Below are 72,089 nucleotides of genomic sequence, written 5' to 3'. Positions count from 1 at the left end.
ACACAGCCTCAAACAGATTGCAGGCTGAATATTTTTTTGGGCAGAACGTCATCTCCTATCACTTTCAGAAATCCACCTGAAAGACTCAAACAACGTCCAAGCAGACTTTCTAAGCAGGGAAGATATCCAGCCAGCAGAATGGAGCCTGAATCCTCAGATTTTCCAGTCACTAGTAGCCAAATGGGGTCTCCCCGAGGTAGATCTCTTTGCCAGTCGGTCAAACACAAAACTGCCCCTCTTCTTTTCCTTGGACAGACGAGACAAGGCCATGAATTTGGACACATTAGCCCATCCCTGGCATTTCAGGCTGGTCTATGCTTTCCCTCCGATACCGCTGATAGCAAGAACCATCCAGAAAGTCAGGATAGAGAGAGTGGCAACAATTCTGGTGGCCCCTCTGTGGCCCAAAAGGCCTTGGTTCGGGGCTATCACAGAACTCTGCCTAGAGGGTCCGGTAATACTACCACAGGTCAACAATCTTCTCTCTCAAGGGCCCCTGTTCCATCCCAATCCTCAGTGGCTAAACCTGGCAGCCTGGTTACTGAAGCCGAGATCTTAAGATCCAAAGGTCTCTCGCAAGAAGTTATAAAAACTCTTCAACAGAGTAGGAAACCAGTAACCAACGCGATATATGGCAAAATATGGAAAAAGTTCCTATCATGGTATGCTCCGGATATTCCTGATACCTCACATCCCAACATTGCTCGGATCCTTGATTTTCTACAGAGTGGATTGGAGTTGGGCCTCAAACCTAGCACTCTTAAGGTGCAGATTTCAGCCCTAAGTTCCATATTCGACCAAGATTTAGCCTCTCATAGGTGGATCAAGAGATTCATAACTTCAGCATTCAAGTTTCACCCAAAAATTCAGTCTCAGGTCCCATCCTGGGATCTAAATGTGGTACTCAAGGGTTTAACCCTCTCTCCCCTTGAGCCTCCATCCTCTAGCTCAATACAGACTCTCTCTCATAAGACTGCCTTCTTAGTAGCCATCACTTCAGCACGGAGAGTAGGAGAGCTTCAGGCCCTTTCTATCAGAGAACCTTACATGAACGTGACCGAAGATAGGGTTACGCTTCGCCTGGACCCTTCCTTTCTCCCAAAGGTAGTTACGGACTTCCATCGTTCCCAGGAAATCATGCTTCCCTCCTTCTGCCAGAATCCTTCCAATCCAAAGGAAGCAGAGTTCCACCTCCTAGATGTCCGCAGAACTGTCCTTTATTATCTTCAACAAACTGAGTCTTGGAGATTGGATGAAAATCTATTTATACAACACTCAGGGCATAACAGAGGAAGGAAGGCAGCTAAATCCACTATAGCAAACTGGATCAAAAAGGCAATTTGGGAAGCTTAGAGCAATCAACAAATGAATCCACCGATTGCCTTAAAAGCTCATTCTACCAGATCTACATCAACTTCATGGGCCGAAAGAGCGGGCACTTCTACTGAGCAGATTTGCAGGGCAGCTACATGATCTTCCCTTTATACGTTTTCTAAACATTACAGATTAGACTTATCATCCACTAGGGATTTAGCCTTTGGTAGGAAAGTCCTACAAGCTATTGTCCGTCCCTAATAAAATATCGTTGGTATTCCTCCAATGCTGTCGTGGAAGGCGTATTGAGAAAATATAATTAGTCCTTACCGGTAATTCGGTTTCTAGAAGCCTTCCACGACAACACAAATTTCCCTCCCTATGGATTCCATATAACTGTCAGGTAAGCATTTTTCCAGGTGATCTTGGTAAACACTGGGGACTGACGGTGGGGAGGGGCTTTTAATCTCTCTATGTTCCTGTCCCCCGATAGGGCGTGGACAACATCCTCCAATGCTGTCGTGGAAGGCTTCTAGAAACCGAATTACCGGTAAGGACTAATTCTGTTTTCAAAACCCATGGCATCTAAAAGGTTGAATGGCTGCCATCCGATGTTGTGTGGTCATAGGGCAGTGACACACAAGGCGGCTGGCTTAGTTATTGAAATGAGTCTGATGGCACAAAGGAATAAGAAGGCTCTCTACTTGTGTGACGCCAAGCCAGAAGAGAAGGTGCTGTTACCTAGGACTGAGAGCTAGAAGTGGATCTTCCATAATGAATGTATATACTATTAATTTAATTTTTAAAGGAAACCTATTGGAAAATTCAGGCTGATAGAGCCATGAGCAGCATGAAATAGAATAGATCCCCTCCGTCTTACAAGATGGAAATGGCAAGAAGAGTCAAAGGGATGATGGGGTGGGGGGCAGAGGAAAAAGAATCAGCTGAGTATAAAGGCAAAATGAGCAATTGTAAGTAACCATTGCTATAGAATATGACTGCAATATATTAAGAGGATAGACTTAACCAAGAGTGCTTCTTTAACCCCTTTACGACCTTAGGCGTATCCATACGTCTAGGTCACCTGGTACTTAACGACCTTGGACGTATGGGTACATCATATGTTTAATGCGCCACTGTGACCGCATTAAAGTTCCAACGCCATCTTACCTCGGGGCACATGGTGGCTGCGTCCCAGGGGGTGAGGCGGCGATACTCCCCTGCAACTTCGATTGCCTGAAACGTTGCAATCAGATTGCCTGAACCACTTATGTCCAGCCTAGGATTGGAGCTGTAACAGCACTGATCATAGGCTGGTGTTTGGCAACACCGGTGTCACCAGGGCCAGCTGTGATTGGTGCAAACTCAATGTCATCGATCAGAGCGCACAGACGCGGTGTGACCTGGCAGTGACTGTCTTGTACTTCCTCATTATAGATTCTGACTTGTACAGGTCGGTCATTGTCCGTCTGTGCGGCGTGCTGAGTCTTGTGCCACAGAAGCATGTGCCATCACACTTGCTGCATGTGCGTCACTGCGCCTGCTGAAAAAGAGCTCCTGATCCATGATCCTTGCCTGATCTTTCCTAATCCACCCCAATCCCTCTCTCATCGCTCAATTTTTGGCAGTTCTATTCTTTTTCGTGCTTCCTGCAGCGGCTGAGTGCTGATCAGTGACGCAAATCACAGATCAACGTCCGTGCTTGCTGTTTTCCACAACTTTTTTTTTTTTCACTATCCTCTCTTCTAGCCGCCCCCCCACCCCCTTGCACCACTCCTTGTGTGAGTCCTGAAGCTGCTGATCAGACATACACCACAGATTAGCACCCGTGCTCATTTTTGGCAAGGACTTTTTTTTTTTTTTTCCTATCCCCTTTTTGCACTACTGTAGTAATAGTTGTTTACTATGGTTTTTTTTTTTACTGATGTTAGTGTCAGCGCGGGGAAAAAAAGAATCATCCATGCGTCCATCCTACAGTCGTCAAGTACTGATCACTGACGCACATCAGTGATCAACCTCCGGTCGTTTTTTTTTTTCTTCTTTTATCTCTCTCTTTTCTAAATAAAAAATTTACACCAAGCACTCACACACAGAGGGCCAGGTATGGAATTAAGCTGTACAAACTGTGTGAGAACCTCAGGGTACACCTAACAAGTTTAGGGTTTATGAAGGGAAGGACTCCCAGATTGAACCCACTGAGTTTTCTCCCACATATGGGGTATCAGCGTGCTATTTCTCCTGAGTACAACAGATTTTGGGGTCCACTTTCTCCTGTTACCCTTGTGAAAATAAAAAATTTGGGGCTAAAATAATCAAATTTTTTGCACAAAAATGTTATTTTATTTTCACAACTCAACGTTATAATTTTCTATGAAGCACCTGGGGGTTCAAGGTGCTCACCATATGTCTAGATAAATTCTTTGGGGGTCTAGTTTCCAAAATGGTGTCTATTGTGGGGGGGGGGGGGGGGTGTTCTACTGTTTAGGCACATCTGGGGCTCCCCAAATGCGACATGGCATCTGCTAATTATGCCAGCAAATTTTGCATTTAAAAAGTCAAATGGCGCTCCTTCCCTTCTGAGCACTGCCATGCGCCCAAACAGTGGTTTTCCCCCATATATCGGCTATCTAGTATCGGCATGTTCAGAAGAAATTGCACTACAAAACTACTCAATTAAAATTTGTGAAAAAAAAAAGTCAAATGTTCATTTTTTTTTCCTTCCACATTGCTTCTGTTCCTGTGAAGCACCTGAAGGGTTAATAAAGTTTTTGAATGTGGTTTTAAGCACCTTGAGGGGTGCAGTTTTTAAGATGTCACTTTTGGACATTTTCTGCCATATAGACCCCTCAAAGTGACCACTTTTTTGCGGTCCCTAAAAAAAATGGTTTTGTAAATTTTGTTGGAAAAATGAGAAATCGCTGGTCAACTTTTAACCCTTATAGCTTCCTAACAAAATAAAATTTTGTTTCAAAAATTGTGCTGATGTAAAGTAGACATGTGGGAAATGTTATTTATAATATTATTAATAAGAATTCAAAGTTTGAAAATTGCAAAATTTTCAACATTTTTGCCAAATTTCTGTTTTTTTCCCACAAATAAACGCGAGTCATCGAAGAAATTTTACTACTATCATGAAGTACAATATGTCACGAAAAAACAATCTCAGAATTAGTGGGGACCGTTGAAGCGTTCCAGAGTTATCATAAATTGACGGTGGTCAGAATTGTAAAAATTGGCCTGGTCAGGAAGGTGCAATGATTAAAAGGGCTCTATAGGAAGGGACCTGTAAATCAAGCCACTCCCTTCACTTCTCTCTGTTCTTGGCTCATTTTAAACTGTTTTATCTGAAATGCTGCAGGCGGCTTTCAGAACATATGGACGTCATCAATGTGATATGTTATTAGCTTCGTTAAATACCCAATGCAGCACTGGTTTTTCAACATAGTAGCTGTCTTTCTGATTTGTTCAGTCATTCTTATGACATTATTTTATAAGGGGGTCTGCTATTAATACAAAGGCATATGGAATCTGCCAAGATAAAAAAAAAAAAGTAAAAACCCCCCAAAAAAAGATTTTCTGTTTTGTGGTGATACACGGCAGCATCAGTGCCCCAGTATGCACCAAAGGCACCTCCAAATATAGAAAGTATTATCTGGTGATCAATAAGTGACTTATGAACAAAAACAGACATTAAATATAATTAATGTATATAACAAGCCTTAGCCATGACTCATGGTAAGTCAGCCTGCTACCACAAGGACAGCTATGGTATAAATGGGACGACAACACAGTCAAATAAGACAATCCTCAAACATAATCTCACCCTTGAGACGTCCTAAAAGGGCATCCAAGTAACTCCAGAGAATAAATCTTTATATATATATGCCATGAAAAATTCCAAAGATGGTGACCATCCCCTGAGGAAGCTGGTTTAGATCAGCGAAACGTGTGGGAACCTATTTATCCACAAAGACTTTTCTTTTTTTTAAATAAACCTTGTGGTTTTGTTAATAAGTCAATAATGTATCAATACAGATGTTGTTTGTATAGTAGTACTGTAGGTGCCTTTCTTGCACACTGGTGCTCTTTTTTGATGTAATGAATTAAACCTCTTTGCAAATATGTATTTAAAGTGAAGCAATAAAAAAAAGAGATGCTTGATAAAAAAAAAAAAGTGCTATAGCCTGAAACCAGTAAAAAGAAATGATCAGCATTTTGCTTCGCACACAGAAGAGCACATGACTCCTCAGCAATATTGTACTTCCCCAATGGTCGGTGACGTCTATATGTGTAATTTCTCTTTCCATCAGAATACGGGTCATTGACGTGGGTCTGTATCAAAGTTCACCAGGGTCTTCTGGTTCCTATACAGATACCTATTCTAGTATTACCTTTACAGGGCTGTTCCGTTCCTCTTTTACTGAGAAATATGTGTTAAAATTCATATACAAATGAATATTGTAGTTCTGAAGCCTCTGTCACTCCAGCTCTATTCCACACCCAGCGTCACCTCCCCCTGCCTAACTGATGGCTCCTTTGCCCAAAGTCACACAGCATAGAGGCTGTCAGTCAAGCAGGAGGAGGCGGCAGCGCTGCACAGGAAATAGATCTTAAGCCTCTGTCACTCCAGCTCTATCATAGCTCTTCAGTCTCATTTGCATATTTATTCAAAAGCTGATTTCTCAGTAACAGAGGAATGGACCGGCCATGTAAAAGGTTATTGCTGGGCTTGTTTTTGAAAGAGCTGCATGTGCATATAAATAATTTGGGGGATGAAATCCTGCTGACAGATTCCGTTTAAATCATTTTTTTGTGTTACATATATTCTAAAAACATTTGTGGCAATGTTTTTCCTTTCTTTCATATCATGACCTTTATTTAAAAAAAATAGCAATTTTCACACTGGTCAATTTTTTTTCTACACTCCTACTGCCCATCTTTTCAGCAGGCTCATTATCATCAGAGGTAGGATTACATATGATAGGTAACACTTCTATACACAGCTGATAAAATAGGATCACAATAGGCAATGTAACAAATCCCCCGCCTTCACTATGACCTTTGCACACGCTCATTAGATGCTTTAATACAAAAGATAGGAGCCACCATTGTGAGTCTAAAGTAGCTCCAGTACCCAGTCTTGTTGCAACACCTATCATGCGACCCAAGTTCGCTAGGTGCTATGTCACTCTTGTACTGAGCTATGATCGTATGACCAAGACAGATCTCCACGTCGATTTTTTTACACCTTCGCAGAAAAAAATGTCAATATACTTATTCAACACGGAAAAGCGCATGATTTTAATTACAAACTTTCGGTACTTTTTCCTGCAGTTACCGTGAATCCTGCTTTAGTAATTATAGGGATCTTCTAACATCCCTGGACTCAGTGCCAGCAGCGACACACTGGCACCTGGGAACCTGCTTTACCAGGCAGTGGCGTATTCCTACCATTCTGCCATCTAGTGGCAAGTAGAAGAACTTCATACACAAATTTTAAATGCATAATCATGACAAAGCAAAATTAAAAACAAATGCATATTACCATGTAAAATGGTTGTGAATACTTCCTAGTAACCATCTGCCCTTTTCATCAGTCATGTTGAAATTCTTCTCCTCCAAACTATGCAAGATCACCGACTGGGGCTAAAGTGTTTTTCTCATCATTTTAAATGGGTGAATTTGCAAAGTGCTCATAAAAACAAGCAACTGTGCAATTTACTTGTTATTCAAAATCCTCTTTGTTCTCAAGAACAACGTTTTTTTTTACTGCTTGATGCCTGGGTGACCGGCCACCTCTGCAGTCTTATCAGTGGTGGCCAATCTCTTAGGCAAGGAGCACAGTACTTACATGATCTCACTTCCTCCTGATGTGAGTTGTCCTAAGGAGGGGAGAGTGAAGCTAGAGCTGATTGGCCACAGGGATTGCGATCCCCGAGAGAGCCAGTGCCGAACCTCCTGGAACAGTTGCGGCACCGGAGGTGAGTATAGGTGTTATTTTACGAGGGGGAAAATAGGGATTGAGAAAGGGTTGTCCGAGTAATGGAGAACCCCTTTAAGCCTTCTTACACATCACCCAGCGATCTGTGCATAAGCACATATCTCCATGAAAATGCTTTTTATAATTTTCCCGCACCACACGCTACTCAGCGTGGTCCGGTACAACGGGCCATACGCTAACAGCACGGTCTGGTGGGTCATATGCTAATCAGCGTGGTCCGGTCCTATGGGCCATATCCTACTCAGCGTGGTCCGGTACAACGGGCCATACGCTAACAGCACGGTCTGGTGGGTCATATGCTAATCAGCGTGGTCCGGTCCTATGGGCCATATCCTACTCAGCGCGGTCCGGTCCGATGAGCAATACGCTAATCAATGGGCCATATGCTAATCAACGAGGTCCGATGGGCCATACATTAATCATTGCGGTCCGGTCTGATGAGCCTTACGCTAACAGCACGGTCCTGTCCGATGGCCCATATTCTAACAGCGTGGTCCGGTCCGATGGGCCATATGCTAATCAACGCAATCCAGTCTGATGGGCCATACGCTAATCAACGCGGTCCGGTCCGAATGGGCCATATGCTAACAGCACGGTCTGATGGGCCATACACTAATCAACGCGGTCCGGTCCAATGGGACATACGCTAATCAACGCGGTCCGGTCCAATGGGCCATACGCTAATCAACGAGGTCCGATGGGCCATACACTAATCAATGCGGTCCGGTCCAATGGGCCATACGCTAATCAACGAGGTCCGATGGGCCATACACTAATCAATGCGGTCCGGTCCAATGGGCCATACGCTAATCAACGAGGTCCGATGGGCCATACGCTAATCAACGCGGTCTGATGGGCCATATGCTAATCAGCGCGGTCTGGTCCAATGGATTTCGCTGGTCTGTGCTCGGCCCTTCCTCTTTCTCCGCAATCGCTGGCCCACCTGTCTTGGTAGACATGGATGATGTCCCCAGGTCATCCACCTAGTGCTGCAAATCTCGAGCCTGTGCAGTTGATGCACAGCAGCGTTTCGCTCTGCCTTCCTGATGGCACACCAAAGTCATGTAATGCGCACGTGCAGTGCAGCCGGCACCAACCCATCCACTTTACAGGACTTTGCTCTGCCCTCAGGAAGGCAGAGTGAAACGTCCCTGCGCTCGAGATTTGCAGCTCTGGGTGGATGACGCAGGAGACATCATCCATGTCCATCAAAACAGGAGGGCCGGTGATTATGGGAAAAGAAGAGGTGCTGAGCACAGAATAGGGACTCACAGACCAGCGACACCCATCAGACCGGACTCCGTCAATAAGCTTAGGAGAATTATTAAAGATATTTTCATGGATCTGCAGGAAGTCAGATTGCTGGAGTGAAGTGTAAGAGAGCTTAAATGTGGTCCTTTTAGATTATATGGGGACAACCTGATGACCGGTCCTTTTAATGGAATGGTTCTATGTACTGATCATATTGTGCACATGCAGACTATGGAAATCTGGTCCTATGCTGATCACACAGATGCATGGTTTGTTACAATATAGGTATCAGAACCTTCTCTTAATGAGCCATGAATCTGATCACATGGCAGTGGCTGAAAAAATACAAAATCTGCCATAGAAAAAAAATATGGCAACAAACTTATATCTGTAAATTCACCGAAAAAGCCCAGTCGTTAGTAATTGTAGAGATGTTCCTACTGACATCACTGCCAGCAGCAAGAAACTGGCAGCTAAACCTTGTATACCAGTCAGAAGTGTATTGCAAACATTCTGCCATCTAGTGGCAAGTATAAAAACTGCAGTCTCACATCTGAATTCTATATGCATAATCATGACAAAGCGAAAATAATTATTATTGAGACAAGTAATTGTAAATATTTCCCAATCTGCCCCTTTTCATCAGTCATGATGTATTTCACAAAACCATATAAGATTGATTACCGGAATAAAGGATGTGGACATCTTGCGGAGGGTGGGGCCATATTTATTTTTTACTAAGCGCATGTATTTTGAACTAAAAATAATTTTTGCATTTGGGTGTCATTAAAAATTTTGCACATGTTTATTTGAATAGTGTCTATGTTACATTCTCTGCTATTGGCTGCAAAATGAGTTAACTAAGAATCAGTCAGCTGACGCTAAAGTTTGTGACCCATTTATCTGTCTTTTTCCAAGATCCTCTTGCCGATTTAGGACTACAAGAAAGTTATGCTGAAGTTTGTGGTTATAAATTAGCTGAGAGGAACTCAGAAAAATTAATTACAAAATCACCTTCAGTATGAGCTCGCTGATATTCAACTCATTCAGGTGCAAGAAATGTGCAAGGAAATAAAAAGCCTTGTAAAAAGCTGAACTGTCCACATTTTTTTAATAAAACTCAAATGCAAGAAAAATTTAATGTAAAAGGGGTTGTCCATCTTTCGGGGCATTTATTTTATTTTATTTTATTTAAATGCATGTATTTTGGGCTAAAAATATTTTTTTTGCAATTGGGCTACATTAAATTTTGCTATAGCCTTTTGTCTATTCCTGACTGTGTAGGGAGTTAACTGAGAATCCTTCAGCCAGCTAACAATGATAGTCTGATAGGGAGCTTAGTTCTCTTAGATCTGTCTTTTTCTGAGCTCCTCTTTGTGATTTAGGAATACAGCAAAGTTATGCTGGACTTTGTGGTTATAAATTAGCTGAGAGGAGCGAAGAAAAATGAATTACAAAATCGCCTTCAGTATGAGTTGCAAGGAAACAAAGAGCCTGTAAAAAGCCGAACTGTCCAATTTTTTTAAAATAAAACTGAAATGCAAGAATATTTTTTAGGCCAAAACACGTGCATTTAAAAGGGGTTGTCCACTTTTCAGGGCATTGTTTTTTATTAAATGCATGTATTTTTGGCTAAAAATATTTTTTTGCAATTGGGTTACGTTAAAAATTTTGCTATAGCCTTTTTTTTTTGCACTGTCTATTCCTGACTGTAGAGTGAGTTAACGGAGAATCCTTCAGTCAGCCAACAATGATAGTCTGATAGGGAATTTGGTACTCTTATCTGTCTTTTTCAGAGCTCCTCTTTTTGATTTGACTACAGACTGTATAATGCATAATAACTGCATAATGTTGAACCTGTGCAAAATTTTTCATTAAATCCAATTGCAAAAAAAATATTTTTAGACCCAAATACATGCATTTTAGTAAGGCCAGATTCACACATCTGTGTGTCGCGGCTGAGTATGGGTCATAATGCACTTGATCCGAACTTGACAGCCTTATATGTCTATGAGGCTGTTGAGTTTGGGTTAGAAGACCCGCACCCGTAAGGTGAATCATGGACTGCGACACACGGATGTGTGAATGGAGCCTAAGACGTAGAATGAAATAAAGCAGCAGAACTGAACATAAACTGAAAATTGCAGATTAGGATCATTACATGTCATAAACTTGAGGTTTTTCCCATTTTTAAGGTGATGAGACTTCACTTTTTATCGGCCAGAAGAACTGGGGAAAAAATGAAAGTGCAAAAAATGAAAAACTGGCAATGGCGGGAAGGGGTTAATATATCATGTATCAGGCAAAAATTACCAATTTTTTATGATCTATACAGTGGATGTGATATGTAATGGTTGGACAACACCTTTAGGTTATTTGCCGAATATGCTGCATCACTAAGCCTGTAGGCTCGTTTGTAGAGGAAGAGCAAAATTTGTTGATTTTGCCAATGCTGTCTCCGGCAAAAATAAGAAAACAAGATCAGATCACTTTCATTGTGGAAAAAAAATATGTTTATTTCTTAAAAACAAGACATCTTAAATAATACATTCTGGCTCCAAGTTGATTGCACAATGCTTTATGATATATTGGCTAATGTCCATGATTTAGCATGTTAGGTGACCAGAGCGATGAAAATCTGAACCGGTCAATAAGACATTGCCGATTACCTTCAAGAGATGCCCACCTAAGCCAACGGCGGCATATTACAACCATCATATTGTACCTATCATCTCTCAACCGTTACATTTCCTGCAGAGTTCAGTCTGATGTAAAAAAAACTGGAAATAACCCAACACTTCAAAATGTATCTGCAGTCACTAAAGGTAAATGTTACCGCTGGATTGTTAGCGATCAGCCAAGAAAAATGAATGTAGGGCAAAGCAAACTGACTGCTGATACAATGTTCATCTACAGTGGAGACTGATAAAAACTTTGGTTTTTAGAGTTTTCTGCTTCAGTGTTTTTAGATCTTTTAGCCAGATATCTTTATGGTTACATTTCAGAACTTTTGAAACTTTTATTGACAAATACATGAAGTTTAGGCAAAGACTCAATATTTACATTGTTGATCCATAATTTTTTTTTAAACTTCTACCCTTCGCTTCCCCCGTGGCAGCTGGATATCAGCTTCTGGGCCAATTCCTGACTAATCAATGCTTGGAGTTTACCACAATTTTTGTGTCCTTTGTTTTTCCTCCCACTTTTTGAGGATTGACCACAGGTTCTCAATGAGATTGAGATCTGGGAAGTTTACTAGCCATGGACCGAAAAATTTCAATTTCAATAGTTATCACTTTTGCCTTGTGACATGATCTCCATTATGATGGAAGAAACATTGTTCATCTCCAAATGGCTCCAGGATCGTTGTGAGAAGTTGCTCTTGGAGGACTTTTAGATCCCATTTATTCATGGCAGTGTTTTTAGGCAAAATTGTGAATGAGAACTTTAAAAACTTCTGAAATGTAACTAAAGAAATATCAAAGGGTGCAGACAGACGGCCGTATAACATGGACGGCGATTGCATCGCAATGCTCGGACTGGCCGGCAGCTCTCTGGACCCAAACGTGGCAGCATGTATTTCTATGCAGCTGTCACGTTCCGGTGAGGAGAGCTACCGGCCAGTCCGAGCATTGTGATGCGATCGTCGTCCATGTTATACGGCCGTCTGACTGTGCCTTAAAAGTAATAAAATCACTAAAGTTACAAACTTTATGAAAACCAAACTTTGTGTCAGTCTCAAAACTTTTGTTCATGACTGTACACATATAGGCATCGCTCTCAGTGAGTGTTCACCAAGTCTGCTCCTCATGTAAGTGCCTAAAAGTGACTGTAGCTGGATATTGCGAACAGCAACTCCCTTTTAACCGCTTCTTCTCTTGATTTCACATGACTTAATAGCAACCGCATTTTCTTGAACATATTATATTAGTAAGACCCGGCCGGACTGCAGGTCTTGGGACCTGAACTAACACCATCATAGGCATATACCATACTTTTAAGTAATGAGATCTGCAGTCTGTCTGGAACCTGTGTCCAGTGGTACCAGCTGATGTGTATGGGTATTTTCTGACCCGTCCCAGAGAGATGATCGGATCATTGGAATTTCAACAGCCGATCCTTTTGTTTTCTCCCTTTCTGAGCACTTCTGTGTCCGTGGAGTTGGGAGAGATAGCAGCCTATCTAACAAAAATTATATCATGGTTTTTGACCACCTCAAGTCTTAAAAATTGCATTTTTTTAAGCTTGTTCTAAATATATAACTAGTCACCGCCGTATTACTTTCCTAGGTGGCATACGGGCAGCTACGTCAGCCCTTTAGTCTATATACCTTGCAACCAGTTTCCCTTCTCCCTGCGTGGAACAGTCTTTGTTGTGTATACATTGCACAGCGACACTTCATCAGCGGAGTTACACTTTACCTTTTTTTATTTATTCCAATATTTCGCAAACTATAAGCCATCATTAACTGATTAAACAAAAAACAGCATTAAATCTGGTAGTATTGCTTTGGGTGAGCATGAGAACCAGTCAGCACATTTTTCACTTATTGGAGTAGCAGTGTATTATAGTTATTTTTTAATAAAAATGCTACTTTTTTGTAAAAATCAGATGTGCCAGCCATGAGAAATTTAGCATAAAACTATATGCAAATTGGTCTGGAAGTGCACTGGGGGTGTGTCAATGCACTTGGGCTGCTTCTTCCAAGGTCAATGACACGCCCCAGTGCACTCTCAGCATAAATTGCACATGGTTTCTACCCTATATTTCTCTTGACTGGCACATCGGATCTGTACAAAAAAGGTAGCATTTGTATTAAGGGAGAAGCGCCTATACAGCCATACCACTATTTCCATATACCAAATTCCCTTTAATAGTTTACTGACCTAGTGCATACATCCCATAGGAGAGATGCTCCATTTGTAGATGCCTCTGCTTGAGAAAGTGCAAATTAGTAGCCATAGCTTTCTTTAGTAATTCTCACCAAGACTTTCTTGGGGGGGGGGGGGGGAAGGGACACAGTGATACGTTACCTAGCGGGAAGATAAATTATGCTGATGCAGGACACAATATCACCGATACCACACTAAATATCTATATGGAGAGACACATCTGCAGCTTGTAGCTCCATAAATATTTATGCAAGATGGTTCACAAGTTGCATGTGCCAAAATTACCGATTTTAATTAAATCTGCAACACCGTTTGCAAAGTAATAAAAGGAGTGTTTTCTACCTGGCGCAAGTGCTTGCACCAGATTTACTAGGCTAATGCACCAAGAACGTCACCTAATTTACTAAGTAGTCTGAAACATTTAAATACAATAGTTGTGTTCTTTCAATATACACTACCGTTCAAAAGTTTGGGATCATTTAGAAATTGTATTATTTTTGAAAGAAAAGCTAATTTTTTTTCAATGAAGCTAACATTAAATGAATCAGAAATACACTCTATACATTGTCAATGTGGTAAATGACTATTCTAGCTGCAAACGTCTTGTTTTTATTGCAATATCTACATAGGTGTATAGAGGCCCATTTCCAACAACCACCACTCCAGTGTTTTAATGGTACATTGTGTTTGCTAACTGTGTAAGAAGGCTAATGGATGTTTAGGAAACCCTAGAAAACCCTTGCACAAGTATGTTAGCCCAGCTGAAAATGGTTTGGCTGATTTGAGAAGCTATAACATTGACCTTCCTTTGAGCTAGTTGAGAATCTGGAGCATTACATTTGTTTGTTCTATGAAACTCTCAAAATGGCCAGAAAAAGCACTTTCATGTCAAACTCGACAGTCTATTCTTGTTCTAAGAAATGAAGGCTATTCCATGCGAGAAATTGCCAAGAAACTGAAGATTTCCTACAACGGTGTGTACTACTACCTTCAGAGGAGAGCACAAACAGGCTCTAACCAGAGTGGAAAGAGAAGTGGGAGGCCCCGCTGCACAACGGAGCAACAAAACAAGTACATTAGAGTCTCTAGTCTGAGAAATCGACGCCTCACAGCTCCTCAATTGGCAGCTTCATTAAATAGTACACGCAAAACACCAGTGTCAACGTCTACAGTGAAGAGGCGACTCCGGGATGCTGGCCTTCAGGGCAAAGTGGCAAAGAAAAAGCCATATCTGAGACTGGCTAATAAAAGGAAAAGATTAATATGGGCAAAAGAACACAGACATTGGACAGAGGAAGACTGGAAAAAAGTTTTATGGACAGACGAATCAAAGTTTGAGGTATTTGAGGTATTTGGATCACACAGAAGAACATTTGTGAGAAGCAGAACAACTGAAAAGATGCTGGAAGAGTGCCTGACGCCATCTGTCAAGCATGGTGGAGGTAATGTGATGGTCTGGGGTTGCTTTGGTGCTGGTAAAGTGAAAGATTTGTACACGGTAAATGGGATTTTGAATAAGGAAGGCTATCACTCCATTTTGCAACACCATGCCATACCCTGTGGACAGCGGTTGATTGGAGCCAATTTCATCCTACAGCAGGACAATGACCCAAAGCACACCTCCAAATTATGCATGAACTATTTAGGGAAGAAGCAGGCGGCTGGTATTCTATCTGTAATGGAGTGGCCAGCGCTGTCACCAGATCTCAACCCCATTGAGCTGTTGTGGGAGCAGCTTGACCGTATGGTACGCAAAAAGTGCCCATGAAGCCAATCCAACTTGTGGGAGGGGCTTCAGGAAGCATGGGGGGAAATTTCTCAAGATTACCTCAGCAAATTAACAGCTAGAAGGCAAAGGTCTGCAATGCTGGAATTGCTGCAAAGGAGCATTCTGTGACGAAAGCAAAGTTTGTAGGAGAAAATTATTCTTTCTAATAAAAATCATTATTTCTAACCTTGTCAATGTCTGGACTATTTTTTCTAATCATTTTGCAACTCATTTGATAAATAAAAGTATGAGTTTTCATGGTGACCCCAAACTTTTGAACGGTAGTGTAGGTTTTCCCAAAGTACTATGGTTAAACTTGGCCGATTATATTCATTGCTACAATTCCTTCTCGCTTTTAACCAGAATACGATTCCTTATACAACTGAATTCAGTAGAATTAATAGCAGCAATGATGCATTTAAGGAAAGCGGCCTTCCACGTATTCTGCCTTTCTTATGGGTTTCTTATATTAACATTTTAAGAATGTATTTTTTTATTTAAGTAGGAAGGAACAAAGAGAGGAGAACCACCGAATGTCAGGTCCAAAAATCAATTAGACATTAGCTATATAAAAAAAACTTTATTGACGGAATGGTTATAGTGGTAATACAGACACAAGATTGTCCGCAATCAGAATAATACAAATGTAACATCAATGTAATCAATGAACATAATAAAATTCGACCACAGAAAACTTGGTATACAACAAATGCAGCAGGTAAGTCAAAGCCAATCTAGCAGATATGAAAGTGATGGCAATACATGGTGTAGGAATGATACATACGGTGACAAAAATTGAATGAAGGGTGCTTAGGTAAATAGAATGCAATGTCACCGGGCACCATGCACAACCATCTACAATAGATGATGGTCTATATCTGCCCTCCCACAAAAAAGTACAAATTAGAAAATTAGAAAGGGTGAAATGTAGCTATGTAATGCTCATGCAATGTGGAAGAGGGGGGAGAGAGGCCAAATGGAAATTGACCATACCTGATTGCTGGGTCCAAAAAGGGCGATTGCGGCACAGCCACGACGCGCGTTTCGGACGGAGAGTCCTTTGTCAGGGGGTGGACTCTCTGTCCGAGAAGCGGGTCGGGGTCTGTATCACCACTATAACCATTCCGTCAAAGGTGTTTTATATAGCTAATGTCTAATTGATTTTTGGACCTGACATTCGGGGGTTCTCCTCTCTTTGTGTTCTCATCCGAATGGTCTGCCATTCATCGTGTCCATATAGTACACAATTTTCATTCAAATGGGCTTCCATATTGACCAATGAGTCTTCTCTGAAGTCTCCCATAGATGTGGAATTCCTTAGTGTATCTTGTGTTAAATAAAAAAAAATGTTGTTACTGGAAGCATAGGTAACCCTGGAATAAAACCTTTCACCCCCAATAACTAAATTAGAAAGTGCTGGATGCAGTCTCCATTATTTATGGCTACTAGATTCGGCTTTGGCTAGAAAATGTTGCAGTGAGATCTTCCGCTTTTTTTATGGGCGGTATAAGGGGGGATTGATAAGTTTATGTCAGAAGACAAGTGCATAAAGGCTGCACATTTTTCTGCAACTTGCAACTGCACAACGATTTTGTGACAGCATTTTTTAAGTCAACATTTTTCTGAAAATTAGGGGAAAATTAGCGGGAAGGGGCATGGCCTATTGGGGCCAGACAGATCCACTATAAATTATATCAGACATGTATTCCAGTCACTGACTAGAGAACATTTACTGAATCTGGCAGATGAGCAAGCAGCAACAATTAGTGTAGAAGATTAGTTCAAGGGATTATCTGAGGATCTTCAGGAGCACACTGCTCCCCTGCCTTCCTGCTTGCTGTTCTCCAATATATATGCAGCAGCAAGGAAAATAATATGCTGCCTATATAATAAATAATACCTTAAGATCTAAATATCTTTGGTCGATAAGAGGCAAAAAGTGATTAATGGGCTTCTGTCAGAGGTAGGGTTCACTCTCCTGATCCAGCATCCACTTTGATACTCCGTGGCAGCTGGACAAGGGCAGTGCGAACATCCACGACCGGTACTTGAATGCCGGCCTCCTGGACACCTCATGCGATTCCCAAGACCATCATAACGTGTTGATAACTCTTGAGGCCTTGCAACATCTTCCCATCCGTTGCAGGGCCATAGTGATTGCAGGATGGCGGCTTTCGAATGCCGGCCGAGGAAATTTGCACTGCTCTGGTCTGGCCAAGGAAGTCAGCGGATATGGGTCAGGGTATTTTTTTTTTCCATCTCTAGTTTGGAGTATTTCCCAAAACATACCTCTGATGGAAGCCTGTGATATCTGCAAGAGTCTAGTCGTTCGGTAGCATAATCAGCCATTGACTCAAGTTGTAAAAAAACAAAAAAAGAACACTTGTTCAGCTCACAGTAACTATTTATTTTTTTTAAACGTGTGGTGTATAGGAAGCTGTAGGAGACTACAATTTATGATGCAGTAAAAAAAAAAATGGGCTGAAGCAAGCCAGCTCTGCGTATGTCAAAAGTACACTCTTTTGGCATATGCTGGGTATAAGGGGCCTAGGAATATGTTTACTGTTTGCGCTGTTACCTTTCACGTTCATATGTCATATGTTAAGTAAAAGCAAAATGTAAAACAGAGCCTTACGCAAATTCAGACGACCCTGAAGCGCGGTTCATGTATGGACCATGATGCACAGACCGGCCACGGGTCTCCTAACCTGATCTGACAGCCTCAGCCTTATACAAGGCAACTGAGTTCAGGTCAGTAGACCCATGGCCAGTCCGGTCCGTGCTTCACGGTTGTCTGAATTTGTCCCAAGTTCTGATGAGCGCTGATAGACCGGTCATGTGTGCAAATTGCGAACCGGTCATGTGTGCAAATTGTGGACCAATCATGTCTGCAAATTGCGGACATGACTAGGTCTGTGTGCAGCTCCATGAGCTCTTCCACATAATGAACGAGTATGGGAGTTGCCTACTATTTACGTGCACTAGGTTACCGCAAGCCCCAATTTTTTTTGTGAGGTCCATGTGGAGGATAGCCCCATGTAGGATAACATTGGGGACGTTTTGCAGACTAAAAATACTCTAGTGTGAACTTCAACCTTGGCGACAGAAATAATACGATTTGCAGACTGCAAAATTACGTCTGCGTACACCTGACGTAATGTCCTGCAGGCTGAATATGGCGGGTTGATCTCCTGCAGTGCTCAGCATGGATATTGGTGGTGTTCTGCAATGCTCTACATATACAATACTAAGAAAAAACGGAGCAAACTCCATGCCCCAGATGTGATAACAGTCACTGTGCTTACCAGTAGCAAGGATATCCTCCCATTAGTAAACCTTTATGTTCCAAGCATAGATAACCTGCAAAGCTGCGTTGCATAAAAATACACACACTGTACATTTCAAGTTACTATATACAATACATTTGTGTCTTCCTATTAGTAAGTGCTCAGTTTATACAATGTATATGAACCAACACAAGATCTAGCTATAGACCATACGAGGATAGATAATTCTCTATATACCTATACAATGGCCTGCACACAACTCCAGGCAAACAATGCTCTGCATAGAAGGATGCAAAGCTTCCAGCGGGCGGCTTCATGACTGCTCTGTATACACAAGATACCTACATAGCTCATCAATTGTAGAAATAACAGTATCCTAAATGTATAGCAAAAACACATACTCCATGCGACACAAAAAATAGCCGGATAGACAAGAAATTCAGAATTAATAAGAAGTCACAGCTTGTATACAGAGAAGGCCTGCTGAGGCTCTGTGACAGTGGGGCAACAGTATATACGTATCACCCTCCACTTCTGTTTTGGGTAAGATCGGGATCACACAGTAAAGTTTATGAGCCAATGGGTCGGAAGGAGGCCAGAGTACACGGTCCTGAAAGGGGGTTCAATGTGTTCTGCCAAGACACATCAAACTTGCCCCATATCAAAGCACAATGAAGACATTTAAAGGGCTAGTCCAGCCGCAGAAAAATATATTTTTTATTGATAATGACAACTCACGTAATAGGTAAAATTGCAAAGTGATTGTGAAAACAATCTACCTCTTATTAAAAATCTTTTCCGCTATTAAGAACAAAGGGATTTTTAATTTTTTTGCTTAAGATACTGACCACCTCTGTAGTCTCAGCGTGGCCGGTAACCTAGGTAGGGCCTGGGTTTACAGCCTGCTGTGAAGGTGACCGGATCGCTGGATCCCGGCAGCTTCAGAGTCCCTGGTCTTTTCCGATGCTGCAGAGAGCGCTCATTTCAGATCAGAGGTGCAGGAACGCCACTGGACTGAACTGTCAATCTTCAGAAGTAAACCGCCACCCCCCGGCAAACAGGAAGACGGGAGGCAGAGGAGTAGTGCGCTCCTGAAGAATGAACAGGAGACAAGCGTCTTTAATAAAATGTTACCAGGTTGAACTTACTAATATATTTTATTGTTCAAATCTGCTTAAATAGTGCGACATTAGACCACCTCTCCTGGTACTACTTCCTCCAATTTCACTTTTGTTCAACACAGGCAGGGCGCTTCACTCCTCTCCGTGTCAGTGATTTGTATAAAATAGGCTATCAGACTCAGTCACATACAGTCATGGCCAAAAGTGTTGGCACCCTTGAAATTGTTCCAGAAAATGAAGCATTTCTCCCAGAAAATTATTACAATTACACATGTTTTGTTAATGTTTATTTCCTGTGTGTATTGGAACACCACAATAAAACAGAGAACAAAAGTCAAATTGGACATAACTTTACACAAAGCATCAAAAATGGGCCAGACAAAATTGTTGGCACCCTCAATTAAAATATTTGGTTGCACACCCTTTGGAATAAATAACTGCAATCAATCGCTTCCTATAACCATCAACAAGCTTCTTACATCTCTCAGCTGGAATTTTGGACCCCTCTTCATTTGCAAACTGCTCCAGGTCTCTCATATGTGAAGGCTCCTTCTCCCAACAGTAATTTTAAGATCTCTCCTCAGGTGTTCAATAGGATTTAGATTCGGACTCATTGCTGCGACTTCAGAACTCTCCAGCGCTGTGTTTCCATCCATTTCTAGGTGCTTCTTGAAGTATATTTGGGGTCATTGTCCTGCTGGAAGACCCATGACCTAGGACGCAAACCCAGCTTTCTGACACTTGGCACTACATTGCGACCCATAATTCTTTGGTAATCTTCAGATTTTATGATGCCATGAACACAGTCAAGGCACCCAGTACCACAGACAGCAAAACAAGCCCAAAACATCTTTGAACCTCCACCATATTTGACTGTAGGTACTGTGTTCTTTTCTTTGTAGGCCTCATTCAGCTTTTGGTAAACAGTGGAATGATAGGCTTTACCAAAAAGCTCTATCTTGTTCTGATCTGTCCACAAGATGCTTTCCCAGAAGGATTTTGGCTTACTCACGTTCATTTTGGCAAACTGCAGTCTTGCTTTTTTATGTCTGTGTGGCAGCAGTGGGGTCCTTCTGGGTCTCCTGCCATAGCGTTTAATCTCATTCAAGTGTCGTTGAATAGTTCGCACTGACACTGAAGCACCCTGAGCCAGCAGGACAGCTTGAATTTCTTTGGACCTTGATTGGGGCTGCTTATCCACCAACCGACTATCCTGCATTGCAACATTTCATCAATTTTTCTCTGGCGTCTACGTTCAGTGAGATCAGTTACAGTGCCATGGGTTGTAAACTTCTTGATTATGTTGCGCACCGTGGACAAAGGAACATCAAAATCTCTGGAGATGGACCTGTAACCTTGAGATATTTTTCAACAATTTTGGTTCTCAAGTCCTCAGACAGTTCTCTTCTCCTCTTTCTGTTCTCCATGCTTAGTGTGGCACACACAGACACACAATGCAAAGATTGAATCAACTTCTCTCCTTTTTATCTGGTTTCAGGTGTGATTTTGATATTGCCCACACCTGTTACTTGCCACAGGTGAGTTTGAACAAGCATCACATGCTTGAAACAAAGTTGTTCATCCACATTTTTGGAAAGGTGACAACAACTTTGTCCCACCCATTTTAGGGGTTGTGTGTGAAATTATGTCCAATCTGCCTTTTTCCTGTTTTTTTTGTGTTGTTTCAATACACACAAAGGAAATAAATATTTGTAGAACAAAACGTGTAATTGGAATAATTTTCTGGGAGAAATACTTCATTTTTTGGAACAATTTTGGCCATGACTATACATACATAATATCTATCTATATGTATATGTCTGTGTGAGAAAAGTGGGAAGTAGTGGGACACTCCTAATCACTTAGTCATATTTGAATTTTTAGGTGTTAAAAAGTTATTTCCAAAATAACAAGTTGGCCCCAGTACATATGGTAGGGGATAACCTGCTGACCCCTTGGGGTCCAACTGATAGGATCCCTTGCTATCTAGAGAACAGGGCTGCCGGAAGAGTAGAGTGCAGCGCTCCTCTATATCTAACTGTCCCATAGACCATAAATGGAGCAGAGGTCCACCATGCGCACCTCTACTCCATTCATGGTGGGGCTGCAGATTACATTTCTGGGGAGTCCCAACAGTCAAATAGGGATAGATAGGGTTTTTTTTTTTATAGATACTTAATACAATGTATGTTTCAACGGTTAATATAGGGTTATCATTCTGTAAGCAAATCGAACACATCTGCCCTGACTTCTCTTTTGCAGTTTTGTTCATGGTAGAAATCTCAAACAACCCCCCAAAAAAAAACAAAAAAAAAACAGAAATGGGAATTTATTTCCGCTAACTGAAGTTGAAAAAGTCTACCTTCCTCCAGAAATTATTCCAGTTTTTGGCAATATATATATTTATATAAAAAAATATTATATATGGACGGGAACACAAACTCATACACAGATGAAGTTATCTGGTATCAAAGCACACGAGGCCCTTAAAAAGCTTGAATGCAAGCTTGTTAATAAAATCTCATTGTTAAAAACATATATATAGATATACTGTATATACACATATTTATAAAAGGGAAAAAAAAGGGACGTCAAACTGGAACACCGAAGAAAACAGTAATTTCCGGTGCAGGGACCCATCGGTCATATCCTAAAACCTTCCCAGCATTAGCACATTTAGACCGGGAGGGAAGACGTACAGTCACTGATACGTGGAAAATGGCTAGTATCTATGTCCTTACTATATACAAACTCAATATACAAAAGTGCACAGGGCAGTGATACTGCCGCTACCTCCGAGCTCCGCACACTGCTCTCACACATGAAGCAAATACGGTACACAATTAAAGGACAGAAGGTGCTCCTTTTTTTTGGTCCTCCTTTTGCACACGATACCCGGGCCTGTAGTGTAATCTAAATAAAGCAAATAGTTATGAATTTGCAGGCCTGTGACTTTGTGGGGGTGCTCTGGATTTGGGGGATCGAGCCGCATTGGTAGCAGATGAGGATGATGATGAAGAAGAAGAGGAGGATCCACTGCGTGCATCACCTCCTGTACTGCACTGCTTCAATTTGCGCCTTTTAGCCAAGGGAGCATTATCCACACTTTTTAGAAAGACTCCTTCACGCTTACCGCGATTAAATGCCTGCAACAAAAAAAAAATACCTATTAAACGCTACAAGCTAATCTGTAACTATCACTCAATGCTCTTAACATTTTCCATTTTACTAAAAGAATAAGACTTTTCAAATGAATAAGATATTACTGCCATGGACAGACTCTTGTGAAGTGCTCTAGGCAGGTGGTCCCAGCAGGTCACCAATATCTATCCCTTTAGTCACCCTTCACACGACTGTATAATACCGGTAAGGCCATGTTCACACATTCAGTATTTGGTCAGTATTGCACATCAGTATTTGTAAGCCAAAACCAGGAGTGGGTGATAAATACAGAAGTGGGGCACATGTTTCTATTATACTTTTCCTTTGATTGTTCCAACCCATGTCTGAACCCCCTGCAAAGCGGGATTCAGTCATATGCGCCAATGGGGCCATTGACTTTAATAGTGCAGAAGGGGTCACCGTGTGCTCTGATGTGCATCATTTTCGGGCGCCTACTGGAGGTGGACACTAAGACGTGTTAGACCACGTTTGGGTGTCCGCCTCCAGTAGGCGCATATATCAGAAAATGCTGAACGTCATAGCATACATTGACTCTGTCGGTACCATAATAGTCAATGGCCCCACTGGCGCATACGACCGAATCCCGTTTTGTGGGGGGGATCGGACGCAAGCCCCGATGGGACCAGGTTTCCCCTGTAACTGGGCTGCCTTTGCTAGGATATGTGCACATGGAGTCTTTTAGATGCCTGTGTACCAGCATCATTTTTGAAGAGGAAGATGATTCAGGAAAACATTGGCGGCGTTATTCCTGAAGCGTCTTCTTCTACATCTTTTGCGTCGTCTTTTTTCCCATATATAACACAGTGGTGGATTCCAAGTGGAAGCCTCCAGAAAACTGGTGGTCTTCTTTTAGCCTGAAAAACAGTTAAAAGAAATGACAAAAGATAGAACATATGCACAACAAATCGTTTTGATATTGCAGTGCATATTTTCATTCTTTTTGGCATTCTTTTAGGGCTTTTTCAGGCGAGTTCCAGGCAGAATTTGCCAGAAAAAGAGGTCTTGTGCACCATATCCCAACAGTGGAAATTTATAATGCTAAAATAAATGAGTAATAAAGTCCCCGATTGACCTTTTTTCAAATCAAATTTTTTTTGTTAAAACTTTTTTTGTAACACAACAGTAAAACAAATAAAACAACCCAACCAAAGAAGGGACCCAGTCCCTATTCTGTCCCTCTCCCCACAACACATCGCCCTTTCAAACAAAACATTTTGAGTTAAATGTTCCACAGTTCTGTCCACAGCAAATTAACAATCTTACAGTATGAATAGTCACAATTGTATTAAGGGGTATCTAACTCTTGCTTTGGAGCAGTTATATACATGTCTAAAGCAGCCCAATGTAGGATTTTGCACCTGTCAGGTAATCTATACATCAATCATAGCAGGCCAAGTCGAAATCTATGCAGTTCTCTGGATGCTAGGCCGGAGCCGTCAATCCATGGAGCCCATATTTTTTCAAATTTGGAGATGGCCTTCCTTTTCAGATATATACTTTTTTCCAGATTTAATAACCAATTAATCTTATTTATAAATTCTGTCACCGTGGGCGCCTGCTCTGATAACCAATGTTGGGCTATTAGTTTCCTGGCCATGTATAACATGTGTGCCACCGCTATTTTGCCATGTTCGTCAGTGCTCAGATCTTCTATATATCCCAGTATACATACTAATGGTGAGGGATCTGAATCGACTGAGTATGTTCTATCAATGATCGCTATTACATCCCTCCAGAAGTTTTCCAGAGCAGGGCAGGTCCACATCATATGAAGCATGTTAGCCGGGGATGTTTTACATCTAGCACATAGGGAGTCTGGTCGAAGCCCTATATCGTGGAGAAATTGGGGTGTTCTATATGACTGGTGCAGCACCTGTAAGTGGGATAATCTATGGGACTCACTCAGAGATAACTGGGGAACTCTTTCCAGTATTTCAGACCACAGCACCTCTTCAATAGGGCCTATCAAGCCCTCCCATTTTTCTTTTGATCTTATGGGGTGTTTTACTAATACCAGGTCCAGAAGACCCCTATAAAGCAATGAGATTAGCCCCCCAGAATTATGTGAGCTAGCCATTCTCTGTATTATAGCATTTTGAGGAACTCCATTATTTAGCACAAGACCCTCTGCCTGATATGCATGTCGTAACTGAAGGTACTTATAAAATTCGGTATTGGGCAGTCCATATTCATTTTGTATCTGTGAAAACTCCTTGAGTGAATCTCCCGCTAAAACATGAGTGAATCTTTCTAGTCCTTTTAGACTCCAATTTTTAAAGGTTAGGGAGCCATGGCGTTTCCCACAGTAAGTAAATTGTGAGATCCCTTGTATCCCCTGTAATTTCCTCACTGCCCACCATAGTTTGTGTATTAACAGCGTAGTTGGGGTTCTACAAGAGGGTGTCTTAAATTTGTGAGCCTCCAATGCTTCAGAGTCTGAGTGATTTAAAATGTGATTGGAGTAGAAGACGTTGAGCCCCCCCCTCCCCCTCCAGGGTCGTCCCACCCACAAATATGCTGGAGCTGAGCTGCCATATAATAAACCCACGGATTTGGGACAGCAAGGCCACCCATTGTTTTATCTCTTTGCAAAGTTTCCAGTTTAATTCTTGGAGCTTGTTTTCCCCAGATTAAGTCCCTGAACATGCTGTTTACTTTAAGGAAATATCTCTGGGGAAGCCATATTGGAGAATTATGCAATACATATAGCAATTGTGGCATCCAGATCATCTTGACCAAGTTAGTGCGGCCCACCACTGACAGTGGCAATTTAGACCACGTGTCCAGTTCCCCGATTGATCTTTAGTGATCTTTTTAGGGATAAACCATAAAAATAAAAAAATAAAAGTGAAAATATAAAATTAAATGAAATACATAAAATATTCCAACCCCCAATTGCTGTCATACTGTGAGCCCCGATCCAATTGTTCCAAATTGGAAAAATGTTCTAAAGGAACACTATATTATTACCAAATAAAGAATCTAGGATGTAAGAGGCATTTTTTTTAAAGGGAAAAAGTAAAATAAACTTGCCTTGTAAAAAAAAAAAAATCTGCAAAAATAATGATGGCAGCCCAACAAGTCATAGCTGTAAAATTAACATGTCCTAAAAATGGCTACACTAAGTCTGGTCCTGAGGCCCTGAACTGGTTTAGCGGATTGCAAGAGGTCCCCTTTATATAAAGTCTTTTCCTGGAAATTGCAATAGGTAGACATGATTATTACAAGAAACAGAAATGTTCACTCGTTTAGGAGACTTCTTGGAAGTCTCTGTAAAGCTCTGGCATAACTAAGTTTAATCGAAAACATAATTGGAATATGTTTCCTGGTTTTATGCTGTCAGCAGAGGAACAAACCCAAAATTTATGCATTTTAAATGTCTGCAAGAAAACCCTTCTATACTGCTACATGACCCTGTGCAGAAGTCAGTGCACCTCTTTTTACCATATGCTCATACATCCTCTGTAAAAGTATTTCCCCTTCAGCCACATTGTTGGAGGAGATTAAAGGGGAAGAAGACCTTTAACACGGTGAAGGCCTTTTGAGCTCAAGTCCCTGAGACCTAGGACTTTATTAATGTCCTTACCATGAATGTGGCGTGCACACAGGTTTTTGTGGCCATCCCACTAGATTCCAGAACATCTGGTGTCATGAGCGGAGTAGATGAGAGAGGTCGTCCGCCACGGAGCCACTCGCTTTCTTGCAGTTCACCAAGGCTCAATCGACAAGACGGATCTACAGTCAGCAAACCTTAAAAATAACAGCAGGAAGAGGCTGTGTAAATGGTACAAAGTACCATCACTAAAAATCAGAGGGATTTTCTGGGACATTCAGTAAAGTATTCTATCGCATTCATATGTCCGTCGCATGGTCCTCTGCCACTACTGATGACAAAATTGCATACAGCGAGAGGCTGGGGAGCAAACAGATGAGTGTCACTGGAATAAGAGAAATTAATATTCACCTTTCTCCACGCCCATAGGAGTGGAGAGGCGTGAATATTCATTTCTTTAATAGCGTGCGCACAGTGTCAGCAGCGCCGCAGCTCCCACTGTGGCTCAGTGATCCTCTGTGCCCGCTACTAAAGAGAATGCATATTCACCCTTCTCCACCCCCATACCAGGATTGGGGATGAGGGGTGCCATACATTCCAGGATTGGGGATGAGGGGTGCCATACATACCAGGATTGGGGATGAGGGGTGCCATACATTCCAGGATTGGGGATGAGGGGTGCCATACATTCCAGGATTGGGGATGAGGGGTGCCATACATACCAGGATTGGGGATGAGGGGTGCCATACATACCAGGATTGGGGATGAGGGGTGCCATGCATACCAGGATTGGGTTGAGGGGAGCCATGCATATCAGGATTGGGGATGATGGGGCCATGCATACCAGGATTGGGGATGAGGGGGGCCATGCATACCAGGATTGGTGATGAGTGGGCAATACTTACCAGGATGGGGAAATTTACCAGTAGCTGCTGCATTTCCCACCCTAGGCTTATACTCGAGTCAATAAATTTTCCCCGTTTTTTTGTGGTAAAATTAGGCACCTGGGCTTATATTCGGGTCGGCTTATACTTGAGTATATACGGTAATTATACTAAAAAGATTTTTTATCTTTTAACATTACTTACTTGATAAAACCATCTTAGAGATTATGGACGGTTGTGAGCGGAAGTGTTTTTCACTGTTCATTTGCTTTCTTAAATGTAAAATTAAGCAACTTTCCAAACAGTTGATATAAAATATTTCTTATCATTTTGCTGCTGTATACCCTGTGTAACGCCTTCACATAGCTGGCTGTCATGCTGCTTCCAGAATAGCTCAACAGCACTCTTTAAAATACCACACTCCTCAACATCATGTGAGCACAAGAGAAGAGGACTCCTGGTTTGTAGAAAAGTACAGGAATGAAGCTACTCAAGACCGCAGCATCCTGGACACATGGACATCACATCCAGAATGTACTAGGAGAAAACTCCCACATGACAAAACTGGAAGGCTGAGTTCACATGAGGAGTCCGCTGGGCAGTAGAGAACTGCACAGGGTTTATAGGTGAAGTAGAAAGTTTTCATATTCTTCACCAGTAAAACTGCAACAATTTGCAGTAAACTCTGCAGTTTTGCTGTGCAGACATCACCCAATTTGACACTGACCCAAATTTATAGCCTTAAAGCATATGTAAAGCTGTTGCGGCTGGCCCACACATCACAGTCCATACTCAGACGTGTGTAACCGGTCTAACAAGTAGAAGGGAGAAAATTATCTTGGGTTGAAATTTAGAATTCATTTAGGTTTTATTTTTTTTTAAGTTAAAAGGGAATAAGTCATCAGAAAATGACTTATTTTTTTAATTCAGGTTTTTGGGTTACATGTATTTTTTTTATTTTAGCAATGTCTTTTTTTTCATATCACCTTCTATATTAAATCAAACATAAATTTGTAATTTTGCAATTTTCACAGTAACCACTGCGGCTTTTTTTTTTTTTAGACTCATACCTTTTTGAATTTTCAGGAAGAGTTTTCAGCAGGCTCCTTATCATCAGTAGCAGGACTACAATGACAGGTAACACCGCTATACACAGCTGTTTGTTGCTGCTAATGTACATTTGCATTATCCTGACACAGCAGGAGAAATTAGTCTAGAATAGCTCAGGTGGTCGGTGTGAAAATTGCAAGATTTTTTATTTTTTTTTTTAATTTAAATAAAAGTTTGTGATCTAAAAAAAAAAAGAATTTCCAAAAATGTATATTTAACACAAAAACCGGATTTAAAAAATAGTCCGTTTTCTGATTATACATTCTCTTTAATTATTATTATTATTTATTTATATAGGGCCATTGATTCCATGGTGCTGTACCATGAGAAGGGGTTACATACCAAATACACTGCTCAAAAAAAATAAAGGGAACACTTAAACAACAGAATATAACTCCAAGTAAATCAAACTTCTGTGAAATCAAACTGTCCACTTAGGAAGCAGGACTAATTGACAATCAATTTCACATGCTGTTGTGCAAATGAAATAGACAATAGATGGAAATTATTGGCAATTATCAAGACATCCTCAATAAAGGAGTGGTTCTGCAGGTGGGGACCACAGACCACATCTCAGTACCAATGCTTTCTGGCTGATGTTTTGGTCACTTTTGAATGTTGGTTGTGCTTTCACACTCGTGGTAGCATGAGACGGACTCTACAACCCACAGAAGTTGCTCAGGTAGTGCAGCTCATACAGGATGGCACATCAATGCTAGCTGTGGCAAGAAGGTTTGCTGTGTCTGTCAGCGTAGTGTCCAGAGGCTGGAGGCGCTACCAGGAGACAGGCCAGTACACCAGGAGACATGGAGGGGGCCGTAGGAGGGCAACAACCCAGCAGCAGGACCACTACCTCCGCCTTTGTGCAAGGAGAAACAGGAGTAGCACTGCCAGAGCCCTGCAAAATGACCTCCAGCAGGCCACAAATGTGCATGTGTCTGCACAAACGGTTAGAAACCGACTCCATGAGGGTGGTATGAGGGCCCGACGTCCACAGATGGGGCTGTGCTCACAGCCCAACACAGTGCAGGATGCTTGGCATTTGCCACAGAACACCAGGATTGGCAAAGTCGCCAGTGGCGCCGTGTGCTCTTCACAGATGAAAGCAGGTTCACACTGAGCACATGTGACAGATGTGACAGAGTCTGGAGACGCCGTGGAGAGCGATCTGCTGCCTGCAACATCCTCAGCATGCCCGGTTTGGCAGTGGGTCAGTAATGGTGCGGGGTGGCATTTCTTTGGAGGGCCGCACAGTCCTCCATGTGCTCGCAAGAGGTAGCCTGACTGCCATTAGGTACAGAGATGAGATCCTCAGACTCCTTGTGAGACCATATGCTGGTGTGGTTGGCCTTCGGTTCCTCCTAATGCAGGACAATGCCAGACCTCATGTGGCTGGAGTGTGTCAGCAGTTCCTGCAAGATGAAGGCATTGAAGCTATGGACTGGCACGCCCGCTCCCCAGACCTGAATCCGATTGAGCACATCTGGGACATCATGTCTCGCTCCATCCACCAACGTCACGTTGCACCACAGACTGTCCAAGAGTTGGCGGATGCTTTAGTCCAGGTCTGGGAGGAGATCCCAAAGGAGACCATCCGCAACCTCATCAGGATCATGCCCAGGCATTGTAGGGAGGTCATACAGGCACGTGGAGGCCACACACAATACTGAACCTCATTTTGACTTGTTTTAAGGACATTACATCAAAGTTGGATCAGCCTGTAGTGTGTTTTCCACTTTAATTTTGGGGGTGACTCCAAATCCAGGCCACCATTGGGTAATACATTTGATTTCCATTGATGATTTTTGTGTGATTTTGTTGTCAGCACATTCAACTTTGTACAGAACAAAGTATTCAATGAGAATATTTCATTCATTCAGATCTAGGATGTGTTATTTGAGTGTTCCCTTTATTTTTTTGAGCAGTGTATATATATTATGGTCTGTAATCACAAATAAATAAAGACACACATAAGAAAACAAACTCTACAAATGACGGGCATAACTTTGAGCTAATAAAAAGCAGTAGTTGGGTTTGGGTCATTTGTCAGTCCTTGGAAGACATGGCTTGCTGTGGTTCTGTCCATTTCCCCAATTGCAGTGTTTCCCTCCGCTAAGCTCTGAGCCATTGGCGTGACACAGGTTTAGTAATTCTCTTTCATTATTCCTTTTTATTTTATGTAATTGTACACACTGTATTGTTTTGTGCCCATTCTGTATCATCTTGTATATTTGGTATTATGTGTGACACAAGCCTGACCTCACAGACATCCATTATATAACAGCGTCTTACCTTTCACCAACTCCTTTGCTTCATCGCTCACATGATCCCAGCTCTCGCCCTGCATCATAAAGTCTCCCTCCTTGATCTTGTTAATAATGTCGGCAGCGCGGCTCTGAGGGGACCCTCCTCTGGCACCTTGGAAGGGGACCTGGCCACACAGCATTGTGTACTGCAGAATGGGGAAAATGAGAATGACCTCACATGCCACGCTAATAACGCAAAAGACACTATATAATGTCAGCAAGTAAGTAAATCCCCTGTAATCTGCCCTAGGGTCAAAGTGCCTTCCCGCTAATAAGGCTTTACAGACAAGACTTGTGAGTGGACGAGGCAAATAACTGGGAAATCATTTTCTTTTTTAATTAAGTCAATCAAGGATAATCCTGAGTAACAATTTGCTGCTGGAAAGGCAAACTAATAACCTGTGGTGTTAAAACCCAAGGTATAATAGACTAGCAGGTGCATTTGAACACAGAGTTCTCCAAAAAATGCCCCCAAAACCCTAAAAAAAATGCTTGAAAGACTCTTCCCGTTGTAAAAAACACTTTGCCATTTAGATGTTCGGTGTTTTTTTTTTTCCCACTTTGGGTTTTGAAAACCGCCTGGTAAGAAAAAAGAAAGTGCACATGACTTCTTTGAAGCGTCTTCTGATGGGATCTGTTCCAAATTAGGCACCAGCCAATCAGAAGGCTGTAAAAAAAAATCTCTCAAAACGCTTCAGGCTGTCCAGTGCCGCTCACTTCCACATCAGGAGCTGAATATTTATGCTGATAATGTAGTGTGTATGCGTGCAGGATGCGCGCAGGATCATCATCAGTGGACACAAGCACAATACCCGCTGATTGTGCATGCGTCTCAGCAGGTATATGGAGTTAGGATGTCACCGATGTCTCCCATCTCCCGATGCGGAGATGAGCAGTGCCAGACAAGTATTAAAAAAAATATAGTTGATGTGTTATAAGAGGGAATTTCAGAAGTTCTGGCAAAAAAAAAAATTCACAGAAATATAATGTTCTCCGTTTCCTAAGGAAGGCAGAGCTCCAGTTTTGTTCCAGGACCCTCTGAAATAAATCAGCAGCATAAAGCAACTCCCCGTTACACAGGAACGCTCAACCAAGTGAGCCTCTGCCAGACTCCTCTGGCTGCAGCTTATCCATGGAAGAACCAAAAGATCGGAGTTGGAAAAACTTAACAGGCTGGATCCTTCTATCCCCCGACATCATCTGTGGATGGCAAGTTGAGAGACCCCAATATATATTATGACTGTTGTTTGCAGGGGCATAACGACTGCCACCGAAGAGGTTGCGACCGGGCCTGTGAAGGTGAGAGGCCCACCGATGCCAGAGAAAACTTCAACTGGATGTGCGTCCTCGTCCGGTCCGTGCGCGGCTATACATGCTGCCGGACAATCAGATTCTAGCAGCGGACGTTGGCGTGCACGTGACCGGGGGCGTATGGCAGTGACGTCATGTGCTACTGTCGCTTGCACGCTGAAGTCAGCTGTCGGCTTCAGAAGAGGACGCCGCTCAGCGGGGAGCAGAGGGAAGGTGAGTATAATTGTGTTTTTTTTTCTATGAATTGAAGAACAGAAGCAAAATGGGGGACATATAGCAGGATGGGGGATATATGTATATACCAGGAAGGGGCCCAGAATAAGGGATACATATTCAGGGTCCATGTACAATGTAAGATTATCGTGAATGAGATTTCCTAGGAACGCACTTCACTATAATCTTGCAGTATCGATAGAAAATTTCTTGTATGTCAGGTGAAAAGAGCTTTTGTGCAGCATAAAAGATCATTGTTCTCGGCAGCATAAACGGGACCTGCACTGCTGCGAACAATAGTAGTCTGTAATAGATCGTTCAGGGAGCGTCTGTCTAAACAGACTATTAAAAGACGGCCAAAACACGACGCCGGTCGGTGGTTATTAACACTGCACATCACATACCCCAAGATTGGGTAATATTTAGGGAGTCAAGCAGTCAAATGGACTCTGTTAGTGGTGCTCAGTAGGTAATAGGTGCTTTTTGCTTTCTTTTAATGTTTTAGGTATTTTGTACATTGATTTAAGAATGGTATACACAAGAATACAGAAAGCGCCAGCTCGATGCCCCTGACTGCATGGTGCAGAGCAGATATGTTCTTGACAACAGCTTGCCTGCCAATCACTTCCTGCACTAGTGTTGGTGATAGTGGCAGATGGCGGTGGGTTGTGTTCATGTGTTGACTCTGTGGGAAATGAGGTCATCAGAGAACAGTATGTTTTCTCCACATTGTCTTCAACTAAAAAAAAAAGTCTAAAATGACCTGGTAACAGTAATAACTACGAGTCCAATGTAATATAATCACCCATTATACGAACAAATGGCAAACGGATAAACGAGGTCATACGACACTTACCATGATTACCCCGAGGCTCCATAAATCACAAGACTCATCATAGCCCTGACGAGACAGCAGCTCTGGGGCTGCATAGTGCAGTGTAAAGCAAGGAGTGTGCAAGGGCCGTGACCCTGGTGGACGCAGCCTGGCAAAGCCAAAGTCTATCACCTTTAGAACGGCATTCTCACCGGGAGACGAAAGGAGCAGATTCTGTATAAAGCAACGAAAGCGTGATGTAAATAACAAATGTGCCAGAAATCCAATATTCGAGAAGAGCTCTGGATCTGCCTCACCTCCGGCTTAAGATCTCTGTGCACCACCCCAGCTTCGTGCATATGAGCCACCGCACTCACAAGGCTGCGCATCAGACTGCTCGCTTCTACCTCGCTGAAGCGGGACTGCTTCTTGATACGATCCAGTAACTCTCCACCATCCAGGAGCTCCATCACCAGATAGGAGTGATACTGCAACGCAGAAACGCTCCAATCAAGAAAAGACCCAAGCATTTTACAAGTTGAGAGAGCATACTCGAAACAGGTATTAGGGCGCTCTCAGGCGGCCGCGTAAAGCGGACTGAGATCGGAATGCACTGCACGGACTCCCGGTGGGGTCGGTTGAGCTGCTGGCCAGTCCGTGCACTGCCGATCCCGATTTATACGGTCGTCTGACTGCGGCCTTACAGGGTTTTATACTCGTGGTTTCATCCTAAAATTGGCAGCTTTCTCAGACCTGCACTAAGTGAATGGAAAGTTTCTGAGACACTTCCTCTTAGACCATAAAACTGATAATTTCCTTTTTGCCTTGGCACAACTTCAAATTTCTTTCTATTGTGTTATAAATAGTTCTGTGCATCTATAAAGTTGGTTTGGTAAATATGTGAATACTTTTGGTACTCACTGTAAAATCTCTTTCCTATAGCCTTCATTGGGGGGACACAGGAACCATGGAGGCTGACACTAAGAAAACGTCTTACCAAAACAGCTGACTCCTCCCCAACAGGGTACACCTTGGCAGCCAACACCCAGGTATTCAGTTAGTACAAAAGAAGTAGTAGACGCAAAGCTAAGACCCCCCCCCCAAAACATGGAAGAGTGCTGTGTCCCCCAATGAAGGATACGCGAAAAATTTTACAGTGAGTATCAAAAATCTTTATTTCTCTGACTCTTCACTGGGGGATACAGGAACCATGGGACGTCCTAAAGGTGGAAAAACTGACACTGGTACTGAAGAAGGAAGAACGGCAATCTCTTAGGTTACTACTCAAGCAACTGGCGCATGTAGTGCCCTCCTAAGACTGTCATCCATAAACACAAAGGTAGGAGCTCCACGCTAAGCTAAACTGAATAGCTCGGTGTCGACTGCCCAGGTGTAGCCTGTTGGCGAGGAGTCAGCTTTTTTTTTTACTAAGAAGTATTCTTAGTGTCAGCCTCCAGATGGCAGAATACAACCCATGGTTCCTGGGTCCCCCAATAAAGCATCCAAGAAAATAAGCTAGTGCAAAAAAATCTCCAATAAGATTAAAGTCTGTGATGTCACAAAATTTGGTCAAACCCTCCCCCCCACTCCCAAATCCTGTTTCCACCTTCCTGACCAGACCAAATTTTACAATTCTGACCAGTGTCACTTTATGTGGTAATCACTCTGGAACGCTTCAATGGAACCCAGTGATTCTGAGATTGGTTTTTTTTTTGTGACACCTTGTACTTTATGTTGGTGGGAAATTTAGGCCGAATTTTTTTGCTTTTATTTGTGAAAATATCGGCATGCTGGTGAAAATGTTACAATTTTCACACTTCCAATTTTTATATCCTTAAACCAGTTAGTCATGCTGTACAAAATAATTTATAAATAACATTTCCCACATGTCTACTTTACATCAGCATCATCTTTGAAATATAATTTTTTGTTAGGAAGTTAGAAGGGTTAAAGGTTTATCAGCAATTTCTCATTTTTCCAACAAAATTGACAAAAAATTTTTTTTTTTTTTTTTTAGGGACCACATCAGGTTTAAAGTGACTTTGAGGGGCCTATATGATAAAAAATACCCAAAAGTGACACCATTCTAAAAACTGCACCCATTAAAGTGCTCACAACTACATTCAACAAGTTTATTGACCCTTTAGGTGCTTCACAGGAATGAAAGCAATGTTGAAGGAAAAAAATAATTTTAATTTTTCTCACAAAAATGTTCATTTAGCCCCAAATTTTGCATTTTTACAAGGGTAACAGGAGAAAATGGACAGAACAAGTTGCAGTGCAATTTCTCCGGAGTACACCAATACCCCATATGTGGTGGAAAACTACTGTTTGGGCACACGGCAGGTTTCGGAAGGGAAGGAGCGCCATTTGATTTTTGGAGCGCAAAGTTCACTGGAATAGATAGGCGCCATGTCGCGTTTGGAGAGCCACTGATGTGCCTAAACAGTGAAAAAAAAACAATTGACCCCATTTTGGAAACTATATCCCTCAAGGAATTTATCTAGAGAAGTCGTGAGCAGCTTGAACCCCCAGGTGCTCACAGAATTTTATAATGTTGATCCCTGAAAATTAAAAAAAGAAATTTTTCCCACAAACATGTTGCTTTAGCCCTAAATTGTTCATTTTCACAAGGGAAACAGGAGAAAATGGATCATACAGTTTGTTGTGCAATTTCTCCTGAGTACGCCGATACCCCATATGTGGGGGAAAACTACTGTTTGGGCGCACGGCAGGGTTCGGAAGGGAAGGAGCGCCAACTGAATTCTGTAGCGCAATTTTAGCTGGAATAGATTGGGGATGCCATTTCATATTTGAGATCTCCTGGCATGCCAAAACAGCAGAATCCCCCACAAATCTATGGGCCGGACATAGATCTCTCTGAGAATCTGCCTCCAGAGCTCATTTTAAACATAAGGCGGCATTTTTAAAACATCATTTTCCTTTATTTTTTAGGGAACAAGAACCTGCAATTGTTTGATTGCTTGTAATATATACTGCAACGATACCACAATGCTACAACATTATTACCAAAAATGCAGCATCGAGGGCCTTCATCAGGTCCCCAGGCTGCCATGACAATCCATAGGCACCTGCAACCTAATCACAGGGGGAGTTGTAGGGGATTTGATGGAAGGCAGAGCACATAACACTTCGGCAATCATTACATTTTCATGACAGCAGCGATCGGAGCAGATGTTACAGGCAGATGCCGGGTGTGTTACTCAGCCTGCTCCTTACTACCACACACGAAGGTAAGGGGTTAACACTTTCACTGCTAAGGACTAGTGATGAGCAAAAGTGGTCGCTACTCGAGTTTGCGAGTATTGCGGGTGCTCGAGCGACATGCTCGAGTCCCAGCCCCGCATGTTTCGCGGCTGTTAGACAGCTAAAAGAACAAGTGGGGATTGTCTGCCGTACATGGGCAATCCCCACATGTGTTATGGCTGTCTAACAGCCGCGAAACATGCAGGGCAGGGAGTCGAGCATGTCGTTCGAGCACCCGCGATACTTGGTGCGTACCAGAGCAACCGATGCAAACTTGAGTAGCGAGCGATTTTGCAAGGGTCAAATTTTTAGTCACAAACCTGAAACTTTACACTTTGGTGCAAAATTGCATGAAGGTGCCCACAACTATAAAGTGCAGGGTGAAATTTCCTCAACAATGCCTGGTGTCTATGGTCAGAAGATATATTGGTATGGGATTATAGTATATATTTTTTTATATAATTCAGGTTTTATCCTGTCCCAGGATTAAAAGAAAAATATGGACCTGCTTTACACATCCATCACATGTTACAAGACAGAGAAGTAAACATAGGGAAAAGAATGTTGCAAATAAAAGCAGACCTGGTCATGGAGAACATCGTGAAGATTTACAACGTTTGGGTGCCCCTGACATAACTTCAGAGCCGCCACTTCCCGTTGAGTGTTTACTTCCATCCTATGAAAATGGAAAATACTAAATTTTAGGACAAGATATGTGTAAAAACTTTACATTATTTGACAACATTTTAGGATTTTTCGCCTCCTTCCAACAAAAGTTCTAGTTTGAGCCTGTGATGCTAAAATGACCAGGTATCATGCATCTGGGTTCAAACCCGATCCTGCGCTTTGTGGTCGGTTTCTCTGTACATCGAGCAACAGCAGATACACCTTTTCTCCGGGTGCTTAGTTTCTGTTATCCTTGCTGCAGTCTTTTTAGGTTAACAGGAGTTTTCATTTACTCATTTCTCTGCCCTATAATCTTTTGGGTGCAGCTTTATATACTTTCCCCCGCTGGTATTTCCTGCTGGTAATAATCTCATTTTGATGTCCAAACTGATGTAGTTTAAGCCAGTCAGTGAAAGTCTAGCTAGGGTTTATCTCTCTGCTGTTTATGTTCTTTACCCTGCAACTATCTGCTGTTTCTTTGGGAAGCAGGCAGCTTATTTTCTAACAGTACATATTTAATACTTTATTTTGTGGTTTACTTTACTCACTCTGGAATCTTTTTCTAGTTCAGCACACTTTTCCTTCTGTAGGTAATTTACACTCTGCTCTGCCCTCCGGTTCTTTAGGAAGAACGTGAAGCGCTTGACGGCCTTTCAGGCAGCATAGGTCCCAGCTGCCATTGTCTAGTTTGTGGTTAGGGCTATCTCAGCTCACGCTGGAACCACTATGGACGGTCAAGATCTCTAGTTTGTACAGGAAGCGGCAGGGTCAGTTGCACTTTTTAGTGTGTTACCTTTCCCCCCCCTGAGTAGTTACTACACTATCATAACAGCAGGAACCTAACATTTCCCAAAACTTCTCAAAAACACAAGTGTAGCTCTTTCAACTGACCTCTTACTCAGGATTTTCACAGCATAGTCCTTCTTGCTCTGCCGATGTCTACACTTTCTGCACACCGAAAAACTGCCGGATCCCAGTGAAGGCTCTTGTAGATCCATCTCATACTGCTGGAAGAAGGGAGAGTCCTAGGATCAAGCCGAAGACACAAAGAGAAGATAGGTAAAATAGGGTGTGGGACATAGCACTACCTTCAGGGTTTAAAAGCAAATAAACAGGATACTGAAATGTCCTTCACCTTCATAGCCGCGCTCAGTGCCAGTGTAGGGCTGCCCGGTTTGTCAGCAGATGGAGCTGGCATATCCGACATGACTGCATTTACACCGAACAGGACGGAAGGTGCCACAAAGGAATAACCCTGATGTATAAGAAAAAGCAGCAAATATAAACATCTGCCTGGAAGGTATTACCTATTTTTTATTTTTGCTAATAAAACTAAAAATACCAATACTTTTTTTTGATGATGAAATATTATTCTTATGGAGGCATCCATCTTGCCTGAGCTGCTTATCTCTCTAAAGAGATTTATTTACAGCCTCCACATGGATCATAACTGTTTTCTGAAAATTACTTCATAGGGAGAGTGTTGTGGGCATGCTCAGTGGCCTGTGCAGAGGTTACTGTGCAGAGAGGGAGAGAGGGTGAGCTGTATCCATCACCTATTGTCAGCGGTGGATCTGTGCTATTTGGCGGCAACTGTGATGATAATGAGTTGACTACTTAGGCCTCATTCAGATGTCCGTTGTTCTCGTACAAATGTATTCGTTGTTTTCACAGATAATGGAGCCAGTCTATGGAGCCATTCACATGACCATGATTTTTCAAGGTCAGCACAAAATCGCGGAGATATGTCCGATTTTGATAAAAATCGGCAATGCAAGTCTATGGGTCTGTGAAAAAAAAAAATTGAACCGCACTCAGCTGACATCTGACTGTAGTCCAATTTTCATGGACAGTCAAAAGGGAGAAGGTGGAGAAACTTTTATTTTTTGTTTGCACATACGAGAAAAACTGATGACGCGCGGACCACACGCTGATCAAAGTCTGATAGAATACATATCGATCTGTTTTTCTCTTATGTGAAAAATACTGACGTGTGAATGAGGCCTTAGTCAGTTTATTGTAATGATCAATGGCCAGAGGGAAAACAATAAGATTTCAGATGTTTTTTTCAATACTGAGAAAACAGAAAATTAGAGAAAAACTTATTTTTCTAAAAACAAAATAAAACTATGTTTAACATAAAAACTTGAAATGAATAGGTTATTTTTTGACTAGATATTTCATGTAAAAATGGGTTTTCCGCCTTTGGGAACAATTTTTTCATTTTTATTTTTACTTAAATGCATGTATTTGAGACTAAAAATAATTTTTGTAATTGGGTGTCATTAAACATCACTTTAAGGCATCACTTGCCTTTCATAGCCTCTGTGTTGTACGCTCTATTGCTGGCTGCAGAATGAGTTAACTGAGAATCTGTCAGCGAGTTAATTCAAATTGAATGACCGAAGAGTTTGAAACTCTTATTTATTTTTTCTGAGCTCCTTTCAGCTGATTTATGGCGACAGACCACATCAAAGATGAATGTGCATCGATACAAACAGCCTATAAAAGCCAAACCGTGCAACATTTTTAATCGAGCGCAATTGCAAAATTATTTTTTAGTCCCTAATACATGCATTTAAGCAAAAAGAAAAAAAAAATTGTCCCCAAAGTTTGAAAAACCCCTTAAAAGGACAGAAAACACCATCACAAAATACTGGGTAAGACTATGGGGTTATTTTCGTCTTCACTTATTAGGCATACAGGATGTGTGTTGATACTCTGTAGGCCAGTAACATTTCACATCAATGGAAAAACAAACAAATCAAAAGCAAAATTGAAGAAAAAACTAAAAGGAAATAATGTAAAAATATTTTACAATTATTCTATTTAGAAAATTCAATTGTATGACTCAAGACCTGGAATATACGAGCTCCAGACGGTGGGGTAGCGGCCGGAGAGTACACCGGGTCAAGACTTGTAAATTCATCAGAAAAATTACTGACATCGGTCTCGCTGCGTATCGAGGGTCGAAATGGAGGGTTGACTTTCCGGAGAGACAGTAAATCCCAATCCAGACCCTGCAAGGGAGAAATTATTACATTAGTAATGAAGCCCCAAAAAGACATATCCTGACCATAGAGAAGTCAGGCAAAGTTTGCAAAAAAATGAAATGTGGTCACTTGCCCTATAAAAAGGGTGTTCTTTAATTTGGGAAGCGCCACCTGCCCCAAGTCGTTTTTTCGGATCTTTGCGGAGCAGCTTCTGGAGGAGATCGCGAGCCTCCAAACTTAAAGAGGAGGAATACGAGGGCTCCATCTTCAGGATCCGCCTGCGGTGACAAAGGTTCTCTGTGTCATTTTCAATTTCGCACTTGTTACATACACAGCTATAGGGCATTACCATCACCTGCATGTATTCTTGGTTTCCACTGCAAACACAAAAAATGTGTATTAAAACGTGGTCTGGTTTGGTCGACTCTTTATCACGTAAGCAACCATGGCTTCGAAAGCCAGAGGGGCTGCAGGACATAGTAAGAAATGCACCGTGCCCTTTGAAATCAATGGGCAGCCCATAATATGCACGGATATCCTGGATTCTCGTGTGAGCTTTCCCTCTGTTACATACATGTATGCCTTTTCACTATTTTTCTTTTGATTGTTAAATTTGCCTTTTTAATGCAAAATTAGGCAACTTACTAAACATTTCTTCATTAGAAACGTACTATTTTCCACCTGCAGAGTCCTGCAAATAGCTCTGAAAACCATTAGAGCTCCGCTCCTGGTTTTGATAGCTCTCTCTGCTTTTCTCCTCTCTTCTCTCGGTGTTTGTCTATATCTGCACTAAGGTATTTTTGGTCCGAGTGCGATCCGACAAAACACCGGATTGCACTCGGAACAATGTTAGTCTATGGACCCGTGCACATGTTTGTTTTTTTTCTCCGGCAGAGCCAGTCCAGGAAAAAAAAAAAAAAATCGCAGAGTGCCCGACTTTGATTTGATATTCGGATCGCACTCGGCCATGCAAGTCAGTGAGTCCGTGGAAAACATCATACTGCACTCAGATATCCTCCGAGTGCAGTCCGATGGTTTCCACAGACTGACAGAATGGAGAAGATGGAGACATTTTTTACTGCATCTCATTCGAAAGAATTGGATCACACTCTGACCAGAGTCTGATTAGCATAATCAACCTGATTTTCTCGGAGGAGAAACATATGGTCGTCTGCACCTGCCCTTAGAGATAGCACCTAAAGGTGATGGTAGGGAGGCTAGACGATCAGAGAGAAGGGAGCGGAGAAAGCATTTAGGTAAGCAAAAAACACATCATCCTCCATGAGCAATAACAGGGAAAATCAGTCCAGGAATGAAGCTGTGCTGATACATGAGAGCTAGTGAAAGCAGCAGCATCCCGGACCTCACATCCAACATGTATTACTGGAAGGGACATTCCCAGAAGAGAAAGCTCTGAAACTAAGAGCAGGTGGGAACTGTGTATCAGGAGCCTGAAAATGAATGAAGGAATGAACAAAAGCGAAAGTTAACGCAACTTAGGGTAACTTGTAATATTTTATATGTCAGAGATGTCTGTAAACGTTTGTCTTTCAATGATGCTCAACACAACAGACACAATTTTAAGCAACTTGCATTAGAGCTCAGTCGAGATAGATATTGTCATTATAGTGATATATCGATTACAGTTCTGAACCAAGAAAGGTTTTTCACTATTCAATGTTGTTGTCGGCAGCGCAGCATTTAGTATATACTCCTGAAAATAGGAGAACAGTATGGGAACTGAACAATCATTTAACAATTGTCTCCCCTTCTCCATGCAGTTTGTAAAAGTTCTTTAAATGAGCGCTTACTGACTTTTAATATTATTGATCGGTGTTCGCTCTGGTAGGAAATCGGTTGTTGCAAATGTCGCTTTACTCCTTCTTCCATACAGTCACATGTATCTCACCTGGATACCTCGCTCTGCGAGTTCTTCTCTCCTTCCAGTGTGAATGGAGACGCTCCCGTCAGCAGTTCATAAATGAGGATTCCTAGGCTCCACCAGTCCACAGACTGCAACAATGGAGACCCAAATCTTACCAGTCTCGTTCCAACGATAGCAAGCAGGACAGAAAAAGTAGTCACTCACTTACCTTGCCGTGACCTCCCTGCCCTCGTATTATTTCAGGTGCCATATATTCGGTTGTCCCACAGAAGGAATATGTGCGCTCACACTATTACAGAAAAACAGATCCACTTTTAAAGAAAACATTTGACAAAATAAAAGTATAACAGAGGCCACTTATTCGCAATGATCTCTCACCTCCTCGGCCACAAACTCCTTGCTCAGGCCAAAGTCGGTCAGCACCACGTGGCCGTCACTGTCCAGCAAGATGTTCTCCAGTTTAATGTCACGGTATACAATTCCCAGCTAGAGAAGAAAGTGTCCGAGTCAGAATAATCACTAACAAGTCAATGTCAGTAAGAGCAGCCGGGCATGTCTCACCTTGTGTAAGTGCTCAAGAGCCAGGATAACTTCACCAGAATAAAACCGTACTGCGTCTTCAGAGAAGTTATCCCGCTGATAGAGGTGAGTGAAAAGTTCCCCGCCACTAACATAATCTGTTGGGATAAAACAAAGAACAAACAAAGTATCAGGGTCAGAAGTGCGGACTTCAGGGGCCTTCAGGGTCAGAAGTGCGGACTTCAGGGGCCTTCAGGGTCAGAAGTGCGGACTTCAGGGGCCTTCAGGGTCAGAAGTGCGGACTTCAGGGGCCTTCAGGGTCAGAAGTGCGGACTTCAGGGGCCTTCAGGGTCAGAAGTGCGGACTTCAGGGGCCTTACAATATTCCCCCATGTAAAATAAAAACAGCCCGTACTCATGTCCAGCGCCGCCGCCATTCCAGTGATGTCAGCCATGTCTCCCATGACATTGTTATCTCATGTGCACCCTGCAGTCAATCACTGGAAGTGAGAGTGAAGCGGTCAATGATTGGCAGCAGGGCTCAAGTGACAAAGTCAGGCAAGCTCAGGGAGAAACTGAGCCAATATAGCATGTTACGTTTTTTTATGTACCTATAACAATTCTACTGGCATTAACGCTTCTTAGGATATATCTAAAGTAAAATAAGACTACGGTGTAACGGTGGGGTGGGGAGGCAAAGACTGAAGTCGCACCTGGGCTTTAGGAGGCTCATAGACACTTTGCCATATGTACAAGTATTTGATTCCTACTCTGTGACATCACTGTGTGCATTATGCCTGTATTACAATGCTGCATTTGTTATTGCTGCGCTGTGACATGCCTGCTATTATTTGCCATTATGAGATTACTATCCGAGTTCTGTGATATCACTCTGAACATTATCCCTATAATGTGTCGTGATTCTATGGAAAATCCCTTTCCAGAGACAATATAGTGTTTTATCCATGTCCTGTAACATCACTGTGTTTGTTATTCCTGTGTTCCATCATCACTTTGTGTATTATCCCTGTATAGTGATGTATTGTGACGTCACTGCCGGAAGGAGCATCATCCCTGTGTGGACATCAGTGACTATTATTCCTGTGCTGTCACTTCTCTCTGATGATTACTTGTGTTTTGTGACAACATCTTTGTAATGCCTGTTCAGAGATATCACCACTATGACATCGCTGTGTCTATTACCATTATATTATCTCATCAAAGTGTTTATTACCATTGTATCATGTCATCACTGAGCTTATTATCAGTGCAAACTGACATAGCTGTTTATCATTGTATTATGACATCACTGTGCTTATTATCAGTGTAGTGTGACATCCCTGTGTTTATTATAATTGTATTATGTCATAACTGTGTTTATTACCATTGCATGACATCACTGCTTATTATCAGTGTAGTGTGACATCGCTGTTTATTCTAATTGCATGATGTCATCATTGTGTTTATTACCATTGTATGACATCACTGTGCTTATTATTAGTGAAATGTGACATCACTACTTATTATCAGTGCAGTGTGACATTGCTGTGTTTATTATCATTTTATTAGGACAGCACTGTATTTACTACCTTTGTATTATGTCATCACTGTGCTTATTATCAGTGCAGTGATACATCGGTGTTTATCATCATTGCATTATAACATCACTTGTTTATTATTGCTGTGCTGTCACACCGCTGTGCTTATCATGCCTGTACTTTGACTTAAATAGTAACTGTTGTTTTAATTTTTAATTCATAAATCGATAGTACACATGAAAATAAGCAACTCTGTAATATATCTTATCAGAGGAATTGACTTCTTTCTCTTCCTGGACTGATTCATGTTAAATTCATAGGTAAAATCTGTTTTCAGTGAAGCCCAATTTCCCCATTACTGAGATAGGAGATGGCAGCTGGTGCTTTTTGTAGCGTCGGCGTCCCTGCCTCCTGCTAGGCAGGGACGCTGTTCCCCTCACCTCTCCGCTCCGTGCCCGGCGTCTTCCTCCCGCTCTGCTAGCAGCGCGCACTCCTTCCCGGCCACGGTGCTTAGGGCGCGCGCGCGCGTGCGCCGTCCTAAGGAGTCCCCGGCCAATGGCCAGAGGACTTCACCATATATAAGGCACCTCCTCCAAAATGGAGGTGCCCGAGCAATGTTGTAGCACAGTTCATCACTCTGCTTCAGCCCTCAGGTCCCGTTTCCAGTTACCTGCCAGTTTCCTGTCTGATACCTGCCTGTCTCGTGTCAACCTGCTACTATTCCTGCGGTCCGACAGTCTGCCTACCAGCCCTGCCAGTCTGTCTATGGATCCGTCTGCCCGCTCACCTGGGAGCGCACATCTGCTACCTGCCTGCTAGCCTACCTGGAGGCTCCGCCGTCACGTGCTGTGACCACCAGCCTGTCCAGAGACTCTTGCCCGCTCACCTGGGAGCGCTCACCTTCTACCTGTCTGCTAGCCTACCTGGAGGCTCCGCCGTCACGTGCTGTGACCACCAGCCTGTCCAGAGACTCTTGCCCGCTCACCTGGGAGCGCTCACCTTCTACCTGTCTGCTAGCCTACCTGGAGGCTCCGCCGTCACGTGCTGTGACCACCTGCCTGCTCACCTGGGAGCGTCCACCTGCTACCAGCCTGCTTGCCTACCTGGAGGCTCTGCCGTCACTTGCCGTGACCACCCACCTGTCAAGAGACTGTCCCGGTCACTTGCCGTGACCACCTGCCCGTTTACCCAGAGACTGCCCCGGTCACTTGTCGTGACCACCTGCCCGTTTACCCAGAGACTGCCCCGGTCACTTGCCGTGACCACCTGCCCGTTTACCCAGAGACTGTCCCGGTCACTTGCCGTGACCACCTGCCCGTTTACCCAGAGACTGTCCCGGTCACTTGCCGTGACCACCTGCCCGTTTTCCCAGAGACTGTCCCTGTCACTTGCTGTGACTACCTGCCCGTCTCCCCTGGGCGCCACCCACTTCCTTACAAGGGCCGCCCCCTTGTATAGTTGCTCAGAGGTTCCGCCTCCCAGACCCGTTACACTTTTAAAATTGTATTGAGGAGGGAAGAGCAAGAGACAGATACAGACATTCTGCTGCAAGTTCTCCTGAAATGTCAGTTACAATTCTCCATAGAACTTTATGAGCACCAACTGTCAGCTCCTATCTCCGTAATGGGAAAATCTGTCTTCACTGAATACAGATTTTATACTTGAATGGAAAGTGAAAGATCAGTCCAGGAGGAGAAAGAAGCAAATAAGTCCAGTATTACATTCGCTTACCTAGTATCAGGTGGAGTTTGGCATCTGTCTGGAAGGCGTAATGAAGAGTGACAAGGAAGGGGCTCTGCCTCACATGCTCCAAAACCGTGCGCTCCGTCCTTGTGTGTTCGGCAGTTTTCTCCTTCTGGACCAGCGCTGCTTTGCGCAGAACCTTCATGGCATAGAGACGCTTTGCATCTGGCCCAGTTACTTTGCGCACAAGGAAAACTTTCCCATATGCTGCAAGAGGAAAGAAAAAAATATTACATGAGCAGAAGTGAGAATAGGTTTTTTTTGTGTTTTTAATATTTCATTAAAAAAAAAAAAAAAAAAAAAAAAAAGCTCTGCCTGGATACCGGGCGCCGCCTCTAGGCCCAGCTACGCCTCTATGACACCTCTACGCCCAGCTCAGCCTCTACACCAAGCGCGCCTCTACGCCCAGCTACGCCTCCTCTACGCCCAGCTCCGCCTCTACACCCAGCTACGCCTCTATGCCACCTCTACACCCAGCTCCGCCTTTACACCCAGCGCCGCCTACATGCCACCTCTACACCCAGCTCCGCCTCTATGCTACCTCTACACCCAGCTCCGCCTTTACACCCAGCGCCGCCTACATGCCACCTCTACACCCAGCGCCGCCTCTATGCCACCTCTACACCCAGCGCCGCCTCTATGCCACCTCTACACCCAGCGCCGCCTCTATGCCACCTCTACACCCAGCGCCGCCTCTATGCCACCTCTACACCCAGCGCCGCCTCTATGCCACCTCTACACCCAGCGCCGCCTCTATGCCACCTCTACACCCAGCGCCGCCTCTATGCCACCTCTACACCCAGCGCCGCCTCTATGCCACCTCTACACCCAGCGCCGCCTCTATGCCACCTCTACACCCAGCGCCGCCTCTATGCCACCTCTACACCCAGCGCCGCCTCTATGCCACCTCTACACCCAGCTCCGCCTCTACACCCAGCTACGCCTCTATGCCACCTCTACACCCAGCTCTGCCTCTACACCCAGCGCCGCCTCTATACCCAGCTACGCCTCTATGCCACCTCTACACCCAGCTCCGCCTCTACACCCAGCTCCGCCTCTACACCCAGCTCCGCCTCTACACCCAGCTCCGCCTCTATGCCGCCTCTACGCCCAGCGCCGCCTCTACGCCACCTCTACACCCAGCTCCGCCTCTACACCCAGCTACGCCTCAATGCCACCTCTACGCCCAGCTCCGCCCAGCTACACCTCTACGCCCAGCACCGCCTGTATCTGAAAATTTCATTCACGGACCAAAACGCCCAGAATAGTCTGTCCTAGGTAGAAGAACGCTTTACAGGGCACAGCAAAAGGAAAAAGAAATGGTGTCATGAGCGAGTCTACTATGTCGTTATAAGTCATACATGAATCTAATGTCTGGCTGGTAGCTATAAGCAGGACTGGTACATCTCTGATAGCGGCACGTGTGTCATCAGTAGTCATATGCGTGACTAACAAGTCATTGGTAGCCACGTCTAGTACATCTCTAATAGCCGTATGCGTGATTAGTATGTGATTATACACTGTATGTGTCTAGTATATCTGTATAGCAGCCATATGTGCTAGTTTCTTGTTGATAGCCATGCATGTATGTAGTGTCTTGTTGGTAGCCATATGTGTGTCTAGCATGTCATTGCTTGCTACATGTGTGGCTAGGTTATCTGTATAGCAGACATACATGCTAGTTTCTCATTGGTAACCGTATGTACGTCTACTCTGGTAGCCATGCATGTATGTGTATGTAGTGTCTCGTTGCTAGTGTGTCTAGTATATCATTAGTAGCGATATCAGTGTCTAGTATTTCACTGGTAGCCATATGTGTGTCTAGGATGTCATTAGTAGTCATATACGTGTTCAGTATAACGTTGGTAGCCATATCTGTGTCTAGTATACCATTAGTAGCCATATGTGCCTAGTGTGTCATCGGTAGCCATGTAAGTGTCTAGTACATCATTGGTAGCCATATCTGTGCCTAGTATATCATTGGTAGCCATATCTGTGCCTAGTATATCATTGGTAGCCATATCTGTGCCTAGTATATCATTGGTAGCCATATCTGTGCCTAGTATATCATTGGTAGCCATATCTGTGCCTAGTATATCATTGGTAGCCATATCTGTGCCTAATATATCATTGGTAGCCATATCTGTGCCTAGTATATCATTGGTAGCCATATCTGTGCCTAGTATATCATTGGTAGCCATATCTGTGCCTGGTATATCATTGGTAGCCATATCTGTGCCTAGTATATCATTAGTAGCCATATCTGTGTCTAGTATATCATTAGTAGCCATATCGGTGCCTAGTAATTGGTAGCCATATCTGTGCCTAGTATATCATTGGTAGCCATATCTGTGCCTAGTATATCATTGGTAGCCATATCTGTGCCTAGTATATCATTGGTAGCCATATCTGTGCCTAGTATATCATTGGTAGCCATATCTGTGCCTAGTACATCATTGGTAGCCATATCTGTGCCTAGTATATCATTGGTAGCCATATCTGTGCCTAGTATATCATTGGTAGCCATATCTGTGCCTAGTATATCATTGGTAGCCATATCTGTGCCTAGTATATCATTGGTAGCCATATCTGTGCCTAGTATATCATTGGTAGCCATATCTGTGCCTAATATATCATTGGTAGCCATATCTGTGCCTAGTATATCATTGGTAGCCATATCTGTGCCTAGTATATCATTGGTAGCCATATCTGTGCCTGGTATATCATTGGTAGCCATATCTGTGCCTAGTATATCATTAGTAGCCATATCTGTGTCTAGTATATCATTAGTAGCCATATCGGTGCCTAGTAATTGGTAGCCATATCTGTGCCTAGTATATCATTGGTAGCCATATCTGTGCCTAGTATATCATTGGTAGCCATATCTGTGCCTAGTATATCATTGGTAGCCATATCTGTGCCTAGTATATCATTGGTAGCCATATCTGTGCCTAGTATATCATTGGTAGCCATATCTGTGCCTAGTATATCATTGGTAGCCATATCTGTGCCTAGTATATCATTGGTAGCCATAATCTGTGCCTGGTATATCATTGGTAGCCATATCTGTGCCTAGTATATCATTAGTAGCCATATCTGTGTCTAGTATATCATTAGTAGCCATATCAGTGCCTAGTATATCATTGGTAGCCATATCTGTGCCTAGTATATCATTGGTAGCCATATCTGTGCCTAGTATATCATTGGTAGCCATATCTGTGCCTAGTATATCATTGGTAGCCATATCTGTGCCTAGTATATCATTGGTAGCCATATCTGTGCCTAGTATATCATTGGTAGCCATATCTGTGCCTGGTATATCATTGGTAGCCATATCTGTGCCTAGTATATCATTAGTAGCCATATCTGTGCCTAGTATATCATTAGTAGCCATATCTGTGTCTAGTATATCATTAGTAGCCATATCGGTGCCTAGTACAGTGGGTATGGAAAGTATTCAGACCCCTTTACATTTTTCACTCTTTGTTTCATTGCAGCCATTTGGTAAATTCTAAAAAGTTCATTTTTTTTCTCATTAAAGTACATGCTGCACCCCATCTTGACTGAAAAAAAAAAAAACAGAAATGTAGAAATTTTTGCAAATTTATTAAAAAAGAAAAACTGAAATATCACATGGTCATAAGTATTCAGACCCTTTGCTCAGCATTGAGTAGAAGCCCCCTTTTGAGCTAGTACAGCCATGAGTCTTCTTGGGAATGATGCAACAAGTTTTTCACACCTGGATTTGGGGATCCTCTGCCATTCTTCCTTGCAGATCCTCTCCAGTTCCGTCAGGTTGGATGGTGAACGTTGGTGGACAGCCATTTTCAGGTCTCTCCAGAGATGCTCAATTGGGTTTAGGTCAGGGCTCTGGCTGGGCCAGTCAAGAATGGTCACAGAGTTGTTCTGAAGCCAGTCCTTTGTTATTTTAGCTGTGTGCTTAGGGTCATTGTCTTGTTGGAAGGTGAACCTTCGGCCAAGTCTGAGGTCCAGAGCACTCTGGAAGAGGTTTTCATCCAGCATATCTCTGTACTTGGAAGCATTCATGTTTTCTTCAATTGCAACCAGTCGTCTTGTCCCTGCAGCTGAAAAACACCCCCATAGCATGATGCTGCCACCACCATGTTTCACTGTTGGGATTGTATTGGGCAGGTGATGAGCAGTGCCTGGTTTTCCCCACCTATACCGCTTAGAATTATCACTAAAAAGTTCTATCTTCATCTCATCAGACCAGAGAATCTTATTTCTCATAGTCTGGGAGTCCTTCATGTGTTTTTGAGCAAACTCTATGCAGGCTTTCATATGTCTTGCACTGAGGAGAGGCTTCCGTTGGGTCACTCTGCCATAAAGGCATCTCCCTACTGCATCTCTGAAGCTCGCTGCATCTCTGAAGCTCAGTCACAGTGATCTTGGGGTTCTTCTTTACCTCTCTCACCAAGGCTCTTCTCCCACGATTGCTCAGTTTGGCTGGATGGCCAGGTCTAGGAAGACTTCTGGTGGTCCCAAACTTCTTCCATTTAAGGATTATGGAGGCCACTGTGCTCTTAGGAACCTTGAGTACTGCAAAAATTCTTTTGTAACCTTGGCCAGATCTGTGCCTTGCCACAATTCTGTCTCTGAGCTCCTTGGGCAGTTCCTTTGAGCTCATGATTCTCATTTGGTCTGACATGCACTGTGAGCAGTGAGGTCTTATATAGACAGGTGTGTGCCTTTCCAAATCAAGACCTATCAGTTTAATTAAACACAGCTGGACTCCAATGAAGAAGTAGAACCATCTCAAGGAGGATCACAAGGAAATGGACAGCATGTAACTTAAATATGAGTGTCTGAGCAAAGGGTCTGAATACTTATGACCATGTGATATTTCAGCTTTTCTTTTTTAAGAAATTTGCTAAAATTTCTACATCTCTGTTTTTTTTTCAGTCAAGATGGGGTTCAGAGTGTACTTTAATGAGATAAAAATGAACTTTTTAGAATTTACCAAATGGATATAATATATATATATATATATAATTTTTTTTTTATAAATTTGGCACAATTTACAAACGTTTTTGGCTACTGTAAGGAATACATATACAAACAAATGAAGCAGAAAAAAATATGGCTTCAAAATATTTTGTGATTGGGGGCCTGGCCGGATGTGAGAACCTGGCGTGCCCTTCCTGAGCTCCGGCACTTGTACTACTTTATACCCAGGTTTTCAAGCCTGCTGCCCTAATTCCCCTCATGTGATTCCTGGCTATACCTCCAGATCTGCTGCACCACACACGTCCATTAACTGACTGCACCTTTATATGTGTGATTATAGTCCTAGAATAGAGTGCCCTACCCCCGCTCTTCTCATGGTGTGAGCCTAATTTCGTTCATTACTCTTTACTGTTCTGCTATAAATGATCTTTAATTAGTAATTAAGATTTATTACTAACTTTGTTTTCTAGCCAGTAGCTGCTGCGCTCCTCCGGTAAGTACTAGACCCCTTACCTAGGAAAAAGGCCACCACTGATAGATTGCAGAGGTGGCCGGTAACCTTGGCAAAGTCAAGTAAAATCTAAAATTAAAAATCCCATCGTTCTTAAGATTTTAAATAAGAAGAAAATTGTGAGATGATTATTATTTTCTCATAATTGCATTAGATGGGATAGTACTAGAAGATTTCATATGTAGCCTCAACAGGAGGAGAAGGTGTGGAGCAGAATATAAAGGATATTACATGTCGGCTCTTACCTCCAGTGCCCAAAATTTTTAGCAGTTCAAAGTCTTCCATCCCAACTTTATCTTCATGTTCTGTTAGATTCACTATAACAAAAAAAAATAATGAAAGGAATAAGACATTTTTTTTTTTTATTAACATTGCATGTTTTTGGGTCTAAAAAAAATCATTTTTGCAATTCGGTTTAATTAAAAATGTATAACCCACCTATTATTGGATGCAGGAAGAGTTCATTGAGAATCTGTCAGTGAGCTCATTCTGCTATTATAGCACATTTTGTAAGGCTATGTTTATACTTTGTGTTTTTTTCAGCAGACAAAATCTGCTCTATTGGCAGTAAAAAAAAAAAAGCGGCATTCAAAACACCCATTTTTCAGCACTTTCACAGCATTTTTTGCTGCTTGTTTTAGTGCGGATTACTTGTGTTATTTGTCTACAGTGCATGTTTAATGAAGTCAATTTTATTCACCAAACATGCTGCAAAAACGCAACCTTCTCATTACATTGTGGGTGAAAAAAAGGTGTAAAAATTTACATTGTGCAGATTTAAAAAACGCTGCAGTTTTCCAATTCGGTCCTAAAAAAAAAAAAAAGCGTGTGTGTGAGATTTCTAAAACCTCGTCGCTTTTGTGGATACTGTAAGATAAAAGCCTTTGAATTTGCACAAAAAATGCTGCAAAAAAATGCAACGTATGAGCACAGCCCAACTCTTGCACCTGTCTTTGCCTGCGCTCCTCTCAGCTAATTTATGACCATAGATCACATCAAAGTTAAACATGCAGGGAATTATCTTTTTTTAATGAGAATGAATTGCAAAAATGATTTTTAACCCAAAATGCATGCATTAAAAAAAATTGTCCCTAAAGGTGGACAGCGTCTATGGTTGGTGTTGACAGGTTGTACCCTCCTATCTCTGGGTATTCCTCTGGTTCCAGCCATACTCAAAAACCAAATCTAGGATAACATTTTTTTAATTTAATGCCCGCAATTATAATGCTGCAATATACGATGCACATATATTTTCCAAAATAGGATTTCTTTTGCGTTTAGATGAATGGCAGCTTCCATACTAGCTGTTATACACACAGTGCTAAATGCAAAGTGAACTCTAATTTGCATTGGTTAGTTACATAAATAGCATCACGAGGAAGCAAGCAAGGAACAGATAAGGGCCGCTTATTCTCATCTGTTTTTCTATGGAAATATACAGTAGCAAAAAATAGCAAGTGTGCTCTTTGGAAATACCTATATTTCTGCATTGGTTGGTGTGGTCTAGATTTGGGATGAAAGTCTGCAGTCACTCTAAAGTCTGCACACTTTTCAAACCTCACAGCGCGTGCACCGTACGGTGGCGGCGTCGAGAGCAGGCGGTCAAAAGAGAACAAGTATGCAATTTGCATACTTACGGTCACATTCCGACTAGACGTGCATGGTCTTGCTTAATTCACTAGGACTCTTCCCCCTGCAAATGTGTTTCAGTTCATCAATATTTCTGAGATGCCTTAATCTGACTTATTATTTAGCTGCAGGAAACAAGTTGTTGCCTTGTAAAATCAAGTGATTGTTTGCCACTAGTGATGAGCACAAGTTCTCGTTACTCAAGTTTGCCTAGGGTGCTCGAGTGACATGTTTGAGTCCCCGTGGCCGCATGTTTCACGGCTATTAGACAGCCACAAAACATGCGGGGATTGGCCGTGTATGTCAGGCAATCCCCGCATGTTTTGTGACTAACAGCCGCAAAACAAGAGGGCGTGGGGACTCGAACATGTCACTCGAGCACCCGCGATACTCAGTGCATACCCGAGCACCCGATGCAAACTGTTACTCCGTTTGGCCCTACCATTAATTTACAGAAATCTCTGCAACGAATCTGCAAGTGAACATACACAAACAGCAGACCAATGTGGGTCAGTACATGAAGCAAAGGACTGGCCACAAAGCTCTTAACACCTCCCGCAAATGTGGCAATGTGTGACGCCATGCTCGTTCCTCTCCAACAAAATCTACAATTCCACTATAGATTAAACCTAAAGATTTCTGCAAAACACAGTACTACGTCCCTACAGATGAACGGCATTGAAAGTTCTTGTTAGCGGACGCGGCTCTTGCCGACTGCCACAGCTGGTGGCGGGTAACGGGTTTGCTGCTCTTGTTCTTCACCGCGGCCCTGCAGATCAAGGCAGCGGTGTCACGTTGCTAAATGACATTAAGCCTGGCGGTATATTTAAAGAGTTTGCAACCTGCCGTGATTTGTTAAGAGCTAACCTGTCTTGGTTCTCGTTCATGTGCTTCTGTTTTTGCATTTTGACTCCTGAATTTGACCCTCACCATGACCTAGACCTTGTTCCTGATTATCCAGGTGCCTGTTTTTCTTTCTGGCTTGGATCCCTAAGTACCCGCTTGTTTCATCTTTCAGCACAAAACATTCTGATTATCTCCTGTCACCTTCAACCCATGACTATCCTGGGGATCGAGCTTCGGTGTCCTCCTCTAACAAAGTGCACAGCTTCTTGCAGGGGTGAAGGGTACAGATCAGGGGATTCCTTTGACCCCACTAACGTCAAATTAAATTAAGGTTTGGCTGCGTTTTTAGTGAAAATAAGCAAGTACAGCAGTATTTGAAACACATTTATTTTTGGTATTTTTACCATCTTGTCTTGGTAACCGAGATGGTAGTTTGTATTAGGACAGTTTAATTAAATTAGTGATGTGCACAATGTAAACATTGGCTGACCTAGGTGTGAGACTAAACAATACCTGTGCAACTGAATGGCAGAACACAGTGTGAAAGTAAATAGTGTCATACAAACTCTATGCACTCCCAGTGTCTTAGGTAAACTATTCCTGAACAATTCACCTTCCCCACTGTAATGCCAAAACCAGAATGAGATTTTTTTTTTTAACTGAACTTTATGTACATGCATAAAAGAGACAAAAGGACAGTGAAAAAAACGGTGAAAAAAGCGCACCAAAACCTCACCAATTTACAAGCAAAAAAAAACATGCTGAACAATCTCCTGGCAAGAGATCAAGTTTTGCTGCAGAGAAAAACACTGAAAAAAACATGATGTGTAAATGTGGAACCCCAGGGGTCTGGTTACCACAGTAATAGCAATATTACGTCTGTGAGCAGGTGGGAGGTCTCCTGGTCAGGAATCCTGAGCATGCCACACCTCCTGCCCAGTCCTGGGAGGGGAAGCACTTCCCCTATATGAACTGGGGCTGAGGTAGGGTTAGAAGAGAACACAGACAGAGACACAGTCTGGTCTGGAGTGGAGCTGATACAGGGAGAGTAAGATCAGGAGCTCTGTGGGAGCAGTGATAAAAGGGGTCAGAGACTGGAAGCTGTAGAGCTCGTCCTGACTGAAGAGATCTCACCGGACACGGAGTTCGAGGCTGTGGGGACTGTTCCATACCCAGCAGCAGAAACCGACCGGCAGGGGATTTCAGGTCCTCTGGCCAAGAAACCCGAAGGCACGGTCACACGCAAGGGACCAGCACCGCCGTCCTGGAGCGGAGGCTACCAGAAGGCCCCGAGTCACCGGCCATACGGGTGAGCACCACACGGTACACTCAGGGACGTGGGCTACTTTTACCCGCTTCTAGCAAGGTAGCCAAGAAGAGTACAGTTAGTTGGGGAGGCCTACAACTCCGCCTGGCCAGGGGAGATCCTGTCTGCTCACGGACTGACCAGGCCCCGATCGCTAGCCAGTACTCCCGGGAGGGTCTATCTTTGTCACCAGTAAAGACCCTGAACTACACCGCACCGTCTCTGAGTGGTTCCTGCGTGCAATTCTACCATCCCCATCATCCACGTCCGCTGCCCTGAGGCCATACCCCTCCCGTTGGGGGTTATACTACCCACGCTGCACAACTGTACCACCGGCCTCAGCGGTCTGCCCTGCAGCGGCGGTTTCATAACCGCATTCAACGGGTGGCGTAGTCGAACAATATAACAACTTATACTAAAATCCGCCACTGAGTTTGACACCCTGGGCACGGACCGGGTCACCGCCACGAGGACTACTACCCCCAACAGATCCGGCTCCGGTTATTCCCCAAGCATGGCCCAGGGGGCGCGTCATAAACATAGCTTACTCTGTAGTTCCACTCTTCTATCTGAACTCTATATTTTGCTAATGTATATTTGGTAACTTTGCTAGAAGTATAAATGGCAGCGAGTACGGCTCCATGATCTGTCACGGGTGTGTCAGAAGTGACAGACAGTCACTCTGCAGTTGGTTGCAGGAGATCTCTTGGTTTGGCATTACAGACACCTTCTTAGAGGCTGTCTCTCTAGGACCCAGCAGCTACCTTCCTCTGGCTAATTAACACCCTGGCCTGGGTGTATAAATAAGTGCTGTCTGCCAGAGGGAAATGCAGATGACACTCACATGACCTTTTGTGAAGGCTCGGAGCAAGAGCATTACTTCTTCCTCTCTGGAGTTATGAGGACGTGTGTTCATCTCTCTGAAGTCGACTAAAAAATAAGCTATCTTCCCTTGTTGGTTACCCCTTGTCGTCTTTAGTGGTCAGTGGGGATCGACTAGTGCTCATCCCCCTCCCTTCCCTAGCCAAGGCCAAACGCCAGGGAAAGAGAGGGCGAGGTTCGCGTGCGGCAATTAGTGAAGAACCAATATAGGAACGTTAGGGGAGACAGGGTGATATTCTATCAGCTTGGAGGTCTCCACTTCTCCCTTTCCCTAGAGTCGGGGCTCCCTTTCCCTCTTCCCTTTGTGTTGCACTAAGCCTTTCCCACACCTTGCGTGACATGATCAGACTACATCAATTTTGTCTCTTCTCAAGACTGTTTGCAAAGTAATATTATTTTTGCATAGATTCCAAACGCCGATACTTCATTTTAAAAAGAGAGCAGGTTGGCTCTCTTGGTATGTAGTGAAAACCAGCATAGCCACCACCTTTTCTTAGACCTCTATAATATAGTGACTTTCCTCTGTAGATCCTCCTGGAAATATATGATAAAACTGGGGACGATCTATTCAGCCAACAGCTCTCTCTCCTGATTCACCCATACATAGAAACGATCAGTTCTGCCGAGTTCTCTTGTGTTTCTTATGAGATTGGAACCGGGCAGCTCCTTCTCCATTCACCGTTTCCATGCGGCAGATCAGTGCCGGTGCCAGGTGTTCCACTCAAACTAATCTGATACTGATGACAGGTTATCAATACGATACAAACGAATAACTCCTTTAGGCCAGGGCAACATGAACAACTTTGCCCATGACACCTGTCGCTCAATCAAAGTTTGCTACTACATCTCAGTGCAATAAAAGGGAATAAGGTCACATTGCGAACCTGAGATTACTGCAACTGCGAGAAGACCAACCGCGCTGGATTTTATTTGCAACTTGCTTGTTGCAGTCCCCGTTGCGGTTACCCCATTCACTTGCATTGAGCTGCGATGTGGCAGCGACACCTAGAGAACTTTTGGTCGCGCGACAGATGTTACACAACGACTTTGGCTGCAACCCCAGAATTAAGGGAATTGTTTCTTGAAAACTTCTGCGAACATGCCTCGTTAGGGCAAATAAGGCCCGGCTTACACGTAAGGGGCAATTCAGCCAGCAGTTTAAGACAGTTTTCATGGTAAAACTGCTTAAAATGTCCCAACATTTTTGTGCAATTCTTAGAGACACTGCCACTTTCGACATTTTTATGCCAGTCCTGGTCGAATTCCTTACATTTTTCAGGCACACGCCTGACTTTAAACTCAACCAGAATCTGTCTGGGGCAAAAAAAACAAAGCATGTCCGAGTTGGATCCGATATTCGGATCGAACTCGGCCATGCAAGTCAATGAGTAAGTGGAAAACATCGGACTGCACTCGGATGACATCAGAGTGCAGTCCGATTTCCGTGCACTGATACAATGGAGAAATCTCCTCATCCAAGAGAATCGTATCACACTGTAATCAGCAAAATCGGCCCGATTCTCTCGGATGATTTGTGTCACATTTTGATTCTTACAGCTGACACGTGCTCGCAACAGCCGCGGGTGAAATCGCAATCCACCCGTGGCTGTTAGCCAGTTAAATGCCGCTGTCCATCTCTGAGGCTGTGTGCCCACGTAGCATTTTTCAAGCGTATATGCTGCGGAATTTCCGCAGCGTAAACGCTTGAAAAACGCATGTATATCCGCACCCCATGGTCCCCAATGGGATTCCGCAAGTTCTATGCACATGCTGCGGATTTTTCCGCAGCGTTTATGCCGCGTTCAAAAATCCGCAGCATGTCATTTAATTTTGCGTTTCCGCAAGCGGAATTGCCTTTGTCCAATGCATAAAAAACGCAAGGCAATTCCGCATGTGGAAAACGCGTGATAAACGCGCGAAAAATGCGCGATAAATGCGTGCGGAATTCCGCATGCGTTTTTCCGGGAGAGGACTTGCATTTATGCAGCAGAAATTTTCTGCTTCATAAATGCAACGTGGGCACATAGCCTGACAGCGGCATTTAACTCGCGCTTCCGGGAAGCGCGTCCTAGGCCCCGCCCATCGGTGACCCCATGGGTCGGCATGACAACCCGGGGTCTGCAGCAGACCCCTGTGGTTGTCATGTCTCGATTGGTATTTGCGCCTCCCAGTGGTCAGTGCTCATAGCAAGTGAGCATTTCTGCTATATAAAGGTGATCTGCTGATCACCTCTATGTAGCATATACCACCATATACCACATATTTGGTATCGCCGCATTCAGAATTTCCCGATCAATGTAAAAAAAGAATTAATCCGATCGGTAAACGGCGTAACGAGAAAAAAATTCTAAACTCCAGAATTACGTTTTTTTGGTGGCTGCAACATTGCAATAAAATGCAATAACGGGCGATCAAAACATCGTATCTACCCCAAAATGGTATCAATAAAAACGCCAGCCCGGGGGGAAAAAAATAAGCCCTCACCCGGCCCCAGATCCAGAAAAATGGGGACGCTACAGTTCTCGGAAAATGGTGCCATTTTTTTTTTTTTTTTTTTACCAAACTTTGAAATTTTTTTCACCACTTAAAAAAGAGCCTATACATGTTTGGTGTCTAAGAACTCGTAATGACCTGGAGAATAATAATGGCAGGTCAGTTTTAGCATCCAGTGAACGTGGTAAAAAAAAAAAAAAAAAACTGTGGAATTGCATTTTTTTTTGCAATTTCACCGAACTTGGATTTTTTTTCCCGTTTTCCAGTACACAATATGGTAAAACCAGTGATGGCAATTAAAAGTAAAACTCGTCCCGCAAAAAATAAGCCCTCACACGGCCATATTGAACAAAAAATAAAAAAGTTCTGGCTCTGGAAAGAAGGGGAGCAAAAAACGAAAACGGAAAATGCTCCGGTCATTAAGGGGTTAACATTTTAGCTAATTGTCATTTATTTTATATATTCGCATAAGATCACACAAGCGATGTAAACCAATAATCCAGAATTCTGCATCACTTCCTGGATGTGACACATTCATCCAAATGTTGTTAAATATGTTCACATTGATATCAATGTATTGGTATCAATGTATCATTGGTATCGATGTCATCCTACGACAAGCAAATCGAAAAAAGGAATTATTTCACTTTTTTTTTTTTTTTGCGACTTCCGTGTTGAGGTACTTTGTGATGTAACAGCAGCGTACAGCATCCTGTGTTGTGGCAAAAGTCACTGTGTTGCCACAGCCACATCTCATGATGGGTAAAACCAGTGAGCTGTCTCAAAACCTTCACAACCTTATTGTTGCAAAATATACTGATGACATTGGTTACAGAAGAATATCTAAACTACTGAAGGTTCCAGTGAGCACTGTTCGTGCCGTAATCCGGAAGTGGAAAAAATAGCATCTCACAATAAATCGGCCACGACCAGGTGCTCCCCGCAAGATTTCAGACAGAGGAGTGAAACGAATTTCGGAAAAGTTGTCCAAGAACAAAGAACCATCTGTTTAGAGCTACAGAAAGACCTCGAATCAGCAGGTACAATTGTTCCAAAGAAAACTATAAGTAAGGCACTCAACCTCCGTGGCCTGTATGCACGCTCAACCCGCAACCTCCATGGCCTGTATGTACACTCACCCCGCAACTTCCATGGCCTGTATGTACGCTCACCCCGCAACCTCCATGGCCTGTATGTACGCTCACCCCGCAACCTCCATGGCCTGTATGTACGCTCACCCCGCAACCTCCATGGCCTGTATGTACGCTCACCCCGCAACCTCCATGGCCTGTATGTACGCTCACCCCACAACCTCCATGACCTGTATGCACGCTCACCCCGTAACCTCCATGGCCTGTATGCACGCTCACCACACAACCTCCATGGCCTGTATGTACGCTCACCCCTCAACCTCCATGGCCTGTATGTACACTCACCCCTCAACCTCCATGGCCTGTATGTACGCTCACCCCGCAACCTCCATGGCCTGTATGTACGCTCACCCCGCAACCTCCATGGCCTGTATGTACGCTCACCCCGCAACCTCCATGGCCTGTATGTACGCTCACCCCGCAACCTCCATGACCTGTATGTACGCTCACCCCTCAACCTCCATGGCCTGTATGCACGCTCACCACACAACCTCCATGGCCTGTATGCACGCTCACCACACAACCTCCATGGCCTGTATGCACGCTCACCACACAACCTCCATGGCCTGTATGCACGCTCACCCCTCAACCTCCATGGCCTGTATGCACGCTCATCCTGCAACCTCCATGGCCTGAATGCACGCTCATCATACAACCTCTATGGCCTGTATGTACGCTCACCCCTCAACCTCCATGGCCTGTATGTACGCTCACCCCTCAACCTCCATGGCCTGTATGTACGCTCACCCCTCAATCTCCATGGCCTGTATGCATGCTCATCCTGCAACCTCCATGGCCTGAATGCATGCTCACCACACAACCTCCATGGCCTGTATGCACGCTCATCACACAACCTCCATGGCCTGTAGGCACGCTCATCATACAACCTCCATGGCCTGTATGCACGCTCACCATGCAAGACTCCATTGCTGAACAAAATGCATGTTCAAACACGTTTACAGTTTTCTCAACAACATTTAGACAAGTCTGTGAAATACTGAGAGAATATAGTCTGGTCAGATGAGACCAAAATTGAACTCTTTGGATGCCATAACACACACCATGTTTGGAGGCCAAAAGGCACTGCATATCACCCCAAAAACACCATACCAACTGTGAAGTTTGGAGGTGGAAACATCATGCTGTTGGGCTGTTTTTCTATATATGGTAAACTTAATGTGATTGAAAGAAGGATGAATGGCCAAATGTATGGACATTCTTAATAAAAATCTAATGCCATCTGCAAGGATGATGAAGATGAAATAAGGGTGGACATTTCAGCAAGACAACGATCCCAAACACACAGACAATGAAACGCTCAATTGGCTTCAGAGAAAGAATATAAAGCTGTTAAAATGGCCGAGCCGATCACCGGACCTGAATCCAATAGAAAATGTATGGAGGGAACTAAAGCTCAGAGTTCATAGGAGCCAACAGGACCTTCAGGATTCAAAGAGTGTTTGTGTGAAAGAATGGGCCAAAATGACACCTGAGCAATGCCTGCAACTAGTTTCTCCACACAGGAGACATCTTGAAGCCTCATCACCAACAAATACTTTTGTAAGAAGTATTAATTAAATTTCAGAAACCGTGTTTAATACTTTTTCCCGAAGAAGCTAGGCGAAACGTGCGCGTCGGGGCAGGAAGCAGGAGACTTCATGTTCATGCGGACCACTTGATATAGGAGACTATAATTGCTTAGAGCTTTATCCCATTGTGATTATCAATAATGATTGAAGATCATAGCTGATACCTGCTGATCATTAGTCCCTGTCAGAGTTACTAGCAAGCTAATGGTATTTATTTAACGTTACTATTCATAGATGAAATTGTGTGCTGGATTGGTGTGTTTTTAATAACCTACAGCACTGTTATCATCTGACGTACTATTTTTGGTTATACCGCTCGCTGTATTAGGCTCTGATATATTGTGACATTAATGCAGCGTTGAGCACATTTGGGGTGTTAGTTCATATACGGTATATTTTTTTTGTCCGCCAACTGTATCATGTTAGAAAAGATGAAATGCTATGTTGAAGTTTTTCTGTACCTCTGATGGACTAAAAGCACTGTATTATTTTTACTATATACTTATTTGGTGTCAATTAAGGCTATTTTAGATATATGAATCAATTCCTCAGCATTGAAATTTATGGTAGCTGACAATTGAAACATATTTTGTCTGTAAAAAGCTTTGTAGTTTCACCTTTGTGTCCCTGGAATATAAAAAAGGCTCCACTCTGTCTTCCTTTATGTTGGTACCTTTTCCTGTTTTAATAATAATTTTTGTGTTCAAAATAAAATATTTATTTTAATACACCTTTTTAGTTACTTCCATTTTTTTGCGTGGTGACCATCGTGCACCGTGTAAAAGTTTTGGGTATAATTTATTTGCCTGTGTGGAACACACACTGCTCAAAAAAATAAAGGGAACACTCAAATAACACATCCTAGATCTGAATGAATGAAATATTCTCATTGAATACTTTGTTCTGTACAAAGTTGAATGTGCTGACAACAAAATCACACAAAAATCATCAATGGAAATCAAATTTATTAACCAATGGAGGCCTGGATTTGGAGTCACCCCCAAAATTAAAGTGGAAAAACACACTACAGGCTGATCCAACTTTTATGTAACGTCCTTAAAAAAAGAGGTCAACCGCACCAGCATATGGTCTAACAAGGGGTCTGAGGATCTCATCTCGGTACCAAATGGCAGTCAGGCTACCTCTGGGGAGCACATGGAGGGCAGCGCGGCCCTCCAAAGACATGCCATCCCACACCATTACTGACCCACTGCCAAACCTGTCATGCTGAAGGATGTTGCAGGCAGCAGATCGCTCTCCACTGCGTTTCCAGACGCTGTCACGTCTGTCATGTGCTCAGTGTGAACCTGCTTTCATCTGTGAAGAGCACACGGCACCACTGGTGGCTTTGCCAATCCTGGTGTTCTGTGGCAAATGCCAAGCGTCCTGCAAGGTGTTGGGCTGTAAGCACAACCCCATCTGTGGACGTCGGGCCCTCATACCACCCTCATGGAGTGGGTTTCTGACCGTTTGTGCAGACACATGCACATTTGTGGCCTGCTGGAGGTCATTTTGCAGGGCTCTGGCAGTGCTCCTCCTGTTCCTCCTTGCACAAAGGCGGAGGTAGCGGTCCTGCTGCTGGGTTGTTGTCCTCCTACGGCCCCCTCCATGTCTCCTGGTGTACTGACCTGTCTCCTGGTAGCGCCTCCAGCCTCTGGACACTACGCTGACAGACACAGCAAACCTTCTTGCCACAGCTTGCATTGATGTGCCATCCTGTATGAGCTGCACTACCTGAGCAACTTCTGTGGGTTGTAGAGTCCGTCTCAGGCTACCACGAGTGTGAAAGCACAACCAACATTCAAAAGTGACCAAAACATCAGCCAGAAAGCATTGGTACTGAGATGTGGTCTGTGGTCCCCACCTGTAGAACCACTGCTTTATTGAGGGTATCTTGATAATTGCCAATAATTTCCATGTATTGTCTATTCCATTTGTACAACAGCATGTGAAATTGATTGTCAATCAGGGTTGCTTCCTAAGTGGACAGTTTGATTTCACAGATGTTTGATTTACTTGGAGTTATAGTCTGCTGTTTAAGTGTTCCCTTTATTTTTCTGAGCAGTGTATATATACACATAACTACACATACATAGCTATGATAATGTCTGTAAAGTCTGTATATATATAGCTATATATTATATACACTCACACTATACACATAGCTACACACAGAGATAAGCAGGCTGTTGCTGCAGTGTGTGACACGAGTATGGCTGCTGTGTCCATGAGTCACAGTCACACAATCTGTTACGCAATCAGTCACACACATAAAGACAGAACATGTAAACATGTGCAGTGTCCGTGTGCCGTGTGTGCAGTGTCCGTGCAGAGTCCCTGCCCCCGTTTCCGCTGTGCTGAGGGTCGCCGTGCCTGGTGACGCAGCCGCCTTTACCTTGTACCCGTGTGTCGGTGTCAGGCGCTGCGGTGCCCGGATCTCCCATGTCCGGCTGTGCTGTGCCCGGTATCCGGTGGCTGCTCCGGGTCCCGGTGTGTGGTATGAGGAAGATGGCACAGCAGCACGGAGCTGAGGACTTCCTGTGGGCTGTGCTGTCAGCCTGTGCTGAGGGCTGTAGTGGAGGCTGATGTGCTGCACTGGGTGTGTCACTACATGCAGAGGGTGTGTCAGGCAGAGCAGACCGGGAACAGCAGGGGAGCTGACGGCTGTCAGGAGAGGGACCTGTAGGTGTGTGTGCCTGTGTGTACATATATATATATATATATAATATGTGTGTATAAGTGTGTAGATGTATATGTGATTGTGTGCACATAAATGTGTCTGTACATATAGATGTGAGGTGTATATATGTGTGTATACAGTACAGACCAAAAGTTTGGACACACCTTCTCATTTAAAGATTTTTCTGTATTTTTATGACTTTGAAAATTGTACATTCACACTGAAGGCATCAAAACTATGGATTGACACATGTGGAATTATATACTTAACAAAAAAGTGTGAAACAACTGAAAATATGTCTTATATTCTAGGTTCTTCAAAGTAGCCACCTTTTGCTTTGATGGCTGCTTTGCACACTCTTGGCATTCTCTTGATGAGCTTCAAGTGGTAGTCACCGGAAATGGTTTTCACTTCACAGGTGTGCCCTGTCAGGTTTAATAAGTGGGATTTCTTGCCTTATAAATGGGGTTGGGACCATCAGTTGTGTTGTGCAGAAGTCTGGTGGATACACAGCTGATAGTCCTACTGAATAGACTGTTAGAATTTGTATTATGGCAAGAAAAAAGCAGCTAAGTAAAGAAAAACGAGTGGCCATCATTACTTTAAGAAATTAAGGTCAGTCCGCCCGAAAAAATTGAGAAAACTTTGAAAGTGTCCCCAAGTGCAGTTGCAAAAACCATCAAGCGCTACAAAGAAACTGGCTCACATGAGGACCGCCCCAGAAAAGGAAGACCAAGAGTCACCTCTGCTTCTGAGGATAAGTTTATCCGAGTCACCAGCCTCAGAAATTGCAGGTTAACAGCAGCTCAGATTAGAGACCAGGTCAATGCCACACAGAGTTCTAGCAGCAGACACATCTCTACAACAACTGTTAAGAGGAGACTTTGTGCAGCTGGCCTTCATGGTAAAATAGCTGCTAGGAAACCACTGCTAAGGACTGGCAACAAGCAGAAGAGACTTGTTTGGGCTAAATAACACAAGGAATGGACATTAGACCAGTGGAAATCTGTGCTTTGGTCTGATGAGTCCAAATTTGAGATCTTTGGTTGCAACCACCGTGTCTTTGTGCGACGCAGAAAAGGTGAACGGATGGACTCTACATGCCTGGTTCCCACCGTGAAGCATGGAGGAGGAGGTGTGATGGTGTGGGGGTGCTTTGCTGGTGACACTGTTGGGGATTTATTCAAAACTGAATGCATACTGAACCAGCATCTTGCAGCGGCATGCTATTCCATCCGGTTTGCGTTTAGTTGGACCATCATTTATTTTTCAACAGGACAATGACCCCAAACACACCTCCAGGCTGTGTAAGGGCTATTTGACCAAGAAGGAGAGTGATGGGGTGCTACGCCAGATGACCTGGCCTCCACAGTCACCAGACCTGAACCCAATCGAGATGGTTTGGGGTGAGCTGGACCGCAGAGTGAAGGCAAAAGGGCCAACAAGTGCTAAGCATCTCTGGGAACTCCTTCAAGATTGTTGGAAGACCATTTCCGGTGACTGCCTCTTGAAGCTCATCAAGAGAATGCCAAGAGTGTGCAAAGCCGTCATCAAAGCAAAAGGTGGCTACCTTGAAGAACCTAGAATATAAGACATATCTTCAGTTGTTTCACACTTTTTTGTTAACTATATAATTCCACATGTGTTAATTCATAGTTTTGATGCCTTCAGTGTGAATGTACAATTTTCATAGTCAAGAAAATACATAAAAATCTTTAAATGAGAAGGTGTGTCCAAACTTTTGGTCTGTACTGTATATATATATGTGTGTATACATGTGTATATGTGTGTGTGTGTATACATGTGTATGTGTGTATATATATGTGTGTGTGTATACATGTGTGTATATATACATGTGTGTGTATATGTGTGTGTATACAGTGGTGGCCAAAAGTATTGGCACCCCTGCAATTCTGTCAGATAATACTCAGTTTCTTCCTGAAAATGATTTTAATCACAAATTCTTTGGTCTTATTCTCTTCATTTAATTTGCTTGCAAGGAAAAAACACAAAAGAGAATGAAGCAAAAATCAAATCATTGATCATTTCACACAAAACTCCAAAAATGGGCCAGACAAAAGTATTGGCACCCTCAGCCTAATACTTGGTTGCACAACCTTTAGCCAAAATAACTGCGAACAACCGCTTCCGGTAACCATCAATGAGTTTCTTACAATGCTCTGCTGGAATTGTAGACCATTTTTTTTGGCAAACTGCTCCAGGTCCCTGATATTTGAAGGGTGCCTTCTCCAAACTGCCATTTTGAGATCTCTCCACTGGTGTTCTATGGGATTCAGGTCTGGACTCATTGCTGGCCACCTTAGAAGTCTCCAGTGCTTTCTCTAAAACCATTTTATAGTACTTTTGGAAGTGTGTTTTGGGTCATTGTCCTGCTGGAAGACCCATGACCTCTGAGGGAGACCCAGCTTTCTCACACTGGGCTCTACATTATGCTGCAAAATTTGTTGGTAGTCTTCAGACTTCATAATGCCATGCAAACGGTCAAGCAGTCCAGTGCCAGAGGCAGCAAAGCAACCCCAAAACATTAGGGAACCTCCGCCTTGTTTGACTGTAGGGACCGTGTTCTTTTCTTTGAATGCCTCTTTTTTTTTCCCTGTACACTCTATGTTGATGGTTTTTGCCAAAAAGCTCTACTTTTGTCTCATCTGACCAGAGAACATTCTTCCAAAATGTTTTAGGCTTTCTCAGGTAAGTTCTGGCAAACTCCAGCCTGGCTTTTTTATGTCTCGGGGTAAGAAGTGGGGTCTTCCTGGGTATCCTACCATATAGTCCCTTTTCATTCAGACGCCGACGGATAGTACGGATTGACACTGTTGTACCCTCGGACTGCAGGGCAGCTTGAACTTGTTTGGATGTTAGTCGAGGTTCTTTATCCACCATCCGCACAATCTTGCGTTGAAATCTCTCGTCAATTTTTCTTTTCCGTCCACATCTAGGGAGGTTAGCCACAGTGCCATGGGCTTTAAACTTCTTGATGACACTGCGCACGGAAGACACAGGAACATTCAGGGGTTTGGAGATGGACTTGTAGCCTTGAGATTGCTCATGCTTCCTCACAATTTGGTTTCTCAAGTCCTCAGACAGTTCTTTGGTCTTCTTTCTTTTCTCCATGCTCAATGTTGTACACACAAGGACACAGGACAGAGGTTGAGTCAACTTTAATCCATGTTAACTGGCTGCAAGTGTGATTTAGTTATTGCCAACACCTGTTAGGTGCCACAGGTAAGTTACAGGTGCTGTTAATTACACGAATTAGAGAAGCATCACATGATTTTTCAAACCGTGCCAATACTTTTGTCCACCCCCTTTTTTAGGTTTGGTGTGGAATTGTATCCAATTTGGCTTTAGAACAATTCTTTTTGTGTTTTTTCATTGAAGACAAATTAAATGAAGAGAATAATACCAAAGAATTTGTGATTGCAATCATTTTCAGGAAGAAACTGAGTATTATCTGACAGAATTGCAGGGGTGCCAATACTTTTGGCCACCACTGTATATGTGTGTGTGTATATATATATATGTGTGTGTATATACATGCGTGTGTATATACATGTGTGGGTGTATAAATGTATGTGGGTGTGTATATATATATATATATATATATATATATATATATATATATACAGTACAGACCAAAAGTTTGGACACACCTTCTCATTTAAAGATTTTTCTGTATTTTCATGACTATGAAAATTGTACATTCACACTGAAGGCATCAAAACTATGAATTAACACATGTGGAATTATATACTTAACAAAAAAGTGTGAAACAACTGAAAATATGTCTTATATTCTAGGTTCTTCAAAGTAGCCACCTTTTGCTTTGATGGCTGCTTTGCACACTCTTGGCATTCTCTTCATGAGCTTCAAGAGGTAGTCACCAGACATGGTCTTCCAACAATCTTGTAGGAGTTCCCAGAGATGCTTAGCACTTGTTGGCCCTTTTGCCTTCACTCTGCGGTCCAGCTCACCCCAAACCATCTCGATTGGGTTCAGGTCTGGTGACTGTGGAGTCCAGGTCATCTGGCGTAGCACCCCATCACTCTCCTTCTTGGTCAAATAGCCCTTACACAGCCTGGAGGTGTGTTTGGGGTCATTGTCCTGTTGAAAAATAATTGATGGTCCAACTAAACGCAAACCGGATGGAATAGCATGCCGCTGCAAGATGCTGTGGTAGCTATGCTGGTTCAGTATGCCTTCAATTTTGAATAAATCCTCAACAGTGTCACCAGCAAAGCACCCCCACACCATCACACCTCCTCCTCCATGCTTCACGGTGGGAACCAGGCATGTAGAGTCCATCCGTTCACCTTTTCTGCGTCGCACAAAGACACGGTGGTTGGAACCAAAGATCTCAAATTTGGACTCATCAGACCAAAGCACAGATTTCCACTGGTCTAATGTCCATTCCTTGTGTTCTTTAGCCCAAACAAGTCTCTTCTGCTTGTTGCCAGTCCTTAGCAGTGGTTTTCTAGCAGCTATTTTACCATGAAGGCCTGCTGCACAAAGTCTCCTCTTAACAGTTGTTGAAGAGATATTTCTACTGCTTGAACTCTGTGTGGCATTGACCTGGTCTCTAATCTGAGCTGCTGTTAACCTGTGATTTCTGAGGCTGGTGACTCGGATAAACTTATCATCAAAAGCAGAGGTGACTCTTGGTCTTCCTTTCCTGGGGCGGTCCTCATGTGAGCCAGTTTCTTTGTAGCGCTTGATGGTTTTTGCAACTGCACTTGGGGACACTTTCAAAGTTTTCTCAATTTTTCGCACTGACTGACCTTCATTTCTTAAAGTAATGATGGCCACTCGTTATTCTTTACTTAGCTGCTTTTTTCTTGCCATAATACAAATTCTAACAGTCTATTCAGTAGGACTATCAGCTGTGTATCCACCAGACTTCTGCACAACACAACTGATGGTCCCAACCCCATTTATAAGGCAAGAAATCCCACTTATTAAACCTGACAGGGCACACCTGTGAAGTGAAAACCATTTCCGGTGACTACCTCTTGAAGCTCATCAAGAGAATGCCAAGAGTGTGCAAAGCAGTCATCAAATCAAAAGGTGGCTACTTTGAAGAACCTAGAATATAAGACATATTTTCAGTTGTTTCACACTTTTTTGTTAAGTATATAATTCCACATGTGTTAATTCATAGTTTTGATGCCTTCAGTGTGAATGTACAATTTTCATAGTCATGAAAATACAGAAAAATCTTTGAATGAGAAGGTGTGTCCAAACTTTTGGTCTTTACTGTATATATATATATATGTGTGTATATATATGTATGTGTGTAGTGATGGACACCGAGTGGAGATGGCCTCTGTGCAAAAGCATTATAAGGGCCCTCTCCAGTCAATGATGTGCCTTTGCCTTTGACAGAAGCTGTTTACTGCTTTGGGGTGATAGTTGCCCCCGTATTCCTTGGGCCCGTGCTCCATTGGTGTGTCTGCCCTGGTACGTGTGTGTACTGTGTCCTGCTGCACGGGGCTGTACTGCAGCTGCTCACAGACACCATACATATTACACACAGTGTACAGCTGTATAGTCATATACCTGTAGGTGGTCACACGGAGAGTCACCTGTAGGTACAGCAGGAGCGGGCATACCATTGGTGCAGTCGGACAGGTGCCCTAGAGGTGAGGGGGCCCTTTGCCATCTCCTGGATTTGTGCATTATGATGAGCTATTGGACTGTATAAAGCCCATACATTGTTCTTACACAGGGGTCATGTTCTGCCTGTGTCTGCCTGTGAGGTACAGTTATATACCCTCTTTGCTTTGTTGGATTCTACGTTCTTCGCCACATCCATTGCTGACAGGTACACCGTGTCTCACACCACTCTGCAATCTCCATAGACACAGGGCGGTATCACACATCCATCTGGGTATGGACCATAATGTCCGGACCGGCCTCGGGTCTGCTGATCAGAACAATCTCATGTACATATTACAGAGCTGCTGAGTTCAGTCGGGAGACCTGTTTCCAGTCCTATATTGTGGTCCCCACTAAGACATATGAAATCTTTTTCCCTCCATCATCCTTTCATTGATAACAGATCTGCCCCTCCCAAATTAAAGTTCCTGCAAAAATGGTGTGAAATACACGACAGAAGTATTACATTCAGGTTTACCGCAGGCCACAATGTGTCTTGTCAGGCATTTTTTTCACCTAGGACAAAGATACATTTTGTTACACTAGTCCTATATCTAAATGCCCTCCCCAAGGCACAATGGTTAGTGGACGCCCCATTCACCCAGCACCTGCCCTCCATTTACACCCCTGGACCAGCAATATGTAAAATCTGCAGCGTCCCCTCAAATCCAAACTGACTTTTTTACTGCAGTAAGGGTGCTTTCACATTATGTTCTGTGTCCCCTTCGGGGCATACGTCCTAAATTCCCCGCAAAACAGGGTCTGGACGTATGCTGTGACGGGAGCCATAGACTGCAATGGTGACGGCAGACCGAACGTGAGCTCTGCCGTGCACTTTTTTCTGGAGTGTACGCCCACAGGAGGCAGACACTCAGACCAGGGGCCTACATAGAAATCATGGGGCCCCACAGCAGAAGTTCTAATTAGCCACCCCCCCCCCCAAAAAAAAGAAAAAAACAAAAATTAAATAAATGTCGGGGTCACAGAGAAGCCGATCTCGCAACTTTACAGCCTTTACATAGTAATTTTCCTCCTACTGAAGTCCTAGATTCCTCTTTCATTGCCCCCATAAAAATTATGATGCCAACAAAAATTCCCCCCCCTAAACACAGTATAATACCCCCATGATTAATTCCTCCACATGCACAGTATAATGACCCTACTGTACCCCACCTTGACTCCCAAGGCAAAGTATGGTGACCCCAACATAGTATGATCCCCAAACTGTGACCCCCACACAGCTCTCCATGCAGTATTATGGAAACGCATTAGCCCTCCAAACAGTAAGATGGCCCCCACACAAAGCTTCACACTGTATAATTGTATTATTAAATTTACAGAAAACCACATTTTGGGATGCTTAAATAATTGATCAAAATGATCTCCCACTATTTGTCCCAATCGGGACCCATATATCTACAAAAAGTGAACTCCATCATGAATATAATGCCTATAAACAACTACCAGAGTCATACACTTGTAAAATCATAGAATTTATTAGAGGATCATAAAATACAAATACCACAATTGAATTATTTAAAATACATAGAGGTGCAATCAGAAGGACTCAAAATATAGTCCCTGTAGGGTGAGCAGCAGCACAAAATATACACCAAGTCACTTAAATATAGATATACAGTTAGGTCCATATATATTTGGACAGAGACAACATTTTTCTAATTTTGGTTCTAGACATTACCACAATGAATTTTAAACAAAACAATTCAGATGCAGTTGAAGTTCAGACTTTCAGCGTTCATTTGAGGGTATCCACATTAAAATTGGATGAAGGTTTTAGGAGTTTCAGCTCCTTAACATGTGCCACCCTGTTTTTAAAGGGACCAAAAGTAATTGGACAGATTAAATAATTGTAAATAAAATGTTCATTTCTAGTACTTGGATGAAAACCCTTTGTTGGCAATGACTGCCTGAAGTCTTGAACTCATGGACATCACCAGACGCTGTGTTTCCTCCTTTTTGATGCTCTGCCAGGCCTTCACTGCGGTGGTTTTCAGTTGCTGTTTGTTTGTGGGCCTTTCTGTCTGAAGTTTAGCCTTTAACAAGTGAAATGCATGCTCAATTGGGTTGAGATCAGGTGACTGACTTGGCCAATCAAGAATATTCCACTTCTTTGCTTTAATAAACTCCTGGGTTGCTTTGGCTTTATGTTTTGGGTCATTGTCCATCTGTAGTATGAAACGATGACCAATCAGTTTGGCGGCATTTGGCTGGATCTGAGCACACAGTATGGCTCTGAATACATCAGAATTCATTCGGCTGCTTCTGTCCTGTGTCACATCATCAATAAACACTAGTGACCCAGTGCCACTGGCAGCCATGCATGCCCAAGCCATCACACTGCCTCCGCCGTGTTTTACAGATGATGTGGTATGCTTTGGATCATGAGTTGTACCACGCCTTCGCCATACTTTTCTCTTTCCATCATTCTGGTAGAGGTTGATCTTGGTTTTATCTGTCCAAAGAATGTTCTTCCAGAACTGTGCTGGCTTTTTTAGATGTTTTTTTAGCAAAGTCCAGTCTAGCCTTTTTATTCTTGATGCTTATGAGTGGCTTGCACCGTGCAGTGAACCCTCTGTATTTACTTTCTTGCAGTCTTCTCTTTATGGTAGATTTGGATATTGATACGCCTACCTCCTGGAGAGTGTTGTTCACTTGGTTGGCTGTTGTGAAGGGGTTTCTCTTCACCATGGAGATTATTCTGCGATCATCCACCACTGTTGTC

At 43.1% G+C, this 72,089-nt stretch overlaps 1 protein-coding gene across 1 annotated transcript; it reads right to left on the bottom strand.

The window, feature by feature from the left end:
* Positions 1 to 15,791: 15,791 nt before the first annotated feature.
* Positions 15,792 to 63,619, bottom strand: LOC141173930 (ribosomal protein S6 kinase alpha-4-like). Its single transcript, XM_073658479.1, has 17 exons — positions 63,389 to 63,619; positions 51,343 to 51,414; positions 45,607 to 45,825; positions 42,381 to 42,496; positions 42,198 to 42,305; positions 42,028 to 42,108; positions 41,844 to 41,947; positions 40,068 to 40,212; positions 39,800 to 39,961; positions 38,077 to 38,196; positions 37,833 to 37,966; positions 36,858 to 36,951; positions 33,326 to 33,496; positions 33,051 to 33,242; positions 30,657 to 30,816; positions 26,404 to 26,567; positions 15,792 to 22,780 (listed from the first exon to the last, which is right to left on the bottom strand). Exons 1-17 carry the CDS (start codon positions 63,435 to 63,437, stop codon positions 22,565 to 22,567), a joined length of 2,307 nt encoding a protein of 768 aa, XP_073514580.1. The 5' UTR covers positions 63,438 to 63,619; the 3' UTR covers positions 15,792 to 22,564.
* Positions 63,620 to 72,089: the final 8,470 nt, after the last annotated feature.

Source organism: Phyllobates terribilis, unplaced genomic scaffold (genome assembly GCF_046119375.1).
Source record: "Phyllobates terribilis strain yellow unplaced genomic scaffold, ASM4611937v1 Scaffold_13__5_contigs__length_258822181, whole genome shotgun sequence".
NCBI lineage: Eukaryota > Metazoa > Chordata > Amphibia > Anura > Dendrobatidae > Phyllobates > Phyllobates terribilis.
The sequence above is the reverse complement of the archived record's forward strand: the minus strand, read 5'-3'. Positions and strand labels throughout refer to the sequence as shown.

Excerpts from the sequence above, each read along its gene's own strand:
- LOC141173930 (XM_073658479.1), bottom strand. The coding sequence starts at position 63,437 with ATGGGAGATCCGGGCACCGCAGCGCCTGACACCGACACACGGGTACAA. Across the intron at positions 51,415-63,388 it reads CACCGACACACGGGTACAAG|TGAATCTAACAGAACATGAA; the intron begins GTAAAGGCGGCT and ends TTTTTGTTATAG. Across the intron at positions 42,497-45,606 it reads CAAACTCCACCTGATACTAG|ATTATGTTAGTGGCGGGGAA; the intron begins GTAAGCGAATGT and ends TTATCCCAACAG.